The sequence below is a fragment of the Mytilus edulis genome, chromosome 13 (assembly GCF_963676685.1).
Source record: "Mytilus edulis chromosome 13, xbMytEdul2.2, whole genome shotgun sequence".
Lineage (NCBI taxonomy): Eukaryota > Metazoa > Mollusca > Bivalvia > Mytilida > Mytilidae > Mytilus > Mytilus edulis.
In genome coordinates this window covers 4,782,047-4,854,135 of record NC_092356.1, presented here as the reverse complement: position 1 = coordinate 4,854,135, position 72,089 = coordinate 4,782,047, and the positions used below count along the sequence as shown (strand labels likewise).

At 33.4% G+C, this 72,089-nt stretch overlaps 1 protein-coding gene across 2 annotated transcripts; it reads left to right on the top strand.

The window, feature by feature from the left end:
* The first annotated feature begins 38,748 nt into the window (after positions 1-38,748).
* LOC139501625 (uncharacterized) lies at positions 38,749-59,301 on the top strand. Of its 2 annotated transcripts, XM_071290753.1 has the most exons (7): positions 38,749-39,313; positions 41,254-41,820; positions 44,711-44,809; positions 45,583-45,870; positions 48,184-48,375; positions 53,012-53,044; positions 56,501-59,301. In XM_071290753.1, the coding sequence occupies exons 1-7, from the start codon at positions 38,779-38,781 to the stop codon at positions 57,331-57,333; spliced, it is 2,547 nt and encodes an 848-aa protein (XP_071146854.1). In that variant the 5' UTR covers positions 38,749-38,778; the 3' UTR covers positions 57,334-59,301. The 2 variants fall into 2 exon arrangements, with proteins under 2 accessions (XP_071146854.1, XP_071146855.1); XM_071290754.1 differs by lacking the exon at positions 53,012-53,044.
* The last annotated feature ends 12,788 nt before the right edge of the window (positions 59,302-72,089 follow it).

Sequence of the window (72,089 nt, the reverse complement as noted above, 5' to 3'; positions counted from 1 at the left end):
ATTGGTTGGTTGGTTGGTTGGTTGGTTGGTTGGTTGGTTGGTTAAACACGTTGGATAAGGTCAATTGAAACAGCGAAAAAGAAACAAAGGAGATCTTGAACCCTATATAAAACACATGAGACGGAAACATGATTGATTGATTTATTAATCATGATCATGATTGGTTGATTGGTTGATTGATTGATCATGATCATGATTGGTTGATTGATCATGATCATGATTGGTTGATTGATCATGATCATGATTGGTTGGTTGGTTGGTTGGCAAACACACATAAAATTCTTCAAGTCGTGCCCCAAATCACATATGTACATGACCTTGACCTTTGACCTTGTGACCTTTGTCAAGGTCATTGCTTCACAATGTCATTGCAAAAGACCCTATGGGTCAAGGACCTTTTGTTTAAGAGTTATGCCTAATAATGGCTTTTTATAAACCATCAATGGGGGTTATGTCCCTTACATAATGGTAAAACCAATACAGTCATAATGTAACAAAGTTGCCCCTTGAAGTACTCAACATTTTTCACTGCTTAAATTTTCTGTATCTATAACCATTCAAGAATTATAGGGAAATCAAAGACATATGAAAATCTAAAATATGACCTTGACCTTTGACCTTGACCTAATTTTTTAAGTTAGGACCCAGGGGACTCAAATAAAAACATTCCAGGGTTATACGGTTAACCGTTTATGAGTTAAAAAAACATACCGACAAATTTATTCCGTAAAGGTACATAACTCCTATAAAATTTCATCGAATCGCTTCGATCCAAATTAGCCAAAAATTCCTGAGGATGTAACGAACAATTTGTAAAAAGAATTTTGTCGCTTTCTTAATTTGTTACGAAGGAGATGCACACACATGACAAACAGTGATTAGGGAGATAACTCTTACAAAGAAAATGGTTCGGCTTAGCAGGGTGAAATTTAAAAGCGCATAAACTATACGATACAATATGAAAAAAATCTAAGCGACATATTGCGAAACAAACATTTATCGCAAGAACAAAATTTGGCGGAAGAAAAAAAAAAAAATAATAATAATAATAATCAGAACAAATACAATAGGCTTTCCACAGAAAAGTGGAAAGACCTAATAATATGGAAAAAACTGGAGTTGTCGTTCGTTTTCCGTTGATAGAATATATATATAGATAGCACACAACCTATATTCAGTTGTAAGTGGAGGGTTAAAAAAAAAGGGGGGGGGCAAAAGGGGGTCTCGGGGAGATTTTTTTTATTTTTTTATTAACGGAACAGAATGGTTAAAAAGGTTTTTTACAATATAAATCAATTGCTTTAAAAAAGCAATTGTAGGGGGTCTTTCCCCCTTTAAAATTAATTGAATTTGGGGGGGGGGGGGGGGGGTTTGTTTGTTTGTTTGTTTGTTTGTTTGTTTGTTTCTGTATGGGGTCTATATTATTGTTACCGGAGAAGTTTCATGTTTAGTTTGGAAAGTTTTTCTTTTATTTTAGGTACAGCGCGCGCGCCACATCACGTGACACGGGTTTATAATAACGAAAAGATAGTCTTTTTATTCCTTTTTAGGTGGGGACTTTGAACAGACAACATGTATAGAGACGGAATGCAAACAATGTAATTTCTTTTGTCATTGTAGGAAATTGACATTTTGATGACAGTTCACAAGCAGTGCATGTTTTGGATTTAATTGTTCCGGTGTAACTTTAATACACATTTAACGATTATTTTCTTAAAATGTACATTTTTCAGCACCAGTTTGTAACACAGATTAGTATTTTAATCTAGGAGCGGACATTTTATTGTAGGATGTCACTGAGATTTACGGACCTAGCAAGCGATTTTTACAGCATTGCCATTTTTTTTCTCTAGGAAAAGTCTTGAGAGATATCCGCACCAAGTTTTTTTATGAACCTTTAGTACATGTATGCCCTGCTGCCTGCAAATTTTCAGGTCGATTGGACTTGTAGTTTCAGAGTACATGTGGATTTTTTTTTCAGAAGTGACGCAAGAACAATATTAAATTTCAATTTTTTATGAAACATGATTTATTGATCATGATCATGATTGATTGATTGATCATGATCATGATTGATTGATTGATTGATTGATTGATTGATTGATTAGTTGGTTGGTTGGTTAAACACGTTGGATAGGGCCAATTGAAACAGCGAAAAAGAAACAAAGAAGATCTTGGACCCTATATTAAACACACGAGACGGAAACATGATTGATTGATTGATTGATTGATTGATTGATTGATTGATTGGTTGGTTGGTTGGTTGGTTGGTTGGTTGGTTGGTTGGTTAAACACGTTGGATAAGGTCAATTGAAACAGCGAAAAAGAAACAAAGGAGATCTTGAACCCTATATAAAACACATGAGACGGAAACATGATTGATTGATTTATTAATCATGATCATGATTGGTTGATTGGTTGATTGATTGATCATGATCATGATTGGTTGATTGATCATGATCATGATTGGTTGATTGATCATGATCATGATTGGTTGGTTGGTTGGTTGGCAAACACACATAAAATTCTTCAAGTCGTGCCCCAAATCACATATGTACATGACCTTGACCTTTGACCTTGTGACCTTTGTCAAGGTCATTGCTTCACAATGTCATTGCAAAAGACCCTATGGGTCAAGGACCTTTTGTTTAAGAGTTATGCCTAATAATGGCTTTTTATAAACCATCAATGGGGGTTATGTCCCTTACATAATGGTAAAACCAATACAGTCATAATGTAACAAAGTTGCCCCTTGAAGTACTCAACATTTTTCACTGCTTAAATTTTCTGTATCTATAACCATTCAAGAATTATAGGGAAATCAAAGACATATGAAAATCTAAAATATGACCTTGACCTTTGACCTTGACCTAATTTTTTAAGTTAGGACCCAGGGGACTCAAATAAAAACATTCCAGGGTTATACGGTTAACCGTTTATGAGTTAAAAAAACATACCGACAAATTTATTCCGTAAAGGTACATAACTCCTATAAAATTTCATCGAATCGCTTCGATCCAAATTAGCCAAAAATTCCTGAGGATGTAACGAACAATTTGTAAAAAGAATTTTGTCGCTTTCTTAATTTGTTACGAAGGAGATGCACACACATGACAAACAGTGATTAGGGAGATAACTCTTACAAAGAAAATGGTTCGGCTTAGCAGGGTGAAATTTAAAAGCGCATAAACTATACGATACAATATGAAAAAAATCTAAGCGACATATTGCGAAACAAACATTTATCGCAAGAACAAAATTTGGCGGAAGAAAAAAAAAAAAATAAATATAAATCAATTGCTTTAAAAAAGCAATTGTAGGTGGTCTTTCCCCCTTTAGAATTAATTGAATTGGGGGGGGGGGGGGGGGTTGTTTGTTTGTTTGATTGTTTGCTTGTTTGTTCGTTCCTGTATGGGGTCTATATTATTGTTACCGGAGAAGTTTCATGTTTAGTTTGGAAAGTTTTTCTTTTATTTAAGGTACAGCGCGCGCGCCACATCACGTGACACGGGTTTATAATAACGAAAAGATAGTCTTTTTATTTCTTTTTAGGTGGGGACTTTGAACAGACAACATGTATAGAGACGGAATAAACACAATGTAATTTCTTTTGTCATTGTAGGAAATTGACATTTTGATGACAGTTCACAAGCAGTGCATGTTTTGGATTTAATTGATCCGGTGTAACTTTAAAACACATTTATTGATCATTTTCTGATATTGTACATTTTTCAGCACCTGTTTGTAACACAGATTAGTATTTCAATCTCGGAGCGGACATTTTATTGTAGGTTTTTACTGAGATTTACGGACCTAGCAAGCGATTTTTACGCATTGCCATTTCTTTTCTCTAGGAAAAGCTTTGAGAGATATCTGCACCAAGTTTTTTTATAAACTTTCAGTACATGTATGCCCTGCTGACTGGAAATTTTGAGGTCGATTGTACTTGTAGTTTCAGAGTACATGTGGATTTTTTTTCAGAAGTGACGCAAGAACAATATTGAATTTCGATTTTTCATGAAACATGATTTATTGATCATGATCATGATTGATTGATTGATTGATTGATTGATTGATTGATTGGTTGGTTGATTAGTTGGTTGGTTGGTTGGTTGGTTAAACACGTTGCTTAAACATGTTGCTTAAACACGTTGGTTAAACGCATTGGATAGGCTCAAAATTGGATCCCGTATTTAACGCATGAAACGGAAACATGCATTGATTGATTGATTGATTGGTTGGTTGGTTGGTTAAACACGTTGGTTAAACATGTTGGTTAAACACGTTGGTTAAATATATTGGTTAAACACGTTGGCTGGTTAAACACGTTGGATAGGCTCAATTTAAACAAGCGGGAAAAAAAAACCATCTTGGATCCCGTATTTAACACATGAAACGGAAACATGCATTGATTGGTTGGTTGGTTAAACACGTTGGTTAAACATGTTGGTTAAACACGTTGGTTAAACACGTTGGTTAAACATATTGGTGAAACACGTTGGCTGGTTAAACACGTTGGATAGGCTCAATTTAAACAAGCGAAAAAAAACATCTTGGATCCCGTATTTCACACATGAAACGGAAACATTAATTGATTGGTTGATTGGTTGGTTGGTTGGTTGGTTGGTTGGTTGGTTGGTTAAACACGTTGGTTAAACATGTTGGTTAAACACATTGGTTAAACATATTGGTTAAACATGTTGGTTAAACACGTTTGATAGGCTCAATTAAAACAAGCGAAAAAAAAGAGACCTTGAATCCCGTATCAAACACATGAAACGGAAACATTGATTGATTGATTGATTGATTGGTTGGTTGGTTGGTTGGTTGGTTGGTTGGTTGGTTGGTTGGTTGGTTGGTTGATTGAAATTCAAACACACATAAAACTGTTTAAATAGTGCCAAAACCACATAATTTGATGACTTTGACCTTTGACCTTGTAACCTTCGTCAAGGTCATTGCTCCACAAGGTCATTGCAAAAGACCCTATGGGTCAAGGACCTTTTGTTTAAGAGTTTTGCCTAAAAATGGCTTTTTAAAAACCATCGATGGGAGTTATGTCCCTTACATGATAGTAAAATCAATATAGTCATAATGTAAAAAAGTTGCCCCTTGAAGTACCAAGCATTTTTCACTGCTTATTTTTTTTGTATCTATAACCGTTCAAGAGTTATAGGGAAATCAAAGACATGTGAAAATCTAAAATATGACCTTGACCTTTGACCTTGACCTAATTTTCTAAGTTAGGAATCAGGGGACTCAAATAAAAACATTCCAGGGTTATACGGTTAAAGGTTTATGAGTTAAAAAAACATACCGACAAATTTATTCCGTAAAGGTACATAACTCCTATAAAATTTCATCGAATCGCTTCGATCCAAATTAGCCAAAAATTCCTGAGGATGTAACGAACAATTTGTAAAAAGAATTTTGTCGCTTTCTTATTTTGTTACGAAGGAGATGCACACACATGACAAACAGTGAATAGGGAGATAACTCTTACAAAGAAAATGGTTCGGCTTAGCAGGGTGAAATTTAAAAGCGCATAAACTATACGATACAATATGAAAAAAATCTAAGCGACATATTGCGAAACAAACATTTATCGCAAGAACAAAATTTGGCGGAAGAAAAAAAAAAAAAAAATAATAAATATAAATCAATTGCTTTAAAAAAGCAATTGTAGGTGGTCTTTCCCCCTTTAGAATTAATTGAATTGGGGGGGGGGGGGGGGTTGTTTGTTTGTTTGATTGTTTGCTTGTTTGTTCGTTCCTGTATGGGGTCTATATTATTGTTACCGGAGAAGTTTCATGTTTAGTTTGGAAAGTTTTTCTTTTATTTAAGGTACAGCGCGCGCGCCACATCACGTGACACGGGTTTATAATAACGAAAAGATAGTCTTTTTATTTCTTTTTAGGTGGGGACTTTGAACAGACAACATGTATAGAGACGGAATAAACACAATGTAATTTCTTTTGTCATTGTAGGAAATTGACATTTTGATGACAGTTCACAAGCAGTGCATGTTTTGGATTTAATTGATCCGGTGTAACTTTAAAACACATTTATTGATCATTTTCTGATATTGTACATTTTTCAGCACCTGTTTGTAACACAGATTAGTATTTCAATCTCGGAGCGGACATTTTATTGTAGGTTTTTACTGAGATTTACGGACCTAGCAAGCGATTTTTACGCATTGCCATTTCTTTTCTCTAGGAAAAGCTTTGAGAGATATCTGCACCAAGTTTTTTTATAAACTTTCAGTACATGTATGCCCTGCTGACTGGAAATTTTGAGGTCGATTGTACTTGTAGTTTCAGAGTACATGTGGATTTTTTTTCAGAAGTGACGCAAGAACAATATTGAATTTCGATTTTTCATGAAACATGATTTATTGATCATGATCATGATTGATTGATTGATTGATTGATTGATTGATTGATTGGTTGGTTGATTAGTTGGTTGGTTGGTTGGTTGGTTAAACACGTTGCTTAAACATGTTGCTTAAACACGTTGGTTAAACGCATTGGATAGGCTCAAAATTGGATCCCGTATTTAACGCATGAAACGGAAACATGCATTGATTGATTGATTGATTGGTTGGTTGGTTGGTTAAACACGTTGGTTAAACATGTTGGTTAAACACGTTGGTTAAATATATTGGTTAAACACGTTGGCTGGTTAAACACGTTGGATAGGCTCAATTTAAACAAGCGGGAAAAAAAAACCATCTTGGATCCCGTATTTAACACATGAAACGGAAACATGCATTGATTGGTTGGTTGGTTAAACACGTTGGTTAAACATGTTGGTTAAACACGTTGGTTAAACACGTTGGTTAAACATATTGGTGAAACACGTTGGCTGGTTAAACACGTTGGATAGGCTCAATTTAAACAAGCGAAAAAAAACATCTTGGATCCCGTATTTCACACATGAAACGGAAACATTAATTGATTGGTTGATTGGTTGGTTGGTTGGTTGGTTGGTTGGTTGGTTGGTTAAACACGTTGGTTAAACATGTTGGTTAAACACATTGGTTAAACATATTGGTTAAACATGTTGGTTAAACACGTTTGATAGGCTCAATTAAAACAAGCGAAAAAAAAGAGACCTTGAATCCCGTATCAAACACATGAAACGGAAACATTGATTGATTGATTGATTGATTGGTTGGTTGGTTGGTTGGTTGGTTGGTTGGTTGGTTGGTTGGTTGGTTGGTTGATTGAAATTCAAACACACATAAAACTGTTTAAATAGTGCCAAAACCACATAATTTGATGACTTTGACCTTTGACCTTGTAACCTTCGTCAAGGTCATTGCTCCACAAGGTCATTGCAAAAGACCCTATGGGTCAAGGACCTTTTGTTTAAGAGTTTTGCCTAAAAATGGCTTTTTAAAAACCATCGATGGGAGTTATGTCCCTTACATGATAGTAAAATCAATATAGTCATAATGTAAAAAAGTTGCCCCTTGAAGTACCAAGCATTTTTCACTGCTTATTTTTTTTGTATCTATAACCGTTCAAGAGTTATAGGGAAATCAAAGACATGTGAAAATCTAAAATATGACCTTGACCTTTGACCTTGACCTAATTTTCTAAGTTAGGAATCAGGGGACTCAAATAAAAACATTCCAGGGTTATACGGTTAAAGGTTTATGAGTTAAAAAAACATACCGACAAATTTATTCCGTAAAGGTACATAACTCCTATAAAATTTCATCGAATCGCTTCGATCCAAATTAGCCAAAAATTCCTGAGGATGTAACGAACAATTTGTAAAAAGAATTTTGTCGCTTTCTTATTTTGTTACGAAGGAGATGCACACACATGACAAACAGTGAATAGGGAGATAACTCTTACAAAGAAAATGGTTCGGCTTAGCAGGGTGAAATTTAAAAGCGCATAAACTATACGATACAATATGAAAAAAATCTAAGCGACATATTGCGAAACAAACATTTATCGCAAGAACAAAATTTGGCGGAAGAAAAAAAAATAAAAAATAATAATAATAATAATCAGAACAAATACAATAGGCTTTCCACAGAAAAGTGGAAAGACCTAATAATAATAATCAGAACAAATACAATAGGCTTTCCACAGAAAAGTGGAAAGACCTAATAATATGGATAAAACTGGAGTTGTCGTTCGTTTTACGTTGATAGGATAGATAGCACACAACCTACATTCAGTTGTAAGTGGAGGGTTAAAAAAAAAAAAGGGGGGGGGGCAAAAGGGGGTCTCGGGGAGATTTTTTTTTTTTTTATTAACGGAACAGAATGGTTAAAAAGGTTTTTTACAATATAAATCAATTGCTTTAAAAAAGCAATTGTAGGTGGTCTTTCCCCCTTTAGAATTAATTGAATTGGGGGGGGGGGGGGGGTTGTTTGTTTGTTTGATTGTTTGCTTGTTTGTTCGTTCCTGTATGGGGTCTATATTATTGTTACCGGAGAAGTTTCATGTTTAGTTTGGAAAGTTTTTCTTTTATTTAAGGTACAGCGCGCGCGCCACATCACGTGACACGGGTTTATAATAACGAAAAGATAGTCTTTTTATTTCTTTTTAGGTGGGGACTTTGAACAGACAACATGTATAGAGACGGAATAAACACAATGTAATTTCTTTTGTCATTGTAGGAAATTGACATTTTGATGACAGTTCACAAGCAGTGCATGTTTTGGATTTAATTGATCCGGTGTAACTTTAAAACACATTTATTGATCATTTTCTGATATTGTACATTTTTCAGCACCTGTTTGTAACACAGATTAGTATTTCAATCTCGGAGCGGACATTTTATTGTAGGTTTTTACTGAGATTTACGGACCTAGCAAGCGATTTTTACGCATTGCCATTTCTTTTCTCTAGGAAAAGCTTTGAGAGATATCTGCACCAAGTTTTTTTATAAACTTTCAGTACATGTATGCCCTGCTGACTGGAAATTTTGAGGTCGATTGTACTTGTAGTTTCAGAGTACATGTGGATTTTTTTTCAGAAGTGACGCAAGAACAATATTGAATTTCGATTTTTCATGAAACATGATTTATTGATCATGATCATGATTGATTGATTGATTGATTGATTGATTGATTGATTGGTTGGTTGATTAGTTGGTTGGTTGGTTGGTTGGTTAAACACGTTGCTTAAACATGTTGCTTAAACACGTTGGTTAAACGCATTGGATAGGCTCAAAATTGGATCCCGTATTTAACGCATGAAACGGAAACATGCATTGATTGATTGATTGATTGGTTGGTTGGTTGGTTAAACACGTTGGTTAAACATGTTGGTTAAACACGTTGGTTAAATATATTGGTTAAACACGTTGGCTGGTTAAACACGTTGGATAGGCTCAATTTAAACAAGCGGGAAAAAAAAACCATCTTGGATCCCGTATTTAACACATGAAACGGAAACATGCATTGATTGGTTGGTTGGTTAAACACGTTGGTTAAACATGTTGGTTAAACACGTTGGTTAAACACGTTGGTTAAACATATTGGTGAAACACGTTGGCTGGTTAAACACGTTGGATAGGCTCAATTTAAACAAGCGAAAAAAAACATCTTGGATCCCGTATTTCACACATGAAACGGAAACATTAATTGATTGGTTGATTGGTTGGTTGGTTGGTTGGTTGGTTGGTTGGTTGGTTAAACACGTTGGTTAAACATGTTGGTTAAACACATTGGTTAAACATATTGGTTAAACATGTTGGTTAAACACGTTTGATAGGCTCAATTAAAACAAGCGAAAAAAAAGAGACCTTGAATCCCGTATCAAACACATGAAACGGAAACATTGATTGATTGATTGATTGATTGGTTGGTTGGTTGGTTGGTTGGTTGGTTGGTTGGTTGGTTGGTTGGTTGGTTGATTGAAATTCAAACACACATAAAACTGTTTAAATAGTGCCAAAACCACATAATTTGATGACTTTGACCTTTGACCTTGTAACCTTCGTCAAGGTCATTGCTCCACAAGGTCATTGCAAAAGACCCTATGGGTCAAGGACCTTTTGTTTAAGAGTTTTGCCTAAAAATGGCTTTTTAAAAACCATCGATGGGAGTTATGTCCCTTACATGATAGTAAAATCAATATAGTCATAATGTAAAAAAGTTGCCCCTTGAAGTACCAAGCATTTTTCACTGCTTATTTTTTTTGTATCTATAACCGTTCAAGAGTTATAGGGAAATCAAAGACATGTGAAAATCTAAAATATGACCTTGACCTTTGACCTTGACCTAATTTTCTAAGTTAGGAATCAGGGGACTCAAATAAAAACATTCCAGGGTTATACGGTTAAAGGTTTATGAGTTAAAAAAACATACCGACAAATTTATTCCGTAAAGGTACATAACTCCTATAAAATTTCATCGAATCGCTTCGATCCAAATTAGCCAAAAATTCCTGAGGATGTAACGAACAATTTGTAAAAAGAATTTTGTCGCTTTCTTATTTTGTTACGAAGGAGATGCACACACATGACAAACAGTGAATAGGGAGATAACTCTTACAAAGAAAATGGTTCGGCTTAGCAGGGTGAAATTTAAAAGCGCATAAACTATACGATACAATATGAAAAAAATCTAAGCGACATATTGCGAAACAAACATTTATCGCAAGAACAAAATTTGGCGGAAGAAAAAAAAAAAAAAAATAATAATAATAATAATCAGAACAAATACAATAGGCTTTCCACAGAAAAGTGGAAAGACCTAATAATAATAATAATCAGAACAAATACAATAGGCTTTCCACAGAAAAGTGGAAAGACCTAATAATATGGAAAAAACTGGAGTTGTCGTTCGTTTTCCGTTGATAGAATATATATATAGATAGCACACAACCTATATTCAGTTGTAAGTGGAGGGTTAAAAAAAAAGGGGGGGGGCAAAAGGGGGTCTCGGGGAGATTTTTTTTATTTTTTTATTAACGGAACAGAATGGTTAAAAAGGTTTTTTACAATATAAATCAATTGCTTTAAAAAAGCAATTGTAGGGGGTCTTTCCCCCTTTAAAATTAATTGAATTTGGGGGGGGGGGGGGGGGGTTTGTTTGTTTGTTTGTTTGTTTGTTTGTTTGTTTCTGTATGGGGTCTATATTATTGTTACCGGAGAAGTTTCATGTTTAGTTTGGAAAGTTTTTCTTTTATTTTAGGTACAGCGCGCGCGCCACATCACGTGACACGGGTTTATAATAACGAAAAGATAGTCTTTTTATTCCTTTTTAGGTGGGGACTTTGAACAGACAACATGTATAGAGACGGAATGCAAACAATGTAATTTCTTTTGTCATTGTAGGAAATTGACATTTTGATGACAGTTCACAAGCAGTGCATGTTTTGGATTTAATTGTTCCGGTGTAACTTTAATACACATTTAACGATTATTTTCTTAAAATGTACATTTTTCAGCACCAGTTTGTAACACAGATTAGTATTTTAATCTAGGAGCGGACATTTTATTGTAGGATGTCACTGAGATTTACGGACCTAGCAAGCGATTTTTACAGCATTGCCATTTTTTTTCTCTAGGAAAAGTCTTGAGAGATATCCGCACCAAGTTTTTTTATGAACCTTTAGTACATGTATGCCCTGCTGCCTGCAAATTTTCAGGTCGATTGGACTTGTAGTTTCAGAGTACATGTGGATTTTTTTTTCAGAAGTGACGCAAGAACAATATTAAATTTCAATTTTTTATGAAACATGATTTATTGATCATGATCATGATTGATTGATTGATCATGATCATGATTGATTGATTGATTGATTGATTGATTGATTGATTAGTTGGTTGGTTGGTTAAACACGTTGGATAGGGCCAATTGAAACAGCGAAAAAGAAACAAAGAAGATCTTGGACCCTATATTAAACACACGAGACGGAAACATGATTGATTGATTGATTGATTGATTGATTGATTGATTGATTGGTTGGTTGGTTGGTTGGTTGGTTGGTTGGTTGGTTGGTTAAACACGTTGGATAAGGTCAATTGAAACAGCGAAAAAGAAACAAAGGAGATCTTGAACCCTATATAAAACACATGAGACGGAAACATGATTGATTGATTTATTAATCATGATCATGATTGGTTGATTGGTTGATTGATTGATCATGATCATGATTGGTTGATTGATCATGATCATGATTGGTTGATTGATCATGATCATGATTGGTTGGTTGGTTGGTTGGCAAACACACATAAAATTCTTCAAGTCGTGCCCCAAATCACATATGTACATGACCTTGACCTTTGACCTTGTGACCTTTGTCAAGGTCATTGCTTCACAATGTCATTGCAAAAGACCCTATGGGTCAAGGACCTTTTGTTTAAGAGTTATGCCTAATAATGGCTTTTTATAAACCATCAATGGGGGTTATGTCCCTTACATAATGGTAAAACCAATACAGTCATAATGTAACAAAGTTGCCCCTTGAAGTACTCAACATTTTTCACTGCTTAAATTTTCTGTATCTATAACCATTCAAGAATTATAGGGAAATCAAAGACATATGAAAATCTAAAATATGACCTTGACCTTTGACCTTGACCTAATTTTTTAAGTTAGGACCCAGGGGACTCAAATAAAAACATTCCAGGGTTATACGGTTAACCGTTTATGAGTTAAAAAAACATACCGACAAATTTATTCCGTAAAGGTACATAACTCCTATAAAATTTCATCGAATCGCTTCGATCCAAATTAGCCAAAAATTCCTGAGGATGTAACGAACAATTTGTAAAAAGAATTTTGTCGCTTTCTTAATTTGTTACGAAGGAGATGCACACACATGACAAACAGTGATTAGGGAGATAACTCTTACAAAGAAAATGGTTCGGCTTAGCAGGGTGAAATTTAAAAGCGCATAAACTATACGATACAATATGAAAAAAATCTAAGCGACATATTGCGAAACAAACATTTATCGCAAGAACAAAATTTGGCGGAAGAAAAAAAAAAAAATAATAATAATAATAATCAGAACAAATACAATAGGCTTTCCACAGAAAAGTGGAAAGACCTAATAATATGGAAAAAACTGGAGTTGTCGTTCGTTTTCCGTTGATAGAATATATATATAGATAGCACACAACCTATATTCAGTTGTAAGTGGAGGGTTAAAAAAAAAGGGGGGGGCAAAAGGGGGTCTCGGGGAGATTTTTTTTATTTTTTTATTAACGGAACAGAATGGTTAAAAAGGTTTTTTACAATATAAATCAATTGCTTTAAAAAAGCAATTGTAGGGGGTCTTTCCCCCTTTAAAATTAATTGAATTTGGGGGGGGGGGGGGGGGGGGGGGGGTTTGTTTGTTTGTTTGTTTGTTTGTTTGTTTGTTTCTGTATGGGGTCTATATTATTGTTACCGGAGAAGTTTCATGTTTAGTTTGGAAAGTTTTTCTTTTATTTTAGGTACAGCGCGCGCGCCACATCACGTGACACGGGTTTATAATAACGAAAAGATAGTCTTTTTATTCCTTTTTAGGTGGGGACTTTGAACAGACAACATGTATAGAGACGGAATGCAAACAATGTAATTTCTTTTGTCATTGTAGGAAATTGACATTTTGATGACAGTTCACAAGCAGTGCATGTTTTGGATTTAATTGTTCCGGTGTAACTTTAATACACATTTAACGATTATTTTCTTAAAATGTACATTTTTCAGCACCAGTTTGTAACACAGATTAGTATTTTAATCTAGGAGCGGACATTTTATTGTAGGATGTCACTGAGATTTACGGACCTAGCAAGCGATTTTTACAGCATTGCCATTTTTTTTCTCTAGGAAAAGTCTTGAGAGATATCCGCACCAAGTTTTTTTATGAACCTTTAGTACATGTATGCCCTGCTGCCTGCAAATTTTCAGGTCGATTGGACTTGTAGTTTCAGAGTACATGTGGATTTTTTTTTCAGAAGTGACGCAAGAACAATATTAAATTTCAATTTTTTATGAAACATGATTTATTGATCATGATCATGATTGATTGATTGATCATGATCATGATTGATTGATTGATTGATTGATTGATTGATTGATTAGTTGGTTGGTTGGTTAAACACGTTGGATAGGGCCAATTGAAACAGCGAAAAAGAAACAAAGAAGATCTTGGACCCTATATTAAACACACGAGACGGAAACATGATTGATTGATTGATTGATTGATTGATTGATTGATTGATTGGTTGGTTGGTTGGTTGGTTGGTTGGTTGGTTGGTTGGTTAAACACGTTGGATAAGGTCAATTGAAACAGCGAAAAAGAAACAAAGGAGATCTTGAACCCTATATAAAACACATGAGACGGAAACATGATTGATTGATTTATTAATCATGATCATGATTGGTTGATTGGTTGATTGATTGATCATGATCATGATTGGTTGATTGATCATGATCATGATTGGTTGATTGATCATGATCATGATTGGTTGGTTGGTTGGTTGGCAAACACACATAAAATTCTTCAAGTCGTGCCCCAAATCACATATGTACATGACCTTGACCTTTGACCTTGTGACCTTTGTCAAGGTCATTGCTTCACAATGTCATTGCAAAAGACCCTATGGGTCAAGGACCTTTTGTTTAAGAGTTATGCCTAATAATGGCTTTTTATAAACCATCAATGGGGGTTATGTCCCTTACATAATGGTAAAACCAATACAGTCATAATGTAACAAAGTTGCCCCTTGAAGTACTCAACATTTTTCACTGCTTAAATTTTCTGTATCTATAACCATTCAAGAATTATAGGGAAATCAAAGACATATGAAAATCTAAAATATGACCTTGACCTTTGACCTTGACCTAATTTTTTAAGTTAGGACCCAGGGGACTCAAATAAAAACATTCCAGGGTTATACGGTTAACCGTTTATGAGTTAAAAAAACATACCGACAAATTTATTCCGTAAAGGTACATAACTCCTATAAAATTTCATCGAATCGCTTCGATCCAAATTAGCCAAAAATTCCTGAGGATGTAACGAACAATTTGTAAAAAGAATTTTGTCGCTTTCTTAATTTGTTACGAAGGAGATGCACACACATGACAAACAGTGATTAGGGAGATAACTCTTACAAAGAAAATGGTTCGGCTTAGCAGGGTGAAATTTAAAAGCGCATAAACTATACGATACAATATGAAAAAAATCTAAGCGACATATTGCGAAACAAACATTTATCGCAAGAACAAAATTTGGCGGAAGAAAAAAAAAAAAATAATAATAATAATAATCAGAACAAATACAATAGGCTTTCCACAGAAAAGTGGAAAGACCTAATAATATGGAAAAAACTGGAGTTGTCGTTCGTTTTCCGTTGATAGAATATATATATAGATAGCACACAACCTATATTCAGTTGTAAGTGGAGGGTTAAAAAAAAAGGGGGGGGGCAAAAGGGGGTCTCGGGGAGATTTTTTTTATTTTTTTATTAACGGAACAGAATGGTTAAAAAGGTTTTTTACAATATAAATCAATTGCTTTAAAAAAGCAATTGTAGGGGGTCTTTCCCCCTTTAAAATTAATTGAATTTGGGGGGGGGGGGGGGGGGGGGGTTTGTTTGTTTGTTTGTTTGTTTGTTTGTTTGTTTCTGTATGGGGTCTATATTATTGTTACCGGAGAAGTTTCATGTTTAGTTTGGAAAGTTTTTCTTTTATTTTAGGTACAGCGCGCGCGCCACATCACGTGACACGGGTTTATAATAACGAAAAGATAGTCTTTTTATTCCTTTTTAGGTGGGGACTTTGAACAGACAACATGTATAGAGACGGAATGCAAACAATGTAATTTCTTTTGTCATTGTAGGAAATTGACATTTTGATGACAGTTCACAAGCAGTGCATGTTTTGGATTTAATTGTTCCGGTGTAACTTTAATACACATTTAACGATTATTTTCTTAAAATGTACATTTTTCAGCACCAGTTTGTAACACAGATTAGTATTTTAATCTAGGAGCGGACATTTTATTGTAGGATGTCACTGAGATTTACGGACCTAGCAAGCGATTTTTACAGCATTGCCATTTTTTTTCTCTAGGAAAAGTCTTGAGAGATATCCGCACCAAGTTTTTTTATGAACCTTTAGTACATGTATGCCCTGCTGCCTGCAAATTTTCAGGTCGATTGGACTTGTAGTTTCAGAGTACATGTGGATTTTTTTTTCAGAAGTGACGCAAGAACAATATTAAATTTCAATTTTTTATGAAACATGATTTATTGATCATGATCATGATTGATTGATTGATCATGATCATGATTGATTGATTGATTGATTGATTGATTGATTGATTAGTTGGTTGGTTGGTTAAACACGTTGGATAGGGCCAATTGAAACAGCGAAAAAGAAACAAAGAAGATCTTGGACCCTATATTAAACACACGAGACGGAAACATTGATTGATTGATTGATTGATTGATTGATTGATTGATTGATTGGTTGGTTGGTTGGTTGGTTGGTTGGTTGGTTGGTTGGTTAAACACGTTGGATAAGGTCAATTGAAACAGCGAAAAAGAAACAAAGGAGATCTTGAACCCTATATAAAACACATGAGACGGAAACATGATTGATTGATTTATTAATCATGATCATGATTGGTTGATTGGTTGATTGATTGATCATGATCATGATTGGTTGATTGATCATGATCATGATTGGTTGATTGATCATGATCATGATTGGTTGGTTGGTTGGTTGGCAAACACACATAAAATTCTTCAAGTCGTGCCCCAAATCACATATGTACATGACCTTGACCTTTGACCTTGTGACCTTTGTCAAGGTCATTGCTTCACAATGTCATTGCAAAAGACCCTATGGGTCAAGGACCTTTTGTTTAAGAGTTATGCCTAATAATGGCTTTTTATAAACCATCAATGGGGGTTATGTCCCTTACATAATGGTAAAACCAATACAGTCATAATGTAACAAAGTTGCCCCTTGAAGTACTCAACATTTTTCACTGCTTAAATTTTCTGTATCTATAACCATTCAAGAATTATAGGGAAATCAAAGACATATGAAAATCTAAAATATGACCTTGACCTTTGACCTTGACCTAATTTTTTAAGTTAGGACCCAGGGGACTCAAATAAAAACATTCCAGGGTTATACGGTTAACCGTTTATGAGTTAAAAAAACATACCGACAAATTTATTCCGTAAAGGTACATAACTCCTATAAAATTTCATCGAATCGCTTCGATCCAAATTAGCCAAAAATTCCTGAGGATGTAACGAACAATTTGTAAAAAGAATTTTGTCGCTTTCTTAATTTGTTACGAAGGAGATGCACACACATGACAAACAGTGATTAGGGAGATAACTCTTACAAAGAAAATGGTTCGGCTTAGCAGGGTGAAATTTAAAAGCGCATAAACTATACGATACAATATGAAAAAAATCTAAGCGACATATTGCGAAACAAACATTTATCGCAAGAACAAAATTTGGCGGAAGAAAAAAAAAAAAATAATAATAATAATAATCAGAACAAATACAATAGGCTTTCCACAGAAAAGTGGAAAGACCTAATAATATGGAAAAAACTGGAGTTGTCGTTCGTTTTCCGTTGATAGAATATATATATAGATAGCACACAACCTATATTCAGTTGTAAGTGGAGGGTTAAAAAAAAAGGGGGGGGGCAAAAGGGGGTCTCGGGGAGATTTTTTTTATTTTTTTATTAACGGAACAGAATGGTTAAAAAGGTTTTTTACAATATAAATCAATTGCTTTAAAAAAGCAATTGTAGGGGGTCTTTCCCCCTTTAAAATTAATTGAATTTGGGGGGGGGGGGGGGGGGGTTTGTTTGTTTGTTTGTTTGTTTGTTTGTTTGTTTCTGTATGGGGTCTATATTATTGTTACCGGAGAAGTTTCATGTTTAGTTTGGAAAGTTTTTCTTTTATTTTAGGTACAGCGCGCGCGCCACATCACGTGACACGGGTTTATAATAACGAAAAGATAGTCTTTTTATTCCTTTTTAGGTGGGGACTTTGAACAGACAACATGTATAGAGACGGAATGCAAACAATGTAATTTCTTTTGTCATTGTAGGAAATTGACATTTTGATGACAGTTCACAAGCAGTGCATGTTTTGGATTTAATTGTTCCGGTGTAACTTTAATACACATTTAACGATTATTTTCTTAAAATGTACATTTTTCAGCACCAGTTTGTAACACAGATTAGTATTTTAATCTAGGAGCGGACATTTTATTGTAGGATGTCACTGAGATTTACGGACCTAGCAAGCGATTTTTACAGCATTGCCATTTTTTTTCTCTAGGAAAAGTCTTGAGAGATATCCGCACCAAGTTTTTTTATGAACCTTTAGTACATGTATGCCCTGCTGCCTGCAAATTTTCAGGTCGATTGGACTTGTAGTTTCAGAGTACATGTGGATTTTTTTTTCAGAAGTGACGCAAGAACAATATTAAATTTCAATTTTTTATGAAACATGATTTATTGATCATGATCATGATTGATTGATTGATCATGATCATGATTGATTGATTGATTGATTGATTGATTGATTGATTAGTTGGTTGGTTGGTTAAACACGTTGGATAGGGCCAATTGAAACAGCGAAAAAGAAACAAAGAAGATCTTGGACCCTATATTAAACACACGAGACGGAAACATGATTGATTGATTGATTGATTGATTGATTGATTGATTGATTGGTTGGTTGGTTGGTTGGTTGGTTGGTTGGTTGGTTGGTTAAACACGTTGGATAAGGTCAATTGAAACAGCGAAAAAGAAACAAAGGAGATCTTGAACCCTATATAAAACACATGAGACGGAAACATGATTGATTGATTTATTAATCATGATCATGATTGGTTGATTGGTTGATTGATTGATCATGATCATGATTGGTTGATTGATCATGATCATGATTGGTTGATTGATCATGATTGGTTGGTTGGTTGGTTGGCAAACACACATAAAATTCTTCAAGTCGTGCCCCAAATCACATATGTACATGACCTTGACCTTTGACCTTGTGACCTTTGTCAAGGTCATTGCTTCACAATGTCATTGCAAAAGACCCTATGGGTCAAGGACCTTTTGTTTAAGAGTTATGCCTAATAATGGCTTTTTATAAACCATCAATGGGGGTTATGTCCCTTACATAATGGTAAAACCAATACAGTCATAATGTAACAAAGTTGCCCCTTGAAGTACTCAACATTTTTCACTGCTTAAATTTTCTGTATCTATAACCATTCAAGAATTATAGGGAAATCAAAGACATATGAAAATCTAAAATATGACCTTGACCTTTGACCTTGACCTAATTTTTTAAGTTAGGACCCAGGGGACTCAAATAAAAACATTCCAGGGTTATACGGTTAACCGTTTATGAGTTAAAAAAACATACCGACAAATTTATTCCGTAAAGGTACATAACTCCTATAAAATTTCATCGAATCGCTTCGATCCAAATTAGCCAAAAATTCCTGAGGATGTAACGAACAATTTGTAAAAAGAATTTTGTCGCTTTCTTAATTTGTTACGAAGGAGATGCACACACATGACAAACAGTGATTAGGGAGATAACTCTTACAAAGAAAATGGTTCGGCTTAGCAGGGTGAAATTTAAAAGCGCATAAACTATACGATACAATATGAAAAAAATCTAAGCGACATATTGCGAAACAAACATTTATCGCAAGAACAAAATTTGGCGGAAGAAAAAAAAAAAAATAATAATAATAATAATCAGAACAAATACAATAGGCTTTCCACAGAAAAGTGGAAAGACCTAATAATATGGAAAAAACTGGAGTTGTCGTTCGTTTTCCGTTGATAGAATATATATATAGATAGCACACAACCTATATTCAGTTGTAAGTGGAGGGTTAAAAAAAAAGGGGGGGGCAAAAGGGGGTCTCGGGGAGATTTTTTTTATTTTTTTATTAACGGAACAGAATGGTTAAAAAGGTTTTTTACAATATAAATCAATTGCTTTAAAAAAGCAATTGTAGGGGGTCTTTCCCCCTTTAAAATTAATTGAATTTGGGGGGGGGGGGGGGGGGGTTTGTTTGTTTGTTTGTTTGTTTGTTTGTTTGTTTCTGTATGGGGTCTATATTATTGTTACCGGAGAAGTTTCATGTTTAGTTTGGAAAGTTTTTCTTTTATTTTAGGTACAGCGCGCGCGCCACATCACGTGACACGGGTTTATAATAACGAAAAGATAGTCTTTTTATTCCTTTTTAGGTGGGGACTTTGAACAGACAACATGTATAGAGACGGAATGCAAACAATGTAATTTCTTTTGTCATTGTAGGAAATTGACATTTTGATGACAGTTCACAAGCAGTGCATGTTTTGGATTTAATTGTTCCGGTGTAACTTTAATACACATTTAACGATTATTTTCTTAAAATGTACATTTTTCAGCACCAGTTTGTAACACAGATTAGTATTTTAATCTAGGAGCGGACATTTTATTGTAGGATGTCACTGAGATTTACGGACCTAGCAAGCGATTTTTACAGCATTGCCATTTTTTTTCTCTAGGAAAAGTCTTGAGAGATATCCGCACCAAGTTTTTTTATGAACCTTTAGTACATGTATGCCCTGCTGCCTGCAAATTTTCAGGTCGATTGGACTTGTAGTTTCAGAGTACATGTGGATTTTTTTTTCAGAAGTGACGCAAGAACAATATTAAATTTCAATTTTTTATGAAACATGATTTATTGATCATGATCATGATTGATTGATTGATCATGATCATGATTGATTGATTGATTGATTGATTGATTGATTGATTAGTTGGTTGGTTGGTTAAACACGTTGGATAGGGCCAATTGAAACAGCGAAAAAGAAACAAAGAAGATCTTGGACCCTATATTAAACACACGAGACGGAAACATGATTGATTGATTGATTGATTGATTGATTGATTGATTGATTGGTTGGTTGGTTGGTTGGTTGGTTGGTTGGTTGGTTGGTTAAACACGTTGGATAAGGTCAATTGAAACAGCGAAAAAGAAACAAAGGAGATCTTGAACCCTATATAAAACACATGAGACGGAAACATGATTGATTGATTTATTAATCATGATCATGATTGGTTGATTGGTTGATTGATTGATCATGATCATGATTGGTTGATTGATCATGATCATGATTGGTTGATTGATCATGATTGGTTGGTTGGTTGGTTGGCAAACACACATAAAATTCTTCAAGTCGTGCCCCAAATCACATATGTACATGACCTTGACCTTTGACCTTGTGACCTTTGTCAAGGTCATTGCTTCACAATGTCATTGCAAAAGACCCTATGGGTCAAGGACCTTTTGTTTAAGAGTTATGCCTAATAATGGCTTTTTATAAACCATCAATGGGGGTTATGTCCCTTACATAATGGTAAAACCAATACAGTCATAATGTAACAAAGTTGCCCCTTGAAGTACTCAACATTTTTCACTGCTTAAATTTTCTGTATCTATAACCATTCAAGAATTATAGGGAAATCAAAGACATATGAAAATCTAAAATATGACCTTGACCTTTGACCTTGACCTAATTTTTTAAGTTAGGACCCAGGGGACTCAAATAAAAACATTCCAGGGTTATACGGTTAACCGTTTATGAGTTAAAAAAACATACCGACAAATTTATTCCGTAAAGGTACATAACTCCTATAAAATTTCATCGAATCGCTTCGATCCAAATTAGCCAAAAATTCCTGAGGATGTAACGAACACAGAAAAGTGGAAAGACTTAATAATAAATATAAATCAATTGCTTTTTTAAAGCAATTGTAGGGGGTCTTTCCCCCTTTAAAATTAATTGAATTTGGGGGGGGGGGGGTTTGTTTGTTTGTTTGTTTGTTTCTGTATGGGGTCTATATTATTATTACCGGAGAAGTTTCATGTTTAGTTTGGAAAGTTTTTCTTTTATTTTAGGTACAGCGCGCGCGCCACATCACGTGACATGGGTTTATAATAACGAAAAGATAGTCTTTTTATTCCTTTTTAGGTGGGGACTTTGAACAGACAACATGTATAGAGACGGAATGCACACAATGTAATTTCTTTTGTCATTGTAGGAAATTGACATTTTGATGACAGTTCACAAGCAGTGCATGTTTTGGATTTAATTGATCCGGTGTAACTTTAAAACACATTTATTGATTATTTTCTGATAATGTACATTTTTCAGCACCTGTTTGTAACACAGATTATTATTTCAATCTCGGAGAGGACATTTTATTGTAGGTTTTTACTGAGATTTACGGACCTAGCAAGCGATTTTTACGGCATTGCCATTTCTTTTCTCTAGGAAAAGCTTTGAGAGATATCTGCACCAAATTTTTTTATAAACTTTTGGTACATGTATGCCCTGCTGACTACAAATTTTGAGGTCGATAGTACTTGTAGTTTCAGAGAACATGTGGATTTTTTATTTCAGAAGTGACGTAAGAACAATATTAAATTTCAATTTTTCTTGAACAATTGAGAGTTTGTTCCTTCAATAAACTGTCATGGATAAACAGTCATACAGATTGATTGATTGATTGATTGATTGATTGATTAGTTGGTTAGTTGGTTGGTTGGTTAAACACGTTGGATAGGGTCAATTGAAACACGGACAAAGAAACAAAGAAGATCTTGGACCCTATATTAAACACATGAGACGGAAACATGATTGATTGATCATGATCATGATTGATTGATTGATTGATTGATTGATTGATTGATTGATTAGTTGGTTGGTTGGTTGGTTGGTTAAACACGTTGGACAGGGTCAATTGAAACACGGAAAAAGAAACAAAGAAGATCTTGGACCCTATATTAAACACATGAGACGGAAACATGATTGATTGATCATGATCATGATTGATTGATCATGATCATGATTGATTGATTGATTGATTGATTGATCGATTGATATATTGATTGATTGATTGATTAGTTGGTTGGTTGGTTGGTTGGTTAAACACGTTGGACAGGGTCAATTGAAACACGGAAAAAGAAACAAAGAAGATCTTGGACCCTATATTAAACACATGAGACGGAAACATGATTGATTGATCATGATCATGATTGATTGATTGATTGATTGATTGATTGATAGATTGATTGATTGATTGATAAGTTGGTTGGTTGGTTGGTTGGTTAAACACGTTGGATAGGGTCAATTGAAACACGGAAAAAGAAACAAAGAAGATCTTGGACCCTATATTAAACACATGAGACGGAAACATGATTGATTGATCATGATCATGATTGATTGATTGATTGATTAGTTGGTTGGTTGGTTGGTTGGTTGGTTGGTTGGTTGGTTGGTTGGTTGGTTGGTTGGTTGGTTGGTTGGTTTAACACGTTGGTTAGGGTCAATTGAAACAGCGAAAAAGAAACGAAGAAGATCTTGAACCCTATAACAAACACATGAGACGGAAACATGATTGATTGATTGATCATGATCATTATTGGTTGATTGATCATAATCATGATTGATTGATTGATTGACTGGTTGGTTGGTTGGTTGGCAAACACACATAAAATTCTTCAAGTAGTGCCCTAAATCACATATGTACATGACCTTGACCTTTGACCTTGTGACCTTTGTCAAGGTCATTGCTTCACAATGTCATTGCAAAAGACCCTATGGGTCAAGGACCTTTTGTTTAAGAGTTTTGCCTAATAATGGCTTTTTATAAACCATCAATGGGGGTTATGTCCCTTACATAATGGTAAAACCAATATAGTCATAACGTAACAAAGTTGCCCCTTGAAGTACTTAGCATTTTTCACTGCTTAAATTTTCTGTATCTATATCCATTCAAGAGTTATAGGAAAATCAAAGACATATGAAAATCTAAAATATGACCTTGACCTTTGACCTTGACCTAATTTTCTAAGTTAGGACCCAGGGGACTCAAATAAAAACATTCCAGGGTTATACGGTTAACGGTTTATGAGTTCAAAAAACATACCGACAAATTTATTCCGTAACGGTAGATAACTCCTATAAAATTTCATCCAATCGCTTCGATCCAAATTAGCCAAAAATTCCTGAGGATGTAACGAACAATTTGTAAAAAGAATTTTGTCGCTTTCTTATTTTGTTTGGAAGGAGATGCACACACAGGACAAACAGTGAATAGGGAGATAACTCTTACAAAGAAAATGGTTCGGCTTAGCAGGGTGAAATTCAAAAGCGCATAACCTATACGATACAATATGAAAAAAATCTAAGCGACATATTGCGAAACAAACATTTATCGCAAGAACAAAATTTGGCGGAAGAAAAAAAAAAAAAAAAAAAAAAAATAATAATTAAAAACCAATTGTTCAGAGAACAATTGAAGGTCTTTCCATATCAAAGAAATTTTGATAAGAAGATAGTTGTTCATACTGATACGATAAATAATGGTTTAATCATATTTTTAAGTGATATAAAGGAGATAATATGCTACTTCCGGTGAAATGAATGTCACTTCCGGTCTAATATGATAGCTTCTTTCACACTGATTCCAAAAATATATAGTTTCTATATACTTTTGTATTAAGAATGGGAGATACATGGTCACTTCCGGTTTGTTGGAAGTCATTTTTAGTCTTCAGTAATAAGTTTATGTATCTATATGACAAAATATATGGATTCTGAGTACTTTTATACGAAAAAATTGCAAAAAAGGTTACTTCCGGTTTTCTCAAGGTCACTTCCGGTAGTCATTTTTCAAGGTCATTTGTCATCCAACCTTTTGCACAAGGTCAAATGCCATTAAAATGGACTTAGTTGAAGTTATAATCAAATAACCTCATATCAAGACATTTCAGGGGCACTAACTCCTATTAGATGCTATTTAATTGTATCAGACCAAAAGTAACATATCTTCATAACTATATAGCAATCATTTTGCACTTGTTCTTTAATATGTACCTTTTCAAGGGTTGGAGAAAATGCAAACACATGGAAAATTCCGAATTAAGAACTTGATCTTGACCTTTGACCTTGACCCCATTTTCTAATAAAGGGCCTAGGGATCTCAAATAAATACATTCCAGGGTTATACGGTTGACGGTTTATTAGTTAATAACACATATTGAGAAAATAATTTTGTAAAGGTAGATAACTCCTATAAAATTTCATCGAATCGCTTCGATCCAAATAAGCCAAATTTTCCTTAGGATGTAACGAACAATTTGTAAAAAGAATTTTGTCGCTATCTTTTTTTGTTACGAAGGAGATGCACTCTGATGATAAACAGTGAATAGGGAGATAACTCTTACAAAGAAAAGTGTTCGGCTTAGCAGGGTTAAATGTAAAAGCGCATAAACTGTACGATACAATATGAAAAATATTTAAGCGACATATTGAGAAACAAACATTTGTCCCAATATCAAAATTAGGCGGAAGAAAAAAAAAAAAAAAAAAAAAATAATAATAATAATAATCAGAAGAAATACAATAGGTCTTTCCACAGAAAGGTGGAAAGACCTAATTAAAAACCAATTGTTCAGAGAACAATTGAAAGTCTTTCCAAACCACAGAAATTTGGATAAGAAGGTCGTTTCTTCATACTGATGCGATAAATGATGGTTTAATTATCTTTTTGAGTGATATAAGGGAGATAATATGCTACTTCCGGTGAAATGAATGTCACATCTGGTCTCATATGATAGGTTCTTTCACACTGATTGCAAAAATATATAGTTTCTATATACTTTTGTATGTAGAATGGGAGATAATTGGCCACTTCCGGTTTGTTGGAAGTCATTTTTAGTCTTCAGTACTTTGTTCATGTATCTATATGAAAAAATATATGGATTCTGAGTACTTTTATGTGAAAAAATTGCAAAAAAAGCTACTTCCGGTTTTCTCAAGGTCACTTCCGGTAGCCATTTTTCAAGGTCATTTGTCACTTAACCTTTTGTATCAGGTCAAATGTCTTTATAATGAACTTTCTTGAAGTTATAATCAAATAACCTCATATCAAGACATTTCAGGGGCGACAACTCCTATAAGATGCCATCTAATTGTATAAGACTAAATGTAGCATATCTTCATTACAATTAAGCAGACATTTTGCACTTGTTCTTTTATATGAATCTCTCAAAGTGAGTGAGAAAATGCAAAAACAAGCAAAAGTCACAATTGGGAACTTGACCTTGACCTTTGACCTTGACCTCATTTTCTAAGTTAGGACCTAGGGGACTCAAATAAAAACATCCCAGGGTTATACGGTTATCTGTTAATGAGTTAAATAAACATACCGACAAATTCATTTTGTAAAGATAGATAACTCCTATAAAATTTCATCGAATCTCTTCGATCCAAATACGCCAAAAATTACTGAGGATGTAACGAACAATTTGTAAAAAGAATTTTGTCGCTATCTGTTTTTGTTACGAAGGAGATACGCTTTGATGATAAACAGTGGATAGGGAGATAACTCTTACAAAGAAAATGGTTCGGCTTAGCAGGGTGAAATTTAAAAGCGCATAAACTATACGATACAATATGAGAAATATCTAAGCGACATATTGCGAAACAAACATTTATCGCAAGAACAAAAGTTGGCGGAAAAAAAAAAAAAATAATAATAAATATAAAGCAATTGTTTTGAAAACAATTGTTAGGCAGTCTTTCCCCTCTGATGAATGGATAATTGTTTTTTTTTTATTGATTGATTTGGAAAAAGGGGGGGGGGGTATTTGTTTGTTTGTTTGTTTTTGTAAAGGGTCTATATTATTATGTTACCGGAGAAGTTTCATGTTTAGTTTGGAAAGTTTTTCTTTTATTTTAGATACAGCGCGCGCGCAAGATTGAGGAGACACGTTTGATAGGCTCAATTTTAACGAGCGAAAAAAAACCATCTCGGATCCCGTATTTAACACATGAAACGGAAACATGCATGGATTGATTGATTGGTTGGTTGGTTGGTTGGTTGGTTGGTTAAACACGTTGGTTAAACACATTGGATAGGCTCAAAATTGGATCCCGTATTTAACACATGAAACGGAAACATGCATTGATTGATTGATTGATTGATTGGTTGATTGATTGGTTGGTTGGTTGGTTAAACACGTTGGTTAAACATGTTGATTAAACACGTTGGTTAAACATATTGGTTAAACACGTTGGTTAAACATATTGGTTAAACACGTTGGCTGGTTAAACACGTTGGATAGGCTCAATTCAAACAAGCTGAAAAAAAACATCTTGGATCCCGTATTTAACACATGAAACGGAAACATGCATTGATTGATTGATTGATTGATTGGTTGGTTGGTTGGTTGGTTGGTTGGTTGGTTGGTTGAAATTCAAACACACATAAAACTGTTTAAATAGTGCCAAAACCACATAATTTGATGACCTTGACCTTTGACCTTGTGACCTTCGTCAAGGTCATTGCTCCACAAGGTCATTGCAAAAGACCCTATGGGTCAAGGACCTTTTGTTTAAGAGTTTTGCCTAAAAATGGCTTTTTAAAAACCATCGATGGGAGTTATGTCCCTTACATGATGGTAAAATCAATATAGTCATAATGTGAAAAAGTTGCCCCTTGAAGTATTTAACATTTTTCACTGCTTAAATTTTCTGTATCTATAACCATTCAAGAATTATAGGGAAATCAAAGAGATATGAAAATCTAAAATATGACCTTGACCTTTGACCTTGACCTAATTTTCTAAGTTAGGACCAGGGGACTCAAATAAAAACATTCCAGGGTTATACGGTTAACGGTTTATGAGTTAAAAAAACATACCGACAAATTTATTCCGTAAAGATAGATAACTCCTATAAAATTTCATCGAATCGCTTCGATCCAAATTAGCCAAAATTTTCTGAGGATGTAACGAACAATTTGTAAAAAGAATTTTGTCGCTATCTTTTTTTGTTACGAAGGAGATGCACACACATGATAAACAGTGAATAGGGAGATAACTCTTACAGAGAAAATTGTTCGTCTTAGCAGGGTGAAATTTAAAAGCGCATAAACTATACGATACAATATGAGAAATATCTAAGCGACATATTGCGAAGCAAACATTTATCGCAAGAACAAAATTTGGCGGAAAAAAAAAATAATAATAATAATAATAATAATAATTAAAAACCAATTGTTCAGAGAACAATTGAAGGTCTTTCCACCAGTAAATATCTATTTTGATATTAAAATATTAAAAATCAGTCTAAAATGTCAGTTCCTATGGCTTTATGATGTATAGATATGAATTTTAACCAAAGGTCATAATCTAAAACGCCAAATTTACCTATGACCTTGACCTCAATTTCAAGGTCACAAACTGAGGGTCTCAAATCAAAAGACCCTAGGTCTCTAATATGTATGGTTAATAAGTAATATCACTTTAGACATAATTTTAGATGTGGAAGGGGCTAAAACTCCCATTTATTGTCTACGCACCCTTTCAACCAAAATTATTATGTTACGACATGTCGCAACTAACAATTTAGTAAAAATAATTTGTCGATATCTGATAAGGTTAATGAAAATGAGTGAAAATAAGCCAAAATCAAAATTTAGAATATGACCTTGACCTTTGACCTTGACCTAATTTCTCATAAGGAGTGTTCATATCGCTTCGGTTAAAATAGGACAAATCATGCGAAGGATATAACGAGCAATTTTATAAAATAAATTTGTCGCATTTTTCTACGGTTACGGAGGAGATGCACTCTGATGATAAACAGTGAAAGGGGAGATAACTCTTACAAAGAAAATGATTCGCCTTAGCAGGGTGAAATTTAAAAGCGCATAAACTATACGATACCATATGAGAAATATCTAAGCGACATATTGCGAAACAAACATTTATCGCAAGAACAAAATTTGGCGGAAGAAAAAAAAATTAAAAAAAAAATAATAATAATAATAATAATAATCAGAACAAATACAATAGGTCTTTCCACAGAAAAGTGGAAAGACCTAATAATCAGAACAAAAACAATAAGTCTTTCCACAGAAAAGTGGAAAGACTTAATTAAAAACCAATTGTTCAGAGAACAATTGAAGGTCTTTCCATATCAAAGAAATTTTGATAAGAAGATAGTTGTTCATACTGATACGATAAACAATGGTTTAATCATATTTTTAAGTGATATAAAGGAGATAATATGCTACTTCCGGTGAAATGAATGTCACTTCCGGTCTAATATGATAGTGTCTTTCACACTGATTCCAAAAATATATAGTTTCTATATACTTTTGTATTAAGAATGGGAGATACATGGTCACTTCCGGTTTGTTGGAAGTCATTTTTAGTCTTCAGTAATCAGTTTATGTATCTATATGACAAAATATATGGATTCTGAGTACTTTTATACGAAAAAAAAGGTCACTTCCGGTAGTCATTTTTCAAGGTCATTTGTCATCCAACCTTTTGTTTAAGGTCAAATGCCATTAAAATGGACTTAGTTGAAGTTATAATCAAATAACCTCATATCAAGACATTTCAGGGGCACTAACTCCTATTAGATGCTATTTAATTGTATCAGACCAAATGTAACATATCTTCATAACTATATAGCAATCATTTTGCACTTGTTCTTTAATATATACCTTTTCAAGGGTTGGAGAAAATGCAAAAACATGGAAAATTCCGAATTTAGAACTTGACCTTGACCTTTGACCTTGACCCCATTTTCTAATAAAGGGCCTAGGGATCTCAAATAAATACATTCCAGGGTTATATGGTTGACGGTTTATTAGTTAATAACACATATTGAGAAAATAATTTTGTAAAGGTAGATAACTCCTATAAAATTTCATCGAATCGCTTCGATCCAAATAAGCCAAATTTTCCTTAGGATGTAACGAACAATTTGTAAAAAGAATTTTGTCGCTATCTTTTTTTGTTACGAAGGAGATGCACTCTGATGATAAACAGTGAATAGGGAGATAACTCTTACAAAGAAAAGTGTTCGGCTTAGCAGGGTGAAATGTAAAAGCGCATAAACTGTACGATACAATATGAGAAATATCTAAGCGACATATTGCGAAACAAACATTTGTCGCAATATCAAAATTAGGCGGAAGAAAAAAAAAAAAAAAAAATTAAAAACCAATTGTTCAGAGAACAATTGAAAGTCTTTCCACACCAAAGAAAATTTGATAAGAAGATAGTTTCTTCATACTGATGAGATAAATAATGGTTTAATTATATTTTTGAGTGATCAAAGGGAGATAATATTATACTTCCGGTGAAATAAATGTCACTTCCGGTGTCATATGATAGCTTATTTCACACTGATTCTAAAAATATATAGTTTCTATATACTATTGTATGTAGAAGGGGAAATAATTGGCCACTTCCGGTTTGTTGGAAGTCATGTTTCGTCTCCAGTAATCAGTGTAAACTATGTATCTATATGACAAAATATATTGATTCTGGATATTTGAGATGAAAAAATTGCAAAAAAGGCTACTTCCGGTTTTCTCAAGGTCTTCCGGTAGTCATTTTGTCAAGGTCATTTGTCACCTAATCTTTTGTACAAGGTCAAATGCCTTTATAATGAACTTAGTTGAAGTCATAATCAAATAACCTCATATCAAGACATTTGAGGGGCAACAACTCCTATAAGATGCCATTAAATTGTATAAGACTAAATGTAGCATATCTTCATTACAATAAAGCTGACATTTTGCACTTGTTCTTTAGTATGTATCTTTCAAAGTGTCGGAGAAAATGCAAAAACAAGCAAAACTCACAATTGAGAACTTGACCTTGACCTTTGACCTTGACCTTGTTTTCTAAGTTAGGACCTAGGGGCTTCAAATAAAAACATTCCAGGGTTATACGGTTAACGGTTTATGAGTTAAAAAAACATACCGACAAATTTATTCCGTAAAGATAGATAACTCCAATAAAATTTCTTCGAATCGCTTCGATCCAAATTAGCCAAAAATTCCTGAGGATGTAACGAACAATTTGTAAAAGGAATTTTGTCGCTATCTTTTTCTGTTACAAAGGAGATGCACACAGATGATAAACAGTGAATAGGGAGATAACTCTTACAAAGAAAATTGTTCGTCTTAGCAGGGTGAGATTTAAAACCGTATAAACTATACGATACAATATACAAAATATCTAAGCGACATATTGCGAAACAAAAATTTCAGAATGTGGCGGAAAAAAAATAAAATAATAATAATCAGAAGAAAAACAATAAGTCTTTCCACAGAAAAGTGGAAAGACTTAAAAATAATAATAATCAGAAGAAATACAATAGGTCTTTCCACAGAAATGTGGAAAGACCTAATAATAATAATCAGAACAAAAACAATAAGTCTTTCCACAGAAAAGTGGAAAGACTTAATTAATCAAACCATCTATTGAAGGAATAGTGATTTTTAAAAGTGTGAATAGGAGGAATACACCATTTAGACACGTGCCCCGTTTTCTTTGATATGACGAAAAAATCAATGAACCGATTGACACGTGCCAAATAACATAACAACAGTTACTGATTTTAAAAACAATCATGATCTTTTTTATTTTAAGTAATTTTTTTTTCAACTAGTTTGATCTCTGTTTACAAAGCCTTCATATGGTACTATGTGGTATGTGCTTTACTTACTGTTGACAATGGTTGAAGGCCGTAGGGTGACTTATGGTTATTTATTTCTGTTTCAATTCGTTTCTTGTGAAGATTTGTCTCATATCATAAGTTTCACCCATGTCCGTCAGTTCTTTAGTTGTCACGAATTTGGTTTCCATTTTCTAATTTTAGTTTGCCTCAACCAAATGTTATGAAACATATACATAATGCTTATTACCACAAAACAGAGATCAATTTCAATTTAGTTGGCGTCACTTAAACTGTTCCCGAGTTGTGCCCATTTTGCGTTACTTTTCTTTGTTTGATACTTTAGTACTTTTTAGTGGTCACGAAGTTGGTTTCCATTTTCTAATTTTAGTTTGCCTCAACCAAATGTTATGAAACATATACACAATGCTTATTACCACAAAACAGAGATCAAGTTTGAATTTAGTTGGCGACACTTTAACTGTTCCCGAGTTATGCCCGTTTTGCGTTACTTTTCTTTGTTTGATACTTTAGTACATAGTCGTCACGAAGTTGGTTTCCATTTTCTAATTTTAGTTTGCCTCAACCAAATGTTATGAAACATATACACAATGCTTATTACCACAAAACAGAGATCAAGTTTGAATTTAGTTGGCGACACTTTAACTGTTCCCGAGTTATGCCCGCTTTGCGTTACTTTTCTTTGTTTGATACTTTGAAAATTATTAAAACCGAGAACCAGATCAGTTTCATAGGCGGATCCTGGGAGGACAAGCTCCCCCCCCCCCCCCCCCCCTTTTCGTGGGAAAAAATTGTTGATTATATAGGGAATCACTGAAGTGTGACTCTAGCGACCCCCCCCCCCCCCCCACCCACCCCCCTTTTTACACAAAGTTCTGGATTTGCCACTGAGTTTAAAACTATAGTTTACCTGAAATGACCTGGTTAAGTGAAAAAATATCTAAAAGTGACCATTTGATATTTAAGGAAAACCTTTCTGAAGCCCTTTTTTTCTGTCATACATACCATATAATATTTTTTCGACTTTCATGTATTTATTTTTTTATCATTTCTGTTAAAATAAAAAAAAGATGTGGTATAATTGCCAAATTGAAACAATTCTTCACAAGATACCAAAATGACACAGAAATTAAAAACTATAGGTTATCAAACGGCCTTTAACATTGGGCAAAGCCCATGCCGAATAGTCAGCTATGAAAGGTCCCGAAATGACAATGTAAATCAATTCAAACAAGAAAACCTATCTATTTACAAAAAATGAACGAAAAACAAATATGTAACACATAAACAGACGACAACCACTGAATTACAGGCTCCTGACTTGGGACAGGCACATATACATAGAGAATGTGGCGGGGTTAAATATGTTAGCAGGATCCCAACTATATATAAATTAATCCTCAAGAAAATGTTTATATAGATAAATTAGTAATGATTAAGAATTTGACATATTGTGTAGACACCTATAACTACTAGTATTGTTGAAATCTTTATGTTGATTGCTGTGTTATTGACGTATAACCTACATCTCCTACAGTTTTAGTTCCATTTTGGTGTTCTTTCAAAAAGGTGTTCTAATCCCGGCGAGGGAAGAACAACAAATTTGCGAAAGCAAATTTATCGATCTAACATTGTTGGGTTGTTGTTTAGACGAGTTGTATATACAGAATGTACACAGCCATGTATCACCATCACTGCTGGTGATCCGATGTATAAATCATCTGTTGTAGAGTTGTCACTGGTTCAGACGTACTTATAGATATAATTATTTCTGTGACTGTATCTTACATTAATTTGTAGGATACTTTACTATAGATAATTTAGCTGATCTGTAAATATAACATCTTCATGCCTTATACATCATGTACTGTAGTACGACGCTATATTAAAACTCACGTGGAAAGGTAACACCCGGCCACCGAAAGCTTCATTTTTATGATGGCCAGGTGGTCGTGTGGTCTAGCGCGCCGGTTACAGTGCAGGCGATTTGGTGTCACGATATCTCAGTAGCATGGGTTCGAATCCCGGCGAGGAAAGAACAAAACATTTGCGATAGCAAATTTACAGATCTAACATTGTTGGGTTGATGTTTAGACGAGTTATATATATATATATATATAGGATCATTTTTGGGATTGTCAAAAATGTGTACATTAATCATGATAATGTTTTGAATAAATAATCAGTGATTTTCATCCCTGTACTTTTTTGTGGTCATTTTGAAGAGAACAATCTATGCATCCTGAAATGAGTATAAAACCCTAGAAAAAATTACCAAATGATTATTTTGAGCACATATTTTTGTATGACACACTATGTTGTTATAATACATTAAAATAGAACATAAGGGAAAACATGATACATGTACATGACACTTACTATTTTCATCAGAAAGTATAAAAAAGACATGGCAACATTGAATAATCCATACATTATCTTTGAACTTCATACTTTGATTTTCTTCATGAGAACCACTGAACACTATTTAATCGAACTGTGCAAATATGTTTCTGTCCCTTTAGGGTATAACTTTTTGTTGATATGTCTTGTTAGAAGGTCTTCTAAATTGGTCATTTTGGTCAAAATGTCAATGATAATTTATTTGATAACAGCATCATGGATTAAAACCAAAAATATCCTGATATCAGATATGTATTTAAGATATTTAATCCTTTTAACTTTGGTGTCGATTGCTATATCAAAATGACCGCCAATGAACTTCGAAGTCAACATTGAGACCTCTGTAGAATTTGTCATCTTCTTTTGTATTGCACATACTTGATGTTGACTACAAGCAATCTTAGGAGTATTGATCATTAAAAGGTGTCTACACAATGTTGTTTTTTTTGCTATGCAAGACCCTTTAATAAGGCCCAAAACTATTGTGTAGGTAATGTTTCTCTCTTTTTTATTGATAGATATGCAATAAAAGCAGAGTTGGTGATTCAGGCTCCTATGAGCCTCTATATAATTTAAAATTCTTGTATTCGAACTGTATTTCGCATATATAAACCAATGGAGATGCATAGTCATACTGAGATCACATCATGTTCAGCAATGTTGAATTAATTAAACATTATATAAGATTTTTTCATGGTAGTTTCATTGAAATAGGTAAAAAGATACGTAAGGATCAGATTAGGATTCATAATTTCAATCTTTTACCTAAACAAATGACAAATTCCCAACTTATTAAAATCAAGTAATTGATCAGGGCATTTGACCTTTGATGGAAAATAAGGAAATGATCAATTGCATTTAATCACACATGAAGTAATGATCACACCACACTTATTTTCATTTTAAATATCTGTTTTATGGTTATCTTTTTAATTTTTATAAGACAATTCATATAAACAAATACAAAAATATAGCAGGGAAAGTAAATATATTAAATATTTTAAATCAATCATACTATTTAAGTTGTAATGTTCTATTTGTAACTAGATTGTTGAAATATTCAAAAATATTAAACATAGTTAATTTTGATTAGAACTTTTTTTGCATAGCCACTATTTAGATTGTAATTATGTTCAAATGCAATGAAATAAATAATTAAATTTTTATTAAGGGAAAGGCAGCAACTCTATTATAAATATTCCCTTGTATGGTCAGGACTAATTCAGAGTATGTGGATACCAGACAAGACTAAATTAAAAGTCGAGACAGGTCAAAACTGAGTCGAGACTGATCAAGCCTGGTCGAGACTAGTCGAGACTGTTAAGCATTGGTCGAGACTGGTCGAGCATAGGTCGAGACTGGTCGGGCATTGGTCGAGACTGGTCGTGCACAAACACTGGTCAATTCAGACTCTGCAGTTTGTAGTGTATAGTAATGTATAATAATGTGTAAATGGAGGTTCTAGTTGTTTCTTTTTTTTTGTTACTCTGTACTTATACATCCTGTCATTTTGGTATTGTGCTAGGTTAATTTTTTGTATTCTTGTTTTTCATTTTTGCCTTTGTGCTTTGTCTATACGCCATTTTGTTTTCTTTGTTGGCATAGTTGGTTGTTTTTATAGTGATTAAGATTATAACAAATATTGACTGCTGTATTCCTGTGTATGATATTTTTTCCTATTGTCATGAATATGTCTGTTTGTTTTGTTCACATATTGTTGTCAATATGATGAAAAAAATGTTTGACTGTCATTACAAGTGAGAGGTTTAGCTAGCTTTAAAACCAAGTTTAATCCACTTTTTTAACATAAGAAAAATGCCGGTACTAAGTCAAAGTTATGACAGTTGTTTTTCTTTTGTTTGTTGTGTGATATTTGGATTTTGCCATTTGATAAGGGACTTTCCGTTTTAAAGTTTTTTTAGTGTTCTTTTTTTTACTTTACTTTCTTTTATGCCCTTAATTGCTTATAAAACTGAAATATTTGATTTATAGATTAACATGATAAAGGTGCACCTCTTTTCCAATTGTGATGTTAGTCCAGTTGGAGATAATATTTCAGTCATCGATCAAAAGAGAAGTTGTTACATCATGATTATCATCTCCTTAAACATGTAAAAGTGTTATTTGCAAACAGTAATGTCATTTATTATTTCATTTGCATTTTCATATCATATATTGGTCCAAGCGTGTATACTTTGAAGAGTTTTTAAAAAAACATCTGAAACCACTTTTGTTTTAAATTAACATGGTTAGTAAAAAGGCAATAACTCCATTAAGGAGTCGTCGGACAATTTCAGGCATGCTGGACTTATTTGTGTGGTTTTTTTTTCTGTTCATGTTATGGTTTCAAAAATTTCTCCATTTTGTTTTCATTTTTGTCTATTAACTTGAAAAATATAACAGACAAAGAGAAACTATTGTCAAACATTTCGCTTGGAAGGTCAGCTCATTGAACACATTTCATTAAAAAGTTAAAAACGTTAAAAAAAATTGTAATACATAAAATATATAAACTACATCACTACTACATGTATAACTAGTCCCTCGAATTTCATTTCAGAACACATACTATTAAATCTTGTCACGTACAAATTAGCATGTTTAACATTGTTATAAGCGGGAGGTTTGGCTAGCCTGTCCTTTACCAAGTCAGGAACATGACAGTTCTTATCAAACAGTTCGTTTCTGTATATGTTAGCGAGGTTTTTTGTTCACTTAAGTGTTCATGTTGTTTGTTTGTTTTCCTCTTATAGTTAAGAGCCAATCCGCCAGAAAACCATGCAATATTCAGAAAATCGTCCAAATTGACAATCACAACTTGACAAATTTTTATATATCATCTCAATCCTTCACATAAAATAAAAATAAATGGCTACCTAATTTTCGTCAGAATCATATCTATTTTTAGTAACAGCCTCATTTGCATAATTATGTAAATTCATTCGAAAACCAAGGAAAAATCCAACTTTTAATGCCTTTTAAGAACTACCCATAAGCATATTAAATGGGGGAGTTGAGTTTTTAGAGTAATGTCAGCTGGAACCCATTCATTTTACTATGTTCTGGTCAATACAAATGAAAATTTAAACTATTTGGCACATTGCCAGGAGCACGGACGCAAAGGCTAGATTTTTCATACATGAATTTACATGACTTTTACTTGCTTCTAACTTGCAAGACCCATTCCATATATGTTTGCAACTTATATTAGTTTTAATTATGGTGTATTTTTTTATAATAAATTAAAATATTAAGCTTGGCAAATGACTATTACATGTTAATTTTTGCCTTGGAAGAATGGTGATTTTAGTCCCAAATTGGCACATTTTGATTTTGATTTTAATTTAATTCTAAATACAATTGTAATAAAATAGCTAATAAAATCATTTAAAAAAGTAAAATAAATGTGTCTAAAAATTTAAATAAGACGTTTTTGTACTGCAAGTGCAAAAATCAATAAATTGGCTGAAACCAGGGAGTACATCTTTTATGCTCTTCCATTGACTTATCTCCCTTGGGCAACATGTCAGCTCCAAGTGATGGACTTGGCAGACAAAGTTTACAGCGAAGTTTGCAACTTTAATAATCTAGGAGGACTATTTGGGCTATCCCAGCATTATGCATCTATATATTACAAACTATTTAAGATATCTGAATGCACTAAAGAACAAAAGAATAATTACTGCCAATGCAAGAATCTGCCAATCATGACAATAATTTACCAGACAATAATCATAACTTAGTGAATAAACATGATGCAAACTATGGTGTAGAATTTCCAACAGGACTCCTTGTTTTATATAAGACGAGGAGTGGTTTATTTTCCTATGGTTGTTATATCATCTCGTCTTAGACATGTTAGAATATGCTTGAAGTACAGGGACTTTTATGGAATTCATTGACATTATAGTCAAGCAAGATGTCAACATCCCGTCCAACTGTCTTCCAGCAAAGCCAATTTGAAAGCTGACCAAGGATCTTCATCATTTCCTGACGGTTTTGCATGGTTTTCTGGCAGATTGGCTCTTAATGTGTTTCCCTCGGTTTTAGTTTGTAATCCGGATTTGGTTTCTCTCAATCGATTAATGACCTTTGATCACCGGTATACTACTGTTGTCTTTATTCAGAACTTACTGGACATCAACAAAATTAATTGTTAGTACTTTGAAATTGATGGGAAGTTTTAACAATTAATACATGCGTTCTCAATAGTATAATGATTCCTTTTTATATGTAGTGTATTCCATCAAAAAATTGATCTCGTCTTCAACCTGGGTATTTTTACACTGTCCATAAAATGTTTACCTGATCAACTACTTTTTGATTCGACCTTTCTCAATTGCTAACTAATGAGCGTTTATTCTAACTTGAATTAAGCTTTTTCGATACTGAAACTTATAAACGTATAAACTTGACATCAATACGATTTCCTTTTGAAAATGTTTTTTAAATCTATATATATATCATATTTCATAAATGTATTTTTAAAAACGAAATATGTATCAAACCATTATGTTTGTAAACTATTTGATGCCTTGATATTCAGAAAAAAAGGCAGCATATCCTTAATATTACAATGCAAGCAATAGTTACTCAATATATGTAGTTTAAAGTCGATTTTATGATCCACAAAAGGATCCTTCTTGTTCTTTTTGAATTCTTTGAAACGTTTTACAAATGAACAAAATATTTCTTTATAATTATTTGTATCGTCTTAACCTCTCAAATGGACTTTCAAGTTCCGCATACATTTTTCTATTGTAAAGTACATGATTTGATATTTTTCATACTTCTAGCATATAATTGGAACACAGCAACTATCAGCTGTTAATATGTCTGCTGCATCAAAGGAGAGACTAGCAAGACTAGGCAATATTGTCAAGAAACTATACCCAAAAGTCATGCAACTAATATTAAAAGAATGTGTTAGTCCAAGAGGTTTACAAGGGAAATATCAACAGAAACACATAACTATTGATTTTACTGAGAATGAAATATCCTTAATGGAAAAACTTCCAAATATAGATGACTTCACCATCGAACTATGCTATAAAATATTGCGGTACGAAAATGTATTCCGCGAACCGTCCTGTAAGTGGGGGAATGTTCCACACGAATCAGAAGTTGAAATCGCTGACGATGTTCAGAGAATACTTAATGCAACTAATGACGTTATCAGTAGAAATTCTGATGAAATATCAGAGCTATATTACGAAGAGTTTCATCAAAGAACACGAGATGTACTAAAGAGAGTGGACAAGTATCTGTGTCAAGATACTTCTATACAATTGTACCAAACAATTCAGAGCTCTAATATTGATATTACTGATATGCTTCAACAACTGGCACTTATGCAGCCAGTCAATGGTATGGTTGATAATAATAATATATTTGCAAAATACACGCATATGGGTCAAACAAACACAAATACAAACATATTACATACCGAAAGTTAAGAACTACAAATGTAATCATAAAAAAAAAATAGTTATAAATTGTCATATAACCTTTGATGGACATGGACCTCATTTTCGCAATTCTAGAGATTGCTTTATAAGGCACCAACTTATGTCAAAAGCACACATTCTGGATTCAAAAGTAGTTTTAGCTTTAAAAGTGGTTGATAATATACAAAATCAGGGTTAATATTATAAATCTTTAAAAATAAGCAATCTCTTAAAGTTGAGTTCAGTTTGCAATATATAAAAAAATAAGATTCATCATCAATTTTATTACAAAGTTTACATAGTAGAATTAGTCTCGAACGTTTTTACTAAATTATATTATAAATCTGATAACGTTTCAAAACTCGTGAAATTCATGAAAGTCAGAACCTAATTACCACGATTAAGAATTTTAACACTGTCTAACCTATTATCTCTGTTTGTTTTGTTCACATATTGTTGTCAATAATTGGTATGGTATTAAATACGACTGTCAAACAAATAAGATGTTTACCTAGCTATAAAACCAGTTTTCAACCACCCATTTTATACATAAGAAAATACCTGCACAAAGTCAGGAATATGACAGTTGTTATCCATTCGATTGATGTTTGAACTTTTGATTTTGCCATTTAATAAGAGACTTTCAGTTTTGAATTTTCGAAGAGTGGTATTTTTGTTATTTTATTTATTTACACATACCTTAGATATTGACGATGTTTGACAAAAACTACGTTTTATGTGTTTTTATAGAAAGTTAACGTGATAGTTATTCTTCAAAATCTTATATCGGTATGTTATATTTTGGTTTCTTCAATTTGATCATAATTTGAGTCATTATTCGTCACGTATTGAATGTTTTATCTTTGACATGATTTGCATGAAACCCTTTTTTCAATTACTGCGGGAGTACTTTTATTCTTGGGGAACCAATTTTCGTGGTTTTCGTGGACGACTTTATCCACGAATTTAAGTGTCCAACGAAATAAAACAACCGTTGTCAACATCAAGACATGGAAAGATCCCTATATAGAATCGTCGACTGAAATGATCTAAGGAATATCTTGAATATCACCAAATCTGAGAATACTTCAATAATAGTCACAGGGCAAACGCACCAATAACTGCAACTGCAGGCAGGATCATACCCATTTAATCTCAAAACCCTTAACTGTACTACTTTTGATCTTTTAATTCTAAAAACAAACATTTTTATTGATGTAAGTCAGATTTACGGTTCTGATCTATATGCTATGTTGAAGTGTTCATATTATATCCCTTTTATTCAGATATTGCTTTTGATAAGAATTAATTTACTATTCAAGATACGTTTATAAATAGCCGGTGACATGTTTGTTGCTTAATTAACGCCTTTCATGGTCTTTAATATGTTGATCACTCGATCATGTTAATTAGTGTGATCACTACGATTTGCACGGGTCAGTGTTGACTTTACAATTTTATTCACTCAAGGTAAAAAAAAATCTAAAGGCTTAAATTTGTTATTTTCATTTTTTTTTAAACTGAAATCCATGAACATGTAAATGTTGCACAAACCGCGAAAATCAGTACCCACGAATTAAAGTACTTTCACAGTAATCTTACATGAATAAAATGTCAGGATTCAAATAATAAATACGTCTTTTTGGCTTTTCTGATTTCCATCTTATAATGACATTCAAGAAATGATGGGTATTGAGATTAGTACCAAAAGTTTTTTTAGCATCCTGTCGTAGAGCCACACATATCCAAGACAATGAATCCTAAATTGGCCGTAAAGGCAATTTTATGTAAGACATTGTTAAAGGCTACACAAAAATTATGTAATAAAATAATGATATCATTTTTTTTAAATTCTTGTAGTCATCCAAATAGTTGATGAGGAAAGTGAAAATATAGAACGTTATTCCAGAGTTTCACGCGTTATCACTGACACTTTTCCAAATATCCTCAGAGATATCATCCGTTCAAATATGTCTGCAAGTAATTTGTACCAATTGTGCTTGCCGCACCTAAATGGATTCTCCTCTGATCAGCAACTTACCCTAAATGATGCAAACTCGTCCAATTCATATGATTCAATGGACATTACATTGATCTATAAGTTGTTAAGACAGTTTTTGCTGATAAATCCTCCCACAAAACGATGGGGAAGTAACCCAGACAAAGCAGATATAAAACTTGCAGATGATGTAGAACGTATTCGTCGTTACAGAAACCATTTGGCTCACCGATGCAACACAAACATTGGAAAAGATGAATTTGACGATTACTTCGACAATTTCCGTGATATTGGTTATAGAATGGATCTGAATTTCTTCCAGAAGACAAATTATAAACAATTGATTATTAGTCATAAGACATGCAGTATGGATATGCAGATGCAGATTAAATACAAGAACGCTTTAAAACAGCTAGAATACATCAAATGTAAGACATATATCTACAGGATGTTTAAAACTTATCGGTTTTATAACAGTAACTAATAATTGTTTATACTTTCTGATATAACAAAGATGTGGTACGATTGCCAATGAGACAACTCTTATGACAGTATATATATATAATCACAAGATATGGTGTGATTGCCACGGGGGTACAGTTTTTTCATGATTTAATTACATGTCCTTGTGAGATCCTTTGTTATTCTGTATTTATTCGACTGATATTTGCATGTTCATAATACATTACTCATGTTCTGCTCATATATATTTCTGAAATGACGTGTATCACTCTTATTTAAAGAGAGACGAAAAACATCAAAAAAATATATAGACTCACAAGTCAATAACAAACGGACTCGAAAAACCCGAAAAACGACGAAAAGACAAATAATAAAAAACACAATATATACAATTATAACTTTTGACGGACTGTATATAAAATTAGAAAATGAGCATCACCAACTCCACAAAAAACAGAGGGTGATGTCATGTGCTCCGGTAGGGTAAGCAGATCCTGCTCCACAGCTAACATTCGTTGTGTTGCTCGTGTAAGAATAAATCCAGTGAAAGAGGGACGAAAGATACCAAAGGGACAGTAAACTCATAAATCTAAAACAAACTGACAACGCCATGGCTAAAAAGACAAACAGAAAAACAATAGTACACATGACACAACATAGAAAACTAAAGAATAAACAACACGAACCCCACCAAGAAGGGGTGATCTCAGGTGCTCCGGAAGGGTAAGCAGATCCTGCTCCACATGTGGCACCCGTCGTGTTGCTTATGTGATTACAAATCCGGTAAATAGTCTAATTCAGTAGGTTACATTCATGAAAGGGAAGTTACGACGTAAGGAACATATCCGATATCATTTGTGAAACGGTTATTCCATAACGGTCAACCAACTCGTGATGGCGTCCGTAAAATTTACGAAGGGATGATTTCAACTTCACCATTTGGAACTCTTGGTTTAATAGCTTCCTTGTGAGCAGTAACCCTCTTTCAAGAAAATCATGATAGGAAATGCAAGCACGGGAATATCGTGTCAATTGGGAGATATATACCCCGTATGCAGGTGCTGCTGGAATGTTGCTACTTAAAAATGGAAAGTTCACAATTGGAAAGCTGAAATCATCTCTTTTGTCGTAAAGGTTTGTTTTCAACCGACCCTCATTGTCAATTTCTAGATGTAAGTCAAGATATGAAGCCGACTTAACTGTATCTGTAGTATCCTTTATCTCCAATTCGATGGGATAGATGCGTTCCACATAGTCACCAAATTTTGAATTGTTTAGTGAAAGAACGTCTTCTATATAGCGGAAAGTAGAGTTAAAGGATATTGCTAACTTCTTATCTTTCTTCCTAAGAAGTTCCTGCATGAAGTCAGCCTCATAATAATAAAGAAACAAGTCGGCAATTAGAGGGGCACAGTTTGTTCCCATTGGGATGCCGACAGTGAAAAGTATACATCGTTTGGTCAAATAAGAAAAAAAAGGACGAGACTGTTGTTGCGACAATTGGAACATATCAGACGTCATCTGTGAAATAGATTGTTCATAACGCCTAACCTTCAGTTAATTTTACTTAATAATTTTTAAATTTTTGATCAATTGAGGTTGATAAGAATACAGTAAATGAATGAGAACAACTGAAATCGTTGACAACTTAGGGGAAGGCAGAAAATTATAACTTTGTCGATACATTCCGTTTTGATTCTTTCGGAGAATATGCTTCACATCTAATAGTTTTTGTTACTTGCCTTTGTTTATGTCGTTTTGAATAATTTATATCGTTTAAACACTGAAATAGAACTGTTTCCAATGTCTGGCAGTCATGCTGTGTGGTAGACTTATTATTGATATTAAGTGTTAATGGATAATAGAAAGCACTTCACAATTACCATGGTAAAGAATATAAAAACTTATCACATAGATTTTAAATTTAAAAAAGATCTATTACTTGTATTTTAAAACGGCATTATAAAGGTCAACGTTGTAAAATGGATTAAGTGTATACCTAGTAGAAATTTCGTTTCTTTATATTTTCAATCACAATACAACAGATGCATGCTCATTCACGGAGTTCTTGTACACAATGAATGTTACAATACATTAAGGAACATTTGAACTGATATATTTATTTTCACTTTTTTCGTTTAGATTTTCGATGTTCAGTTATGTTTTCTAATATAACTGATATAATACGTCGGTATATTGTTATATATTTAACTGGAAACCACGTTTGTGTCCTATTGAATCTGTTTATTCGTTTTTTTTTCTCAAACAGTATTTTTTTTCACATTCATGCTTTATTGTTGTTGTTTTTTCGTTTCTTTCATGAGCAATGATATTTCATCTAAACATCAGTGTTTTTTAAATCACATTTCCATCTTCCGGTATTTTGTGATGGTTGATCAAATTATATTTTTACTCCGATATTTCGTCCGTTCCATTTACAATTGCTTTCGATATGTCTATCAATGTGCACTTTCATCCTTTCAAACATTGCTTATGTATTGTTAAAAAATAATAAAAAATGAATATTGATCGTTTCATAAACGCTGTGATTCATTCCATGCAAACAGCGCCTTTTGATTTACATCGCTGTGAGTAGTCGTTATTTTGATATGTTATTTCTTTTTCTAATTATCATGTGTAGATGATTTATAAATTTCTTGACTATAACATCAGACGTATAACGTTATTTTTAATTACATACGCATTTTAAGCTCTGTATGTATAATATATCAAATGGAAAAAGTTCTTTAGAAACACATTTTTTTTTTAGTGTTTGTCATTTAATTTCATTTTTATAATGCGCATTATTTTAGTTTTTAAATCAATTAATTCTGTAATATTTTTTTAATTTTACAGTACAATTTGAAGAAAGGCCTTTAAAGTTTTTCTGGGGAGAAAGTTTTGATAACAGTTTGAGGAATTTGAGAACTGTATTGAAAGACGAAAAATCAGAAGGTAATTTGTTTGAATGTTTATAATATTTGGTTTCAATTTAAAGCGAAAAAGAATACAACTGATTTATAAACGAATATACTATAATAATAAATAAATGTATAATCAGCCATTATTTCAAAAGATGATTGATTGATTGAATTTAGCTTTTAGTGGCAAAATATTTCCTGAATATTCAGGACGTGAACGAATCCACAAAACACTAGGTTGGTCCTGTAAAACATGCCGTCCGGGATGAAGGTCGTGCGAATTTGGACTGCCACTGGAAAGGGGTGTATTTGATAGTGACAGAAATGTTTGTCTAGCAACAGGTCACCAACAGACCCGTAAAATAGTTCTTGTAAGGATTCTGAACGTAGCGCGGCACGTTCTCTTCACGATGCATTGCATCTAATGTTCCCATTCTGAAACGACAATGGCTTCTATATCAATGTCTGTAGACTGAACACTCATAATTTTAGATTTCCGTGGTTATATGCATTCCAAATCTTACCTCAAAATTAAACCGAAAAAATAATGGGTGCCTTTCTTTAATAAATGGGTAGATTTCAATAATTGTCCTGCAAGTTCATATTCTCATATACTTTAGCCAATGACTTTTTTAATAGTGATGAACATTTTTGAAAAATTAGACATGTAGAACAACACACTTGACTTTCTTCGTGTGTACAATGTAGTGATTATATCTTAACACTTATACGAAAGTTGTTAAGGACATCGTTTTGTGGTATGTTGTATAGGCAAAGGAATATAATGAACAACTTTATGATATTTAGAAGGAAGACAAAAAGTCCGTGTACAGATCATCTTCCAGAACGAGAATGTCGAGGCAAACATTGATATTCTTAATTCCCTCAAAGACGAGATAAACAGAGACTTGAGTGGAATTGAATTCATTGAAGCCACTAAAGGGAGTATAATTCTTCATATAGATGTTTTGCCACAAACATTGGAAACAGATGAAATACTACAATCCACCCTGACTCTATTCCTTAGAAAAATTTTGGAACGAATAACGACCTCCAATACTGACAGTATTGATGTGATTGTTTTACCTGTAGAAGGTTTGTACTTAATTTCCATAAGAAATCGGAACCGAAATGTTAAATAACTATGTGTTTGTATAAGCAAAATTAGAAATTTAACTTGTCGAGGTAAATTATAGATTAGTTGCAGCTTATTGTACATCCAATGGCAAATATTTCACACATCTTAAATACGATAACAAATTAACAATATTAGCACAAAAAGAAGGTTAATGCAAATAAATGTACCATTCCAAATGTAGGTATGACGGATAGGGAAGAAAAGCCATAGACTGACTCGTCATATAATTGCTGACACAAATATTTAACGTGCTGAGAGCTTTCCACACCTTTATCCGAGGCATTGTATTCATTGCCAACATATCAACCGGAGGCGGCAGCAAATTTAAGCCTCCCACACCTCCAAATGGACGCCCCACTTTAGCAAGGTTTTTCTTCCAAAACGGAAGGCGACCAGGAATGAAACTGTGTGTATATCCAAGTCCACTCTAACGGTTTCGAAGACATTTATAATTTACCCCTACAGGTCATTCTTACAAATCAAAATTGAAATTTAGAAAATTGAAAAGGTATATGAATACATATGCTACATTTATCTTTAAATACCAGAATTGTGCTCAGGAATTGTCCTACCTCCATGACAAATATGTTGTTGATGTTTTTTGGGGGATTTTTTTGTGTGCGGCTCGTTTCTGTGTGTATGTAAATCACATTAATTTTCTTAATAAAGGAATTAGATATTGACAACTCACTTGAAAACTCAAACATATTCCCCACGATACTAACTTCAGAGGAAATCATGAATAATCATAGGTCTGTTCTATGTTTTCTTTGGATGGCGTGAATCAGGTATGGATATAAAAAAATCCAGAGATATGTTTGAGTACCTACAATTTTAGTTTCTTTCCTCTTTCAATAATATTAACACATTTTACTTCTGTACCTTTTACATAAGTATTCCGAATTTCAAATTAAAAGATAACTTGAAAACATTTGTCTTGCTATGTTTGATGAAAAGACTCTAGTTTTAGGAAGGGATAAATCGTAATTTGTAAGAATCACTCTGATCACTCGCTTGTAAGGGAAAACAAATTGCCGATTTGCTCCTTTATTCACGAGACTGATTTCAAACAGGAGCTTCATAGGAAGAACGAAAAGAAGCAAGCATTATCCTTTAATTTCACTTTCGGCTATAAAGAAATAACCTCTCACTGAATATTTCAAAGTTTGGTGACTATGATACACATCTTTTTCAATTTCTATCTATTATAGTTTTATAGTAAAAAAAAAAAGACATTTAAATGTTTGAAAGTTCGTAGCCAGTTAGTTTCGAGTATAAGATTGATGTAAGTTTCACACTACAGACATTAAGGAAACAATGCAAACAAAATCAATTGTAATTTTCTAAACCAATTCCATACTTGAACAGAAATTAGTAGATATATCTTTTAAAATTTACAGACAGAAAGTGAACAAGGTGGCAATTGGAGAAAAGTATGCGATAATACTGAAAACCGTTAATTCTATACAAAAGACGCAAGATTGACGTCAAATTAACGGTGTCAACACACTATAAACTTCAAAATAAGATGTGGTATGTTTGCCAATGAGAGTGCTCAGACAACTCTACACACACGACAAAATGACACAAACATTAACAACTTTGATATATGTCACCGTCCGGCTTTCAACAATGAGTAAAACCCATACCGAATAGTCAGCTATAAGAGGCCACAACATGAATAAGGTAAAACAATTCAAAGGAGAAAAATAACGGCCAAACAAAAAAAATAAATATGATGTACAGCAACAAACGCCATTCACTGAATTGCAGGCCCCTCACATACAGAATGTCGCAGGGTTAGACCAGTTTGAAGGTGCACCAAAACTTCCCCTTACATGGGACAGTGATGTAACATTACCAAATCTGACAAAAACTATAAAATCAGTTGAAAAGGGCTTTATTGGTCAAATCGATCAAAAACAGAGAGTGGACGCGTGGCATAGTACTTATACATCCACACAGCAAAATACATTAAGTACAGATCTGAGAGTGCTCGCAGTAACTGACAGCTAGTTCAAAGTCAATAGTTACTGATAAAAAATCATGCATCTAAGACTAAAATATCAATCAGTACGCATCCAACATCCAATGGATTTAGCGCAAAGAGGTCATTAACAGTCAGAGAACATGACCTGGTGCCATTCCAAGATACAGGTTTTATTCTAATTTACTGATAACACAATCAATATTAATACCAATAAAACAATATTCAAAGATATAATATTATTAAACTAGTAGTGATTTTATTCTTTACCTTAACCTTACAGAGTTAACACCATGGTGTGCACCAAAAAACATTGGAGAAACTGTTTACTTAGAATTTGATATTGAAGCCGAGTTATTAGAATCCGACGACAAAATGGAGGAACAATTAAGAAAAATATCGGACATCTTCAAAAATTCAAACGGGAGCGGAACAAACAATGATATTACTGCAACACTCCTACCTATTTGTCTTGGTAACTAACTTATCTCTATACATTTTATTATTCGTAAAAATGCAATGTTCTTGTTAATATAAATAACAGATATTACTATTGTGTTGATAAAGTATTAAATGTGTGTTTTCATATTAGTCCAATATTCTTTCCGCAAACCAAAACAGCTAATATCACCAGACTGTACGAGGGCAAACTACAGATCAATATTATAGTATTAATGAATGGACTTTTTCATATTGGCCCTGTTACATGACCGAGGTATTAATAATGGCCAATGATGGTTGTAACGGCCCCATTTCAACTGTTTGAGGTCTTTATTAATACAAACGGCATGTAACAGGGCCAATATGAACAATACTTGTATTAACCAACTGAACTAAGGAAACTTCATTCAAGAAAAGGATTTGAGTCTCGGATCTATATACCGCTAACCACGAATCTATAACAGGAACAATACAGATAAGGCCAGTTCATAACATTTTTATTTAATGGTTTTAATTCTACGATTAAACAAAGAATAAGAATCTTACCGTCAATAAGATACAGTAATTCATAACTAAACCTGTCTTTTCGCATCCACGATGGCTCGGTACTTATACATCCAATCAATGTGTTTGTATTATCTTTCATTTATGCTGGTGTGTTTTGTATATGCGATTTTTTGTGTTTCGTTGTTCTTATAACGTGACTCTGTAATTTAAAAGATCCTGTCAGCATGTTATTGTTCTATAATATGTCAGGTTCTATTTCTATTAGAAATTAGAAAAAAACGTGGAACCACAAACGTCAAAATTATTAAATCACGTAGTGAAATGAGCCATTTGTGGATTCTTATAAATTATATAGAAGTTTTGGACTATTTTAAATATCGGTCTATTTCTGTAATTAATTCTGACATACTTTTGATTTTTAACCCTGTATGCTAACATTGACCAAGTGAAATTTAAAAATTGTTTGTATAAAAATTGAACGACACAAATATGTGATGTATACATTTTCTGGTATCAGACACGCAAAATTGTGTCTTTTGTTAATTGTTGAAGGCCTTACGGTAACATATTGTTGTTAACTTCTATGACATGAGGTCTTAAGTGGAGATTCATCTCTATGACAAGCTTACCACATCTATATATTATTACCTTTACACGATAAATCGTATTCATGCATTCCAGTCCTTTGTCAAATGGCAACATCAAAGCTCTAGCACATCAAACAAATGGAAAACCAGTCATATTCCTTATTTGACAAAGGCATTTCCTTATGTAGAAAATGATGGATTATAAACCTGGATTTATAGGTAGATAAACCTCTCACTTGTATGACAGTCACATATAATTCCATTATATTGACAGCAACGTGTGTCCAAAACAAACTTGTTTTTCGTTAATTTTTTTAGATAAATGAGGCAGCTAGTTTTCTCGTTTGAATTGTTTTACATTGTCTTATCGGGGCCTTTTATAGCTGACTATGCGGTATGAACTCTGCTCATTGTTAAAGACCGTACGGTGACCTATAGTTGTTAATGTCTGTGTCATGTTGGTCTCTTGTGGACAGTTGTCTAATTGGCAATCATACCACATCTTTTTTTTATATAGACATGATACTAACAAGTGCCAAATAAAAAGGGTTACAGCAGTCACAATTGTGTAAAAATCTTAATCACTAAAAACAAAATAAGTCAAAAAGGAAATAACAAAATGACTTAAAACAAATCACATAAGCAAACATTAAAGACAATATTACAAATAACGACCATAACACAATAAAGCAATGGCGGAATGTATAAGTACTGAGCCAAGCCAAAAGGATTTTACTATATTAGACTAAACTGTGAAGTTATTAATTAAAAAAGACTGAAACACGTAACTAAGATGGAAAAAATAACGTCAGTATCTAGAATCTACATTCTAAAACCACCATGTATTATTTATGAAGTAGATACGGAATTATCATCAACAAGGTCATGGATTCTTGTAACATGTAAGATTTGTAAAGATATTTGTTTGGCCTAGAGATCAGATTTCATATGATTATATTCTGAAAGATAATCGACTGGTAAAAAAGACTAGTAGATCATAAGGATCTACAAAACTACAGCATAAGTCATCTAATTCAATCTTAATCATCCAATTATAATGTGATTTTAGTGCGTTCTCATACATTCAGCAAATCAACCGGAGACCACTTGCACCAAAGCCCCGTTTTCAATACTATTTCAGTGTTATAAATGTCACAAATTTCATCGGGAAATGTTTTTAAAATGGACAAGCAATCTTATAATTCATTAAGTCACATTCTGTTGAATATTTCAATGTTTGTTGTTAAGTTGTCAAACAAGGAATAATGATCCAGAAATAGTACAATCAACTTGTCTGCAATACTGTTACTGTTACTACTTTTTTTTCGATCTCCTGAACGAAGATTTTCAGAAGGGAAAATAATACATTTTTCAAAATTACATCAAAATTAGTTTCAGCATATTTTTAATTTCTGGAATATGTAAAATGATATATGGAGACCCTTCATACATCTGAAATAATTTATTTTATACGAAAGGACTATTGTATCATGAAAATATACATAACCTAAATAAAATGGATGTTAAGGGTAAATGCCAATGACTAGAATTTCTGTATTGGCTACCTTCTACAACATATTTTTGTGCAGCAATTTGTTGACAAAACTTCCACAGTGTTATATTTTATAGTCCTTAATGTGAGGAATTTTACGTTTTCGGAAGAAAAAAAAATGTTAAAAATGCCGATGTATACCGATGTTCGTGTAAAATGGACGACCTTATGAACCAACAAACTATTTTTATTCGAAAATTTTGTCAGTAAGCTGCTGACATTACCCTTGAAAATAACAAAAAAATGATATGTTTTATTTAATTTTTATCATTAAATACAATGTTAGCCATTTCACCTTGCTATACTAAAGAAACTATGATGCTCATTGTTTTAATGGCAACCAGACTATACAGATTATTTTTATTGATTTTTTTTAAAGTTTGATTGTTTCAACCATTTAAACTTCGAAAAAGATATATTCTGGCCAATTTTTTGTTTTTCATTTGGTCTATTTTTACAGAGAATTGATGTTATAAATAATATTCCGAAAAATTTTTCAACGAACCGTTCGGAAGGTGAAAACGTGTGATGGCAAATTAAAGTTGTCCGTTGATGTATATTTTAGATTCGTTGTTTCTCCCTTTATTAAGTCCAAAAAATGTAACTAAAATTCCAAGGAAATGACAAAATTGTAAACAGAAACAATTTGAAAAGTTTTTGCTATAAAATGCAGTTGTTCAGCGGTATGAAGTAAACATGGGACGGATAAACAATTGGTATCAAACATACCATACCAATAACGTGATTTTCGTCAAGTACTTGTCGACTGCATTTGTAAAAAATTGTATTGTACAGTTGCATTTCTCTTGTGAAAGAACATTTGTTTGAGTTACCAATGTATTCAGAGTAACTTGTGTTGAAACCATTATATTTATTTTACATTTAATATTAATCCTTACCGTATATCAAGTTACAAATGTATGTAATCTATATTTCTTACTAAAAATGTAGATTTCTTATTATCAGTCATTTTGGTCGGACTTGCACTGATATTTTGAGAAAAAATACTGCATGAATGTTTATGTTCATTGAGAATTATTTCAGCGTTTAAAAGATCTCTTGTCCTTCAACAATTTAATATTGATTGATTGATTCTGTTATCTTAACGTTCAGTTTTAAATAATTTGTCTTTTGTCAAGACGAGAATATATTAAAAATAAATACCATTGGAAAGTCCTGATATATGGTCAAACGTTAACTTTTGCAATATGCGTTAAGTGATAACGTAAGAGTTTAGCTACAGGAAGCGTAGCATTCCCCATCATATTCAAAGGTCTTATTCTGTTCCGATGTTGATGCGTATTATAACATCCTTCGGAGCAAACCTTACCTGCAAATACTTGGTAGGATATTTTAGTCGCGAAACCTGCAAAGGCGAAAGACCTCATGGAATGGTTTTCATTTGTGGTATACCACATTTCCACTTGTATTATTACTATAGTAATTATATAATTGTCCTTAGTTCACAAACCACAGAAAAAATATTCTTAATGATAATCAGTTCATCAGCCATGTATTGATTGATTGCTGTCTGCGTAACTACCAGTCCGAAATATCATTCCTTTTTGAGACAACGGCTAGTGGTTAATTTAGCATGCATGTTTATGACGAGAACAAATAAACAATAAATACATAAAAATTGCGTCCTGTATACTGTCGTCCAGGATAACGTTTGGGAAAGTCTGAAGGATATATTAGATAGGGACAGAAAGGTGTCAAAAAGACGTCTACATTTTGACCAGACGTGACTGCGCACTTGAACACCCAACATAAACAAAAGGGCGTCCCACTTTGGCAAGGTTTTAACTGTGGGTCGGAAGAAAGACCTCGAGTGACTAAGTTTTTAATCCCCTGTTCTTATGGAGTTATTGTCGAGCAGAAGCAAATGTCTCAAGACATTTGAAAGACGTGAAAAAAACAAGAATACAATTAAAGTTTAAGTACCGTGAATTGGTGAATAATGAAATAAAAACCCCTCTCAAACATTTGAATTTAACCGGGTTTTTTTAAATAATATATTTCAGAAAAAGAAGGAGCATATGTAAACACTTCTGAGGGTAAGTAGGATAGGCGGTATAAAAGACATGTAACATGCTAACTGTTGTCCCCTCAAAGAGAACTTCACTCTCAGCAAATGATTATTTATTAGTTAATGATTTTGATTAAGCTTCAGTTAAGTCTTACGTATTCTCAGATATGTATATTGTGTATTTAGAGTTTGTGTTGGGGTCGTTATTTTATATATTTTATTACCTTTACACGATAAATCGTATTCATGCATTCCAGTCTTTGTCAAATGGCAACATCAAAAGCTCTAACACATCAAACGAATGGAAAACCAGTCATGTTGCTTATTTCTCAAAGGCATTTTCTTATGTAGAAAATGATGGATTATAAACCTAGGTAGATAAACCTCTCACTTGTATGACAGTCACATATAATTCCATTATATTGACAGCAACGTGTGTCCAAAACAAACTTGTTTTCGTTCATTTTTTTTTTATATAAATACTAGAACACACCCGTGATATCGCGGGTCCGTGACTGAATTAAAGTATATAACTATGTGTAAGCCTTATTTAATTATTGGTATTGTCATCTGATAAACATGATACAGTCATGGCGATTAATAGATACACAGTTTTCTTTGCTTTCAAAATCTTTCTGTTTGAACCCGTCTACCTGGAACTTATCAATTATTGGTAATATTAATTATTTGGAAAACAAAAGGTCATGGAATGGAGTTTAATTCTTTTATTTGCCGTTTTTACGTCATGCCCGCTAACAAATTGAAAAAAAAAAACTGTTCCTATACACCTTATTTTAAGTTCAGATTTTTAGTATTCGTATTGTTATCTTAGAAAGTCTTACTGATTAAAATACTACAATTTGACAATGATCGAATTTAGTAGTGTCAACCCTGTGATTAAGACCCGGGTATATAGCAAAATTTATAATACACCGTTTGGTGGTGCGCCTGTCAGATGCGGAACGTACAGATAAGGTAACAGGTGAATATACTATTGGTATCGGTATCGGATTCGACCCGGAACTTGTTAATTATTGGCAATATCAATTATGTGGAAAATAAAAGGGTCTGGAGTGGTGAATTTTTTAATCTACATCATTTTCCTATATAAGTTATATATAAAGTTGATTTGTCGTTTTTACCCGATGACGGCTTACAAATTGGACCTCGTTATTTTAGTATTATAGAAGGCCGTTAGTTTTCTCGTTTGATTTTTTTTACATTGTCTTATCGGCGCCTTTTATAGCTGACTATGCCATATGGGCTCTGCTCATTGTTAAAGGCCGTACAGTGACCTATAGTTGTTAATGTCTGTATCATTTTGGTCTCTTGTGGACAGATGTCTCATTGGCAATCATACAACATCTTGTTTTTTATATAGACATGATACTAAAAAATGCCAAATAAAAAGGGTGACAGCAGTCACCATTGTGTAAAAATCTTAATCACTAAAAACAAAATAAGTCAAAAAGGAAATAACAAAATGGCTTAAAACAAATCACATAAGCAAACATTGAAGACAATATTACAAATAACGACCATAACACAATAAAGCAATGGCGGAATGTATAAGTACTGAGCCAAGCCATAAGGATTTTACTATATTAGACTAAACTGTGAAGTTATTAATTAAAAAAGACTGAAACACGTAACTAAGATGGACAAAATAACGTCAGTATCTAGAATCTACATTCTAAGACCACCATGTATTATTTATGAAGTAGATACGGAATTATCATCAACAAGGTCATGGCTTCTTGTAATATGTAAGATTTGTAAAGATATTCATTTGGCCTAGAGATCAGATTTCATATGATTATATTCTGAACGATAATCGACTGGTGAAAAAGACTAGTAGATGGTGATACAGCTAAAAAAAATGGGTGTATGGTGCTTTTAGACAAAACTCTTTCTTCGAAACAGGCAACATGCATAAGGATCTTCAAAACTACAGCATTAGTCATCTAATTCAATCTTAATCATCCAATTATAATGTGATTTTAGTGCGTTCTCATACATTCAGCAAATCAACCGGAGACCACTTGCACCAAAGCCCCGTAAGACCTAGATATTAATATCTGTACCAATGTATTCATGCTGGATTCAAGATGATTCTTTGTAAAGTTTGCTCTCTGTCAGATCTAACGTAACCGAAAGACATGTTGTGGTAAGGTGCACATAAGTGTATTTGAATTCCCCTAGTTTTCACAAAAAATACTTTTAGTCATGAAGAATAGCTAAGACAATAACACCAATCCTTTCTATATGGTAATCTCAAGGGTGATACATTGTTGAATTGTTGTTATCTTGAAACGTCCAGTGGCAAATGTCTCGTTCATTTTCAAGTTAAGAATACAATTCAAAGGTTAAGTAAGTCACTATCAAACAGAAGCCCCTCTAATTCAAGACACGTTGATTATTGTTCTATACAGTACTATTCAACTCACATATGACAGTAATGATAAAATTTAAAAAAAGATCGCAAATCCACTCTTCTATTCAATATCAATATATCTCTGGTGTGTTTTAATTCATTGTGAACATTTTTCCCAGCGTCAATACATTTTTTGTCAACGTTGGCGTCTGTTTGACTTTGCGTGATGTAATGGAAACTAAACCAAGTCTGGTCCGAATAATGATGTTTGATCCGATGCCTCGTGGACATGGTATAGAAAGATTACCACGCTCTCAATAAGTTAAATAGCCTTGTAACAACTCTTTGAGGGGCTCATTAGGAGGGGGTGGCTGTTACAGGGCAATTTGTCTCTCCCTAAGAAATAAAACCCTCATTTTCCAGTAGTATTCTAAATGTTTCCCCGACTTTTTATACCAGATTCATTGTCATTTTCGTCCTGAACATGCATGAAATATTTGTCACAGGACGTTATGCAATCAACAATTAATAAATCTTTGTAATATCTCTTGTGTGTTTCTACTTTTATTCGTTGTGCCTAAGTTTTCACTTTGTCTAGTGGTTTTTATCAGTTGGTTCTGTAAAAAAAAAGACAATAAACCCCTATGTATCCTTGCGGCAAAAAGAACAAAGGAAGTTTAAACAACATTTTCTTCTAGAACGTGACATAGATAGATAGCGCCAAACAAATTATGTATCCAACTGAATAGGTCTGTCCAGTACTTGTTTAGCACATTTGTCTTGTTTTCAGTCTCTCTCATTTTTCAATCCTTGAATTAGGGAAAGATTCGCTGTGGAAATAAATAACATTTCCTAAAACCGGATGAATGGAATATTCTTTAACACAAAATACAGGCTAATGTGCAAAGGTGAAAAAACAGCCGCCAAACAAAACAAAGCATGATTATTGTGAAGTTACCGATAAAAATGAAGTCAATCTGCTAAAAATATTCCCCTATTTTTCCCAAATTAACATTCTATACTCTACTTAACAAAGAGATTAATGTTACAACATTCAATCCATTTTTTTCAGATATTTGTTCAATGTTGTTTTGTTTTTATCCATTTCAGAAAACACAAGAAAGGCAGAAGAATCATTCACCCAAGCTCAAACACCCGTCAAATACAACCTTCCTATTTTTGTTACTTTGCGTAAACAGTTAAATATCACAAAGTCATCGAATGAAATTATGTCCATTTCTAGCTGTATCAAAACAGGCAATACATTAGTGTTTACTGACCGTCGTAATAACCGACTTATTATTTGTAATTCAGACGGTACTGATATCCATCACATTCCTCTGTCCTATGAACCATGGTTTATAACAGAGATAGATAGTAATACTGTAGCAGTATCCAGTATAGGTGACAGTACCATACTGATAATAAATATATCTACTCGTTCTATCACCAGTACAATCAAAACCAGTGGTAACTGCTGGGGAATATCATATAATGATAATAACCTGTACGTTGTTATTGATGGGAGTATAATACATGTGATGGACCTGACAGGTAAAGTAATACGTACTATACCGGCACCTACAGACTTTATCCACGACATTACAGTAAACAGAGACAGGTTGGTCTGTATAAACATAACATCAATATACTGCTGCTCGTTAGATGGAAAGTTAATGTGGAAGTTTAAAATGGATGAATTTCAAGATTTACCTCGTGTGACAACAGATAATGATAAGAATGTCTATGTGACTAATGAGAGGACACACACTGTAATAGTTGTATCTGATGATGGTGAACATCATAAAGAACTTCTTACTGAATCAAATGGATTGGATACGCCGGGAGGAATTTATTATGACAAAAAAGAAAATATTCTGCTTGTTTGTAATAAAGGTAACGGAAAAGTTTTTCTTTTTGACGTGAAAAAGAACAAAAAATAAGCATGATTAATTCTTTCAGTCTTTCGGACTCGGATCTGTTTATGCATTTAGTCATTCAAAATATCTTCTATTTATTAGTGTTTTCTTTACTACAAATCTAACTTAATTGATTGTGACGATCTGTATTCCGTATTCAGATTTAATATTTACAATTTTGTTATGTACATTGTGTGTGTGATCAACACGTAAATTTCAAGTGTGTCAACAAAATCTTTTCCTATATATATGTATATAGAAATTCAGAATGTCCTTTGATTCACATCCACTTACTGTATGATAGTTTGATAAAAATAAATTCATTTCATAATATCGGTTTTAACCATTTTTAAATTGCTGAAGAGGAAATTTTTTTATTGAAGTCATATGTATGTCCCCAATATTTTTTTAATTTAAAATAAATGTTCTATAAGGATGTTTAGGTTGTAAATGAGATCAGAACAAATTAAAAATTGTATTGTGTCGTTGGGTTGCTGTCTCATTGACTGGTTTCCGGTTTTCCTTCATTTGACGAATATATTTATGTCTTTTATCCTGGGAAGACTTATATATACATTCAATATATACTGTCCATTCTTCACACTGAATATGCATGATATATTTGCCTCTTGACAACAAACAACAGATAAAACCATTTGAAATTATATGTATATTAAACTATATGACATGTTTTAAGTGTATTCGTTTGTTCATATCCTAATAATTTTTATGATGAATGTTTTTGTTGTTAATCAAGAACAAATAACACCCTACAGACTCGTATGTTCTAATAACTGTGTGTCCTACATCGAGATAAAACTTCGTTGAAACAAATTTACGGAAAGATTCTGATTGATTTAGAAAATGTAACTTGAATATTCCTCGGCTGTTGTATTTGTTGGTCGAATATGAATTTTTCGGCATTTTTTTTTTTAAACATTGAAAATTCATTTGTCCTTTATCATGTATATTCGATATTGAACATCAAAAAACTTGCCCCGAGTAAAAAAAAAAACTTTTATCTTTTATGTCTAATTAATACTCTAATTAGAAGATATTATCCATGAATATGTTAGGCACTTTCTTTTAATAAACGATTTTATTTTTACTAAATCAAATGGATTGAACAGGCTTTTTGGTATTTATTTTAACACACACACACACTCACAACTTCTATTTGTATGTAATATAAATAACGGAAGTTTTTTTTTTACGTTAGATAAAACGGACATACATGAACATTACAGCTGATTGCATTGAGTGTGTAGGTAAAGGTAATATCTTTGGTTAGCTTGCTTGCCATTATTATGTTAGATAAACTACCCTCCTTTAAAAATATACTAGACCGACAAATAACCAATCTATGTGTCTGTAAGACTAGATTTTTTTTCGAAAGGAGGGAAGTAAAACAAAAGAACCAAAGATATATTACCTTTACCTACATACTCAATGCAATCGGTTGTAATTACTTTATTCGATTCACATTTGTTTTAACATAGATCTACATAGAGTCATTCGAAATGAATTTATGGGTGTGTGTTATCACCCGAATACAAATTCAACTTAATCAATTATGATTTATATAACAGAACTACTTTAATACTTTCTTGAAGGTTCTATATACAAAATATGTTTTAACTAAATGCATTTCGTTTTTGATGTATGAATTAAATGATTGTCACTTGAAGCAATTTGTGGGAAATTTTACATACGCAACGGACATGATTGTTGTTCTTTGTCCATTTCCCTTTGCTGTTTCAGAGCATCCCTTACGAACCCACAACTATTGTTTTATGTACATATTATTAATTTAAACTTTTTGAAGTGCCGTGTATGGTGTTTTTTTTGTGTACATGTAATACAATATGTAATCTTTGCATTTTATTCCGCTGCCCGGGTTTTGATTTTTGCAATGAAGATTGTCATTTAAGTTTAGCCATATGTATGTCCTTCATCCTAATCTGTCTCGAAATAAAAACGATAAAATTTAAATGTGTCATTATTACTCCTCTGTTCATAGCTCCCTACCTCCTGTTAATTCTGATAGACATAAATGTATGCTGTACATTATTTTTCCCCGTCTGGTCCTATATTTGCCACTGGACGTTCTGGAATTAACCTTGTATATTTCACGTCCTTCTAAAACGAAGATCAAAGAAAGCCTAAATGGTATACGTCAATGTTACCGTATGCAAACTTAAAATTATCAAATTATGTAAAATAAACGTCAATGATGCAGTATCTCAAGGTCACAAAACATAAAACCTGATGTGACATATGTAGATGAGACAGTAACCAAACGACACAAATAAACAAAACAGGTATGTCATATACACCTAGTATACAGTTCTCAAACAGATAAAAAAATGTCGAATATACGTTGAGATTATTGCCTTATGACGCAGATAATAAAAAGATGTGGAATATACGTCCATGAGATTACCTTAACGACGCAGATAATAAAAAGATGTGGAATATACGTCAATGAGACTTTACCCTTACGATGCAGATAATGAAAAGATGTGGAATATACGTCAATGAGACCATACCTTGACGACGCAGATAATAAAAAGATGTGGAATATACGTCAATGAGACTTCACCCTTTCCACGCAGATAATAAAAAGATGTGGAATATACGTCAATGAGACTATACCTTTACGGCGCAGATAATAAAAAGATGTGGAATATATGTCAATGAGATTACCTATACGACGCAGATAATCAAAAGATTTGGAATATACGTCAATGAGACTTTACCCTTACGATGCAGATAATAAAAAGATGTGGAATATACGTCAATGAGATTTTACCCTTACGACGCAGATAATCAAAAGATGTGGAATATATGTCAATGAGATTACCTTTACGACGCAGATAATCAAAAGATTTGGAATATACGTCAATGAGACTTTACCCTTACGACGCAGATAATAAAAAGATGTGGAATATACGTCAATGAGATTACCTTTACGACGCAGATAATAAAAAGATGTGGAATATACGTCAATGAGACTTTACCCTTACGACGCAGATAATAAAAAGATGTGGAATATACGTCAATAAGACTATACCTTTACGACGCAGATAATAAAAAGATGTGGAATATACGTCAATGAGACTTTACCCTTACGACTCAGATCATCAAAAGATGTGGAATATATGTCAATGAGACTTTACCCTTACGATGCAGATAATAAAAAGATGTGGAATATACGTCAATGAGACCATACCTTGACGACGCAGATAATAAAAAGATGTGGAATATACGTCAATGAGACTTTACCCTTACGACGCAGATAATGAAAAGATGTGGAATATATGTCAATGAGATTACCTTAACGACGCAGATAATCAAAAGATTTGGAATATACGTCAATGAGACTTTACCCTTACGACGCAGATAATAAAAAGATGTGGAATATACGTCAATGAGATTACCTTTACGACGCAGATAATAAAAAGATGTGGAATATACGTCAATGAGACTTTACCCTTACGACGCAGATAATAAAAAGATGTGGAATATACGTCAATAAGACTATACCTTTACGACGCAGATAATAAAAAGATGTGGAATATACATCAATGAGACTTTACCCTTACGACGCAGATAATAAAAAGATGTGGAATATACGTCAATGAGACTTTACCCTTACGACGCAGATACTAACAAGATGTGGACTATACGTCAATGAGACTTTACCCTTACGATGCAGATAATAAAAAGATGTGGAATATACGTCAATGAGACTATACCTTTACGGCGCAGATAATAAAAAGATGTGGAATATATGTCAATGAGACTATACCTTTACGGCGCAGATAATAAAAAGATGTGGAATATACGTCAATGAGACTTTACCCTTACGACGCAGATACTAACAAGATGTGGACTATACGTCAATGAGACTTTACCCTTACGACGCAGATAATAAAAAGATGTGGAATATACGTCAATGAGACTATACCTTTACGGCGCAGATAATAAAAATATGTGGAATATACGTCAATGAGATTACCTTTACGACACAGATAATAAAAAGATGTGGAATATACGTCAATGAGACTTTACCTTTACGACGCAGATAATAAAAAGATGTGGAATATACGTCAATGAGACTTTACCTTTACGACGCAGATAATAAAAAGATGTGGAATATACGTTAATGAGACTTTACCCTTAGGACGCAGATAATAAAAAGATGTGGAATATACGTCAATAAGACTTTACACTTACGACGCAGATAATAAAAAGGTGTGAAATATACGTCAATGAGACTATACCTTTACGATGCAGATAATAAAAAGATGTTGAATATACGTCAATGAGACTTTACCCTTACGACGCAGATAATAAAAAAATGTGGAATATACGTCAATGAGACTATACCTTAACGGCGCAGATAATAAAAAGATGTTGAATATACGTCAATGAGACTATACCTTTACGGCGCAGATAATAAAAAGATGTTGAATATACGTCAATGAGACTTTACTCTTACGACGCAGATAATAAAAAGATGTGGAATATACGTCAATGAGACTTTACCTTTACGACGCAGATAATAAAAAGATGTGGAATATACGTCAATGAGACTTTACCCTTACGACGCAGATACTAACAAGATGTGGACTATACGTCAATGAGACTTTACCCTTACGACGCAGATAATAAAAAGATGTGGAATATACGTCAATGAGACTATACCTTTACGGCGCAGATAATAAAAATATGTGGAATATACGTCAATGAGATTACCTTTACGACGCAGATAATAAAAAGATGTGGAATATACGTCAATGAGACTTTACCTTTACGACGCAGATAATAAAAAGATGTGGAATATACGTCAATGAGACTTTACCTTTACGACGCAGATAATAAAAAGATGTGGAATATACGTCAATGAGACTATACCTTTACGGCGCAGATCATAAAAAGATGTGGAATATACGTCAATGAGACTTTACCCTTACGACGCAGATAATAAAAAGATGTGGAATATACGTCCATCAGATTACCTTAACGACGCAGATAATAAAAAGATGTGGAATATACGTCAATGAGACTTTACCCTTACGATGCAGATAATAAAAAGATGTGGAATATACGTCAATGAGACTATACCTTTACGGCGCAGATAATAAAAAGATGTGGAATATGTGTCAATGAGATTACCTATACGACGCAGATAATCAAAAGATTTGGAATATACGTCAATGAGACTTTACCCTTACGATGCAGATAATAAAAAGATGTGGAATATACGTCAATGAGATTTTACCCTTACGACGCAGATAATGAAAAGATGTGGAATATATGTCAATGAGATTACCTTTACGACGCAGATAATCAAAAGATTTGGAATATACGTCAATGAGACTTTACTCTTACGACGCAGATAATAAAAAGATGTGGAATATACGTCAATGAGAATACCTTTACGACGCAGATAATAAAAAGATGTGGAATATACGTCAATGAGACTTTACCCTTACGACGCAGATAATAAAAAGATGTGGAATATACGTCAATAAGACTATACCTTAACGACGCAGATAATCAAAAGATGTGGAATATACGTCAATGAGACTTTACCCTTACGACGCAGATCATAAAAAGATGTGGAATATACGTCAATGAGACTATACCTTTACGGCGCAGATAATAAAAAGATGTGGAATATACGTCAATGAGACTTTACCCTTACGACGCAGATAATAAAAAGATGTGGAATATACGTCAAGGAGACTTTACCCTTACGACGCAGATAATCAAAAGATGTGGAATATACGTCAATGAGACTATACCTTTATGGCGCAGATAATAAAAAGATGTGGAATATATGTCAATGAGACTATACCTTTACGGCGCAGATAATAAAAAGATGTTGAATATACGTCAATGAGACTTTACCCTTACGACGCAGATACTAACAAGATGTGGACTATACGTCAATGAGACTTTACCCTTACGACGCAGATAATAAAAAGATGTGGAATATACGTCAATGAGACTATACCTTTACGGCGCAGATAATAAAAAGATGTGGAATATGTGTCAATGAGATTACCTATACGACGCAGATAATCAAAAGATTTGGAATATACGTCAATGAGACTTTACCCTTACGATGCAGATAATAAAAAGATGTGGAATATACGTCAATGAGATTTTACCCTTACGACGCAGATAATGAAAAGATGTGGAATATATGTCAATGAGATTACCTTTACGACGCAGATAATCAAAAGATTTGGAATATACGTCAATGAGACTTTACTCTTACGACGCAGATAATAAAAAGATGTGGAATATACGTCAATGAGATTACCTTTACGACGCAGATAATAAAAAGATGTGGAATATACGTCAATGAGACTTTACCCTTACGACGCAGATAATAAAAAGATGTGGAATATACGTCAATAAGACTATACCTTAACGACGCAGATAATAAAAAGATGTGGAATATACGTCAATGAGACTTTACCCTTACGACGCAGATCATAAAAAGATGTGGAATATACGTCAATGAGACTATACCTTTACGGCGCAGATAATAAAAAGATGTGGAATATACGTCAATGAGACTTTACCCTTACGACGCAGATAATGAAAAGATGTGGAATATATGTCAATGAGATTACCTTAACGACGCAGATAATCAAAAGATTTGGAATATACGTCAATGAGACTTTACCCTTACGACGCAGATAATAAAAAGATGTGGAATATACGTCAAGGAGACTTTACCCTTACGACGCAGATAATCAAAAGATGTGGAATATACGTCAATGAGACTATACCTTTATGGCGCAGATAATAAAAAGATGTGGAATATATGTCAATGAGACTATACCTTTACGGCGCAGATAATAAAAAGATGTTGAATATACGTCAATGAGACTTTACCCTTACGACGCAGATACTAACAAGATGTGGACTATACGTCAATGAGACTTTACCCTTACGACGCAGATAATAAAAAGATGTGGAATATACGTCAATGAGACTATACCTTTACGGCGCAGATAATAAAAAGATGTGGAATATACGTCAATGAGATTACCTTTACGACGCAGATAATAAAAAGATGTGGAATATACGTCAATGAGACTTTACCCTTACGACACAGATAATAAAAAGATGTGGAATATACGTCAATAAGACTATACCTTTACGACGCAGATAATAAAAAGATGTGGAATATACGTCAATGAGACTTTATCCTTACGACGCAGATAATAAAAAGATGTGGAATATACGTCAATGAGACTATACCTTTACGGCGCAGATAATAAAAAGATGCGGAATATATGTCAATGAGATTACCTTTACGACGCAGATAATCAAAAGATTTGGAATATACGTCAATGAGACTTTACCCTTACGACGCAGATAATAAAAAGATGTGGAATATACGTCAATGAGATCACCTTTACGACGCAGATAATAAAAAGATGTGGAATATACGTCAATGAGACTTTACCCTTACGACGCAGATAATAAAAAGTTATGGAATATACGTCAATGAGACTTTACCCTTACGACGCAGATAATAAAAAGATGTTGAATATACGTCAATGAGACTATACCTTTACGGCGCAGATAATAATAAGATGTGGAATATACGTCAATGAGACTTTACCCTTACGACGCAGATAGTAACTAGATGTGGACTATACGTCAATGAGGTTACCTATACGACGCAGATAATAAAAAGATGTGGAATATACGTCAATGAGACTTTTCCTTTACGACGCAGATAATAAAAAGATGTGGAATATACGTCAATGAGACTTCACCCTTACGACACAGTTAATAAAAAGATGTGGAATATACGTCAATGAGACTTCACCCTTACGACGCAGTTAATAAAAAGATGTGGAATATACGTCAATGAGACTATACCTTTACGACGCAGATAATAAAAAGATGTTGAATATACGTCAATGAGACTTTACCCTTACGACACAGATAATAAAAAGATGTGGAATATACGTCAATGAGACTTTACCTTTACGACACAGATATAAAAAAGATGCAGATAATAAAGAGATGTGGAATATACGTCAATGAGACTTTACCCTTACGACGCAGATAATAAAAAGATGTGGAATATACGTCAATGAGACTTCACCCTTACGACACAGTTAATAAAAAGATGTGGAATATACGTCAATGAGACTATACCTTTACGACGCAGATAATAAAAAGATGTTGAATATACGTCAATGAGACTTTACCCTTACGACACAGATAATAAAAAGATGTGGAATATACGTCAATGAGACTTTACCTTTACGACACAGATATAAAAAAGATGCAGATAATAAAGAAATGTTGAATATACGTCAATGAGACTTTACCTTTACGACGCAGATAATAAAAAGATGTGGAATATACGTCAATGACATTTTACCTTTACGAAGCAGATAATAAAAAGATGTGGAATATACGTCAATGAGTCTTTACCTTTACAACGCAGATAATTGAATTATATGGAATATACTTCAATACGACTATACACTGATGACACAAATATAAAAAGATGTGAAATATACGTCAATGAGACTTTACCTTTACGACGCAAATAATAAAAAGATCTAGAATATACGTAAATGAGATTATAGCCTTTAATACAACGCAGATAATAAAAAGATGTCGAATATACGTCCATGAGACTTTACCTTTACAATGCGGATAATAAAGAGATGTGGAATATACGTCAATGAGACTTTACCCTTACGCCGCAGATAATAAACAGACGTGGAATATGCGTGAATGAGACTTTACCCTTATGACGTAGATAATAACAAAATGTGGAACATACGTCAATGCGACTTTACCTTTACAACGCAGATAAAAAAAGATATGTTGAATATGCGTCAATGAGACTTTACCCTTACGAGGCAGATAATAAAAAGATGTGGAATATATGTCAATGAGATTACCTTTACGACGCAGATAATCAAAAGATTTGGAATATACGTCAATGAGACTACGCAGATAATAAAAAGACGTGGAATATACGTCAATGAGATCACCTTTACGACGCAGATAATAAAAAGATGTGGAATATAGACTATACCTTTACGACGCAGATAATAAAAAGATGTGGAATATACGTCAATGAGACTTTACCCTTACGACGCAGATAATAAAAAGATGTTGGATATACGTCAATGAGACTATACCTTTACGGCGCAGATAATAATAAGATGTGGAATATACGTCAATGAGACTTTACCCTTACGACGCAGATAATAACTAGATGTGGACTATACGTCAATGAGGTTACCTATACGACGCAGATAATAAAAAGATGTAGAATATACGTCAATGAGACTTTTCCTTTACGACGCAGATAATAAAAAGATGTGGAATATTCGTCAATGAGACTTCACCCTTACGACGCAGTTAATAAAAAGATGTGGAATATACGTCAATGAGACTATACCTTTACGACGCAGATAATAAAAAGATGTTGAATATACGTCAATGAGACTTTACCCTTACGACACAGATAATAAAAAGATGTGGAATATACGTCAATGAGACTTTACCTTTACGACACAGATATAAAAAAGATGCAGATAATAAAGAGATGTGGAATATACGTCAATGAGACTTTACCCTTACGACGCAGATAATAAAAAGATGTGGAATATACGTCAATGAGACTTCACCCTTACGACACAGTTAATAAAAAGATGTGGAATATACGTCAATGAGACTATACCTTTACGACGCAGATAATAAAAAGATGTTGAATATACGTCAATGAGACTTTACCCTTACGACACAGATAATAAAAAGATGTGGAATATACGTCAATGAGACTTTACCTTTACGACACAGATATAAAAAAGATGCAGATAATAAAGAAATGTGGAATATACGTCAATGAGACTTTACCTTTACGACGCAGATAATAAAAAGATGTGGAATATACGTCAATGACATTTTACCTTTACGAAGCAGATAATAAAAAGATGTGGAATATACGTCAATGAGTATTTACCTTTACAACGCAGATAATTGAATTATATGGAATATACTTCAATACGACTATACACTGATGACACAAATATAAAAAGATGTGAAATATACGTCAATGAGACTTTACCTTTACGACGCAAATAATAAAAAGATCTAGAATATACGTAAATGAGATTATAGCCTTTAATACAACGCAGATAATAAAAAGATGTCGAATATACGTCCATGAGACTTTACCTTTACAATGCGGATAATAAAGAGATGTGGAATATACGTCAATGAGACTTTACCCTTACGCCGCAGATAATAAACAGACGTGGAATATGCGTGAATGAGACTTTACCCTTATGACGTAGATAATAACAAAATGTGGAACATACGTCAATGCGACTTTACCTTTACAACGCAGAAAAAAAAAAGATATGTTGAATATGCGTCAATGAGACTTTACCCTTACGAGGCAGATAATAAAAAGATGTGGAACATATGTCAATGAGATTACCTTTACGACGCAGATAATCAAAAGATTTGGAATATACGTCAATGAGACTACGCAGATAATAAAAAGATGTGGAATATACGTCAATGAGATCACCTTCACGACGCAGATAATAAAAAGATGTGGAATATAGACTATACCTTTACGACGCAGATAATAAAAAGATGTGGAATATACGTCAATGAGACTTTACCCTTACGACGCAGATAATAAAAAGATGTTGAATATACGTCAATGAGACTATACCTTTACGGCGCAGATAATAATAAGATGTGGAATATACGTCAATGAGACTTTACCCTTACGACGCAGATAATAACTAGATGTGGACTATACGTCAATGAGGTTACCTATACGACGCAGATAATAAAAAGATGTAGAATATACGTCAATGAGACTTTTCCTTTAAGACGCAGATAATAAAAAGATGTGGAATATTCGTCAATGAGACTTCACCCTTACGACGCAGTTAATAAAAAAATGTGGAATATACGTCAATGAGACTATACCTTTACGACGCAGATAATAAAAAGATGTTGAATATACGTCAATGAGACTTTACCTTTACGACACAGATAATAAAAAGATGTGGAATATACGTCAATGAGACTTTACCTTTACGACACAGATATAAAAAAAGATGCAGATAATAAAGAGATGTGGAATATACGTCAATGAGACTTTACCCTTACGACGCAGATAATAAAAAGATGTGGAATATACGTCAATGAGACTATACCTTTACGGCGCATATAATAAAAAGATGTGGAATATACGTCAATGAGACTTTACTCTTACGACGCAGATAATAACAAGATGTGGACTATACGTCAATGAGACTTTACCCTTACGACGCAGATAATAAAAAGATGTGGAATATACGTCAATGAGACTATACCTTTACGGCGCAGATAATAAAAAGATGTGGAATATATGTCAATGAGATTACCTTTACGACGCAGATAATCAAAAGATTTGGAATATACGTCAATGAGACTTTACCCTTACGACGCAGATAATAAAAAGATGTGGAATATACGTCAATGAGATCACCTTTACGACGCAGATAATAAAAAGGTGTGGAATATACGTCAATGAGACTTTACCCTTACGACGCAGATAATAAAAAGATGTGGAATATACGTCAATAAGATTATACCTTTACGACGCAGATAATAAAAAGATGTGGAATATACGTCAATGAGACTTTACCCTTACGACGCAGATAATAAAAAGATGTTGAATATACGTCAATGAGACTATACCTTTACGACGCAGATAATAAAAAGATGTGGAATATACGTCAATGACACTTTACCTTTACGAAGCAGATAATAAAAAGATGTGGAATATACGTCAATGAGTCTTTACCTTTACAACGCAGATAATTAAATTATATGGAATATACTTCAATACGACTATACACTGATGACACAAATAATAAAAAGATGTGAAATATACGTCAATGAGACTTTACCTTTACGACGCAAATAATAAAAAGATCTGGAATATACGTCAATGAGATTATAGCCTTTAATACAACGCAGATAATAAAAAGATGTCGAATATACGTCCATGAGACTTTACCTTTACAATGCGGATAATAAAGAGATGTGGAATATACGTCAATGAGACTTTACCCTTACGCCGCAGATAATAAACAGAAGTGGAATATGCGTGAATGAGACTTTACCCTTATGACGTAGATAATAACAAAATGTGGAACATACGTCAATGCGACTTTACCTTTACGACGCAGATAAAAAAAGATATGTTGAATATGCGTCAATGAGACTTTACCCTTACGAGGCAGATAATAAAAAGATGTGGAATATACGTCAATAAGACTATACCTTACGACGCAGATAAATAAAAGATGTGGAATATACGTCAACGAGACTTTACCCTTACGACGCAGATAATAAAAATATGTTGAATATGCTTAAATGAGACTTTACCCTTACGAGGCAGATAATAAAAGGATGTGGAATATACGTCAATGAGACTTTACCCTTACGACGCAGATATTAAAGATATGTTGAATATGCGTCAATGAGACTTTACCTTTACGAGGCAGATAATAAAAAGATGTGGAATATACGTCAATGAGACTTTATTCTTACGACCCAGATATTAAAGATATGTTGAATATGCGTCAATGAGACTTTACCCTTACGAGTCAGATAATAAAAGGATGTGGAATATACGTCAATGAGAATTTACCCTTACGACGCAGATAATAAAAAAAATGTGGAACATACGTCAATGAGACTTTACCTTTACAACGCAGATAATAAAAAGATGTGGAATATACGTCAATAAGACTTTACCTTACGACGCAGATAATAAAGATATGTTGAATATGCGTCAATGAGACTTTACCCTTACGAGGCAGATAATAAAAAGATGTGGAATATACGTCAATAAGACTATACCTTACGAATCAGATAGTAATAGATGTGGACTATACGTCAATGAGACTATACCCTGACGACGCAGATAATACAGGATGTGGAATATACGTCAAAGAGACGTGACCCTTACACCTCGGATTATAAAAAGATATGAAATATACCTTAATGAGACTTTACCCTTACGACGCAGATAATAAAAAGATGTGGAATATAGGCCAATAATACTATACCCTTACGACGCAGATAATAAAACGATGTGGGATATAGGTCAATAATACTATACCCTTAATTACGACTCGGATAAAAACAAAAGGTGGAATATACGTCGATAAGACTATACCTTTACGACGCAGATAATAAAGATATGTTGAATATGCGTCAATGAGACTTTACCCTTACGACGCAGACAATAAAAAGATGTGGAATATACGTCAATAAGACTAAATACTTACGACTCAGATAACAAAAAGATGTTGACTATGCGTGGATGATACTTTAGCCAAAGGATGCAGATGATTAAAAGATGTGGAATATACGTCAACAGCAATATACCCTTACGACGCAGTTAATGAAAAGATGTAGAATATACGTCAATAAGACTATACCCTTACAACGCAGATAATTAAATTATATGGAATATAATTTAATAAGACGGTATCCTTACGACACAGATAATAAAAAGATGTTGAATATACGTCAATCAGAATTTATCTTTACGACGCAGATAATAATAAAAAGATGTGGAATATACGGAAATGAGACTATACCCTTACGACGCAGATTATTTATACAATACTTTTAGGAAGACTTATAAAAAAAAATAGGACAGTTTCTCTATATTTATCATGTTTATATCTCCAAGACTGTAAGGATTCTCCCAATATATCTTTAGGCTAGTAAGTTAGGTACGGACTTACAGGCACTTGTTTCTGTCAATGAGGGGTTTATTATCCACAACCGTATAAAAAATCACAAAACCACTTGATTTTTCGTACGGGTGTGGATAGTAAACACCACTTTGACAGAAACAAGTGCCTGTGTACCGCCACTTACATGTATGGTAATTCAGTGTTATAAAATGTGATTTACCCAGACTCTGTCATTTCAGTGTAAAGTAAGACGACGATTCCCTGAATATGACATAATATAAACAATACAATCAACCAATAATAACATATAACTTACATACTCAAGGTCATTACAAATTCGCGTTTTTCATTCCAGTTTTTACAAGGGACATAATTTACTTATTACTATACTATATATAAAAATATTAATTTTCGCGAACCATTTAGGTCACGGAAATTCCAAAATATGGTACCTGTAAGGAGAGTTGTACAAATAGTGTGAATACACAGAACCCCCATCCAATTCATCTTTAGCTAAAAGTATTCATCATTTTCTATTTTATATGTACTAACATTATTCCATTGTTCTATAGTTTCGATTAAAATGTGCCAAAATCAGAGATAAAATAGGTCGAATGCCCCAAATAAACATACCCTGATTGGTTGAAGTACTGTGGCTTCGATGTAAAGCATAGCAAGCCTTGATGTAAAGCACACGCTTCACAGGAATAAGGAGAGGTTTACAAATAATGTGAATACACAGACCCTCAATCCAATTTATGTAATGCTGAAAATAATCAAGTGTTCATCATTTTCTGTTTTGATTCTGCTAACAACATTCCATTTTTTCTATAATTCCTATTTAAATATGTGAAACCCCGCAACAAAAATAGGTGGCCTCAATGATGTAGATGCAACGCAAAACATTCCGTTAATATGTTAACATCTTGAACTTCGACCCTGGGTTCAAAGGGGTTAATAAACCGATTCACAAATAGAGATCTCCTTGCG

What these genes read in the sequence shown, in the direction of transcription:
- LOC139501625 (XM_071290753.1), top strand. Translation starts at nt 38,779, where the DNA reads ATGTCTGCTGCATCAAAGGAGAGACTAGCAAGACTAGGCAATATTGTC. An exon ending in ACTTATGCAGCCAGTCAATG is followed by an intron (nt 39,314 to 41,253) that starts GTATGGTTGATA and finishes AAATTCTTGTAG; the next exon opens with TCATCCAAATAGTTGATGAG. An exon ending in ACTCCTACCTATTTGTCTTG is followed by an intron (nt 48,376 to 53,011) that starts GTAACTAACTTA and finishes AATATATTTCAG; the next exon opens with AAAAAGAAGGAGCATATGTA.